Source organism: Neomonachus schauinslandi, chromosome 2 (genome assembly GCF_002201575.2).
Source record: "Neomonachus schauinslandi chromosome 2, ASM220157v2, whole genome shotgun sequence".
In the NCBI taxonomy this organism is placed as follows: Eukaryota; Metazoa; Chordata; class Mammalia; order Carnivora; family Phocidae; genus Neomonachus; species Neomonachus schauinslandi.
In genome coordinates, this window is record NC_058404.1 from 133,698,244 (window position 1) to 133,770,332 (window position 72,089).

General features: G+C 38.1%; 1 pseudogene; it reads right to left on the minus strand.

The window, feature by feature from the left end:
• Positions 1 to 35,060: 35,060 nt before the first annotated feature.
• Positions 35,061 to 35,400, minus strand: LOC123324077 (annotated as a pseudogene).
• Between the last annotated feature and the right edge of the window lie 36,689 nt (positions 35,401 to 72,089).

The window sequence follows — 72,089 nt, forward strand, 5'->3', positions numbered from 1 at the left end:
TGAGTAGCAGATTTGCTCATGTGCCTTGTGTGCTACTGGAATATAGGAAAAGAACTGAGTGGAGATGGGGTGAGTGGAGTGCACTTAGGTGGAGGGGGGCTTCTGCCTCAAAGTAGAGGAGAGGAAGTTCTCACGTGGCTGCAAGACGTTGATTCTGAGAGATGGCTCTGAGAATATATGAGATTGACAGCCATCGTTGTCCCAAGATTGATGCAGTATGAGGGGTGAAGAGGGCCCATATGTGGGGGCAAGCCACCAGGGGATCATCTGCGGAAAGCTATAACCAAAGCTCTTATCAGAGCACAATCTTGGAGCCACCACTGGTCCTCACGGAGCACATAGACAGTAGTCCAGACTAGTAGTTCTAATCAACCCAGGAGAGGACGACAGCTTGCCCAGTCACATGGGGAGATGCTCATGTTTATTTTCTTCTTCCTCCGTGCCTCAGTCCCACAGCAGCTCATGCCTGGTAGAAGAAGGGGGTGGAGGTAACAAAGAGCCAGAACTCATTCTCCCCACTCCAGCCCCCACATCTGACAAAGTCCCTTAAGTTTTTAGTCCTAAACTGAAAGCCGCACCTCTTCTGGATAGTGGGACAAGTAGAGTTTTGATTGAATGTACAACTGGAGTGTTTCAGTGAACAGGGCTGAGTCTGAAATAGCTGAATGAGATTGTTCTAGTAACTATATTTGGTTGAAAAGCACATAATTGGCAAGATGTCTGCTAATTCAGCAGGAAAGTGGTATTTGTTTGGGAAACTTATTGGAAAAATAAAACCGTTACATATCCACGATGAGCTGATATTCCTTAATAGACAAAGTTTTTAAAAATTTTTTTGAATAATGTTACAGAATTCAAAAGAAAGAAAATGGTAAAAGTAAAAGATAAGTTTTTCTCCCTTTTCTCGCTCCCAACCATGCAGTTGTTATATTTCTTTCTGGATATATCACAGAATTGCTTTATATTAAAGTTTTCAAAAATAGTCATATAATTCTCAATCAATTCTATAGCCCTGATGAACATATACAAGAAATATATGGGCCAGGTACATTTCCACAGCCTAGGGTTATTTTTCAGAAGCTCTTGCTAGACAGCATCATCTTGTCCTCATTATTTCTTTTTGACCCAGTGAATCTCAGTGATTGAAATTCCCCAAAAGCAGATGTTTAGAATATCCTCTGGTCTTTGCTTTTTAATTTTGTATCTTTGAAACAGCTATTCCTATATTAATTGTTTTATGATTTGCTTTTTCCTATATCACTCCTTATATTTTGCTTATTCAAGTAAAATTGCTTTATTCATCAAAGATTTTAAGTCCTGTTCAGAGATGAGTTTAGCTTCAGAAAGAACACTGATAATGCTGGACTCAATTCCTGTCTCCTTGAATCATTTAGGATTCTGTTTAAGTTATGCAACCTTTATGCTTGCTTTTCTCAGTTGTGGAACTGAATAAAGACAACTTACTTTCTTTTTCTTTATACACTGGGGAAAAAGTTTTGTTCACCAGGACTGCCTTTGTCACAGGCTAAGGGCAGATGTTGAGGAGCTGACTTTTTTCAGGGACTGGATTTTAGGACTAGGGTGTGGGTGGGGTTAAAAAAAAGTTTTCATTGGCCTAAGGCCAAATTAAAATCTAGGTCACATGATTGTAAGCCTGGGAACCTCCTCACCCTCAAGTCTAAGTTGGGTTTTACCATTCTACGTCTGATTGTGGAGTGCTTTTATGTCAATGATCATCCTTTAGCTTATAAGCTCCTTAAGGACAGAGGTTATAAGTTATTTACTTTGCATACTTCACAACAGAAATCAGAGTATTTTGTACATAGCAGGTGGTGGATAAAGTATTTGTTGAGTGATGGGCTAAGGGGTTTAGCCTTAATTCAATAAAGGTCAGGACACTACAACAACAACAATAAAAACCAAAAGTCAAAAGCCAAAAAAACCAATTCAGTACTAGAAAGGGGAGAGATTTTAAATAGGAGCAGCATTGCTTGACCAGAAATACGTTTAGAAAGATGAGCGAGGTGCAAGGTTGCCAGTTAGCAAATAACAATACGGGATGCCCTGTATTTTATCTGGCACTCCTCGTATGGTGTTAATATAGCCTGTGTAGATTGAGGAGGAAGAGAGCGGGGATAGCTGGAAAATTATTGAAATTACTGTGCAAGAGAATGGTTTCTGACAATGATACACAGGGACTGGATTGGGGGTACACTGTGGATGTAGGATGGGCAGGACTTGCTGACTGGATGTGGGAGGTGAGGCAGAAGTGGAATCCAAAGTGATCACTCTGCAAGGTTTTAAATTTAGATTACTGAGTAGATGACTACAGAAAAAATCATCTCCAGAAAGCTGCAAGGAGACCAGGTTTGTGTAGGAGAGGAAAGGGATCAAGAAAGAAAGTAAGTTCAATTTAAACATTGTCAATTTAGAAGTGGGAATGGCCAGTAGATATTTAGAGATACAAGTTGAGAACATGGAAGAGGTTTAGTGGGGACAGACACATGAGCTTTTTGAGAAGGACCTGGAAGCAGGGGTTAGAAAAATTTTACTGGAATATATCTGGTTTTTGATCCAAGGTGAAGATGCGTCTCCTGATGCTGAATTTGGATCAAGAAAGAGAGGAGCCAGGGTGCTTGGGTGGCTCAGTTGGTTAAGCGACTGCCTTCGGCTCGAGTCATGATCCTGGAGTCCCGGGATCGAGTCCCGCATCGGGCTCCCTACTCAGCAGGGAGTCTGTTTCTCCCTCTGACCCTCCCCCCTCTCGTGCTCTCTCTTTCTCATTCTCTCTCTCAAATAAATAAATAAAATCTTAAAAAAAAAAAGAAAGAGAGGAGCCAAATGTACATAAATGTTCCCTTAAATGGTGGTATATATGTTGTTGGTGTAACTATTTTCAAAACGGTGATGTAAGCCTAACAGAGCAATTGTGAAGCAAGGAATTTTTCTTCGAGAATTTAACTAGTATGGAATCTTACCAGAGTCACTGACAGTTTTGTCCTTGGTGTAAGAAACAAAGGGCAAGGAACAATCCTAATAGGTTATGCTGCTTCTGCTCAAGTGACTTCTGGCTTTCTTGGGTTGTGTATTCTTGGATAAATATATTGAGGATTCAGAGTAGAGGTGTGTGTGTGTGTGTGTGTATGTCCCACCAATCCATAACCCTTCTGCAATTCTGCATTGGTGATCAATAAATATTTATTGGAAAAAAGTGAATAAATCAATTAATTTTGAATAAGTAGCTAGAAATACAGTTGTATTAATAATATCAGCATAAAGCTCATAGAGCAGATGATGCAGAAATTTAGAAAATTCATTATTTCCCATGAGTCTTTAGAGGTCTCAAGGAAGAATTCTGTGAGTAAGGAATTTATGTTAGAAAAGCATAGAAACTGGAGAACAGTCCAAAATATATATTCCAACCCTGTCATGTTCTCTTTCCTCAGTGTACAAGTTCCTGGCTGCACATAGGGACAGAGTCCATGTATAGCAGGGCTGGAATTTTCCCTCCCATGAGGACAGAAGGGGATGTCAGCACCTGTTTACAGTGGGCTTTTCCATTGTGGGGAGGAAGGAACAGAGTGGGGATAGCTGGACAAAAATGTTATGAGCTAGTGCATAAAACAAAGAAGTCTCAGAGGTAGGAAAATCAGACTGAAGGGGGTAGCTTCCCCTATAGGTAATCCTCCTCTCTGCAATCAGCAATTAGAGTTTGATAATGTGAGAACTAAATAAAAATGGAAGGGTTTAGGGCGCCTGGGTGGCTCAGATGGTTAAGCGTCTGCCTTCAGCTCAGGTCATGATCCTGGGGTCCTGGGATCGAGTCCCGCATCGGGCTCCCTGCTAGGCGGGGAGCCTGCTTCTCCCTCTGCCTCTGCCTCTCTCTCTCTCTCTGACTCTCATGAATAAATAAATAAAACATTTAAAAAAAATGGAAGGGTTTAAATGGGGAAGAAAAAGAAAACAGAATTAAAGAAACAAAACTACAACCTCTACCTTGACTCCAACAAAAGGGGGGGGAGCGGGGGAAAGAAAAAAAATGGTTTAAATGTTTGGAGCTCCATCTTCTGATCATGAAACAGGATAGAACTGAAATGTGATTAATCATAAATGCTAAAATGTATTGACAGTAATTATATTACATATATTATCTCAATTAATTTATCTTGTTCTGCCAAATAAAGTAGAAACTCTTGAACTCAGAAATTGTCTCTTCATGATCTGGCTTCAACCTCTTGCTTCATCCCCATCTCTTCACCCATTTTAACAAGCACGTACTCAAGCCTACGAGGTAAACACTACTGAAAACTCCTTGGGAAGTGCAAACCCATGAGCCTTGGCACCTGTTTTCAAGGAGCCACTCTTGAAGTCATATGCCATCAAAAAAACACGCTGGTTATTTTAGCATAACCACACAAAATGACAATGTGAGGATGACATTTGGCATGTGCATAAATGCTTCTCTCCACAAATGAAAACTTGACAGGAATGGCTAAATTTTCCTTTGACTGGCACCTCAGTCATAATCCTCTCTTCTTTCTAGAAGTAATCATAGTTGTAGGTTTGTGAACCCTTCTGGATATTATTTAAGCTGTGAGATACATATACATGTCCACACACAAGTTTTTTGGTACTTCTTATAAACTTGAATAGGGGTGTATGTATATGTGACTGTTTTACAAAAGTAGTCAAATATTGTACCACTGTGTGCAATTGCTTTTTACCCTTAAGAATCTGAAGGGGGGGCTCCTGGGTGGCTCAGTCGGTTAAGCGTCTGCCTTCAGCTCAGGTCATGATCTCAGGGTCCTGGGATCAAGCCCTACATCAGGCTCCTTGCTCAGTTGGGGGTCTGCGTCTCCCTCTCCCTCTGCCGCTCTTCTCTGCTCATTCTCTCTCTCAGTCCCTCTTTCTGAAATAAATAAATAAATAAATAAATAAATAAATAAATAAATAAATAAATAAAATTTAAAAAAAAAAAGAGAGAGAGAGAAAGAATACATCTTAGGGATTTACATATGATATTGTTACACATATATCTAGTTTATTTTTTTTAATAGTGACATAGTATTCCATAATATTTAGCCTGTCTCCTTTTTAGGCTTGTTCACAGAACTACAAACAATGCTGTGATAAACACTCTTATGCACATAGGTATTTTCTAGGAGAGATGTGGAGAAGTGGGATTGCTGGGCCACAGGTTATGTGCAAAATTTTTGGCTTGATAGACTATTGCCCTCTGAAGTAGCAATTGTAATGGAAGGGCTCTTTCTCCATATTTCTCTGTCCGCATATCTGCCAATACTGGATATCATCAGACTTTTAAATTTTTTTGGTCAATCTGATAGCTAAGAACTGGTATTTTATTGTTATTTTTACTTTTATTTCCCTGGTTGTCCATCTTTTTATGTTTATTGACCATTTCATCTTCTGGGAATTGCCTCTTATTCTTTTCATGTTTATATCCTTTATCCATTTTTATTGGGTTGTTTTTGTTTATGTTTGATATGTAGGAATTTTTTGTATGTTCAGGATAATAGTTTGTTAAATATATGGAAAATATATTTTCTGGAGTATTTCTCCTTTTATTTTATTTTTTAATTTTAATTTAATTTTTTTTGAAGATTTTATATTTATTTATTTGACACAGAGAGAGAGAGCGAGAGCAGGAACACAAGCAGGGGGAGTGGGAGAGGGAGAAGCAGGCTTCCTGCCGAGCAGGGAGCCCAATGCGGGGCTCGATCCCAGGACCCGGGGATCATGACCTGAGCCCAAGGCAGACGCTTAAAGACTGAGCCACCCAGGCGCCCTAGAAAATTTATTTAAAAAATTGTTTATGAAACTGCTAAATGCTATGGAGGAATGAAAAGAATGTGGTGTTAGTTAACCAGGAAAAGAAGAAATAGGTGAAGGTTGAATCAAAATGACAATGTGAGGATGACATTTGGCAAAGAGCAGTAAGCAGAGGACTTCTGTTGGTATGAAAAAATAGTGCAAGGTCAAGAATTAGCATTTTGATGCAGAATGGATGGGCTTTGGTTGGTGGTGGGAAGGCTCTGTTGGGGACATTTAATGGGAGGGGGTGGCTGTAGGCAAACTCAGAGGCAGGTGAAGTCGAACTTGGAAGCTCTACTGGACTAGTCTTTTGGCAACTCTTTTCCTACTCTTGGCACTCCCTTCAGACCCATCCCTTCCTCCAGGCAGTCATCATGGTCTCATTGCCAGCTCTCACTTAGGTACATGCTCATTCAGGTGTAGATGATGATGATTTAAGATTTAGAAAGGCAAAGTAATTGGAGGGTGGGGTGGGAAGAAGAGGAAGAAAGGTTTTTCTACTTAAAATCTAAATGTGAGCAAGGGCACAAGTGTGAAGGTTTATGGATAAGGAAAAGACTGGTTTCATTTGGCTAGTGTAGTAGGGTTCTTAATGTTTTTGTGAGGATTTCTTGTTAATATGAAAAAAAAATCAATAGGCCCCTACATAATGGTGACTGCATTGTTAGTATTTTTTTATTGAAAAAAAGGGTAATGATGAAGTATACTTTAAGTTAATGTTTTAAGGTAACGTGTATGTATGCACGCGCGCGCGCGCGCGTGTGTGTGTGTGTGTGTGTGTGTGTTAGAAATGTCTTTAGTTTACAGACGGTAATTGGCATTGTGTGGATTCACAGACCCCTTTACATTACTTCAATACCTCCCAGCTCCTTCACCCACAGATTGAGTTCTACTGCGCTAGCATAGGGTTTCTGTAAGCAGAGTCATTTTGTAAGAGATTTGTTCATTCACTGAACAGATATTTATTGAACTAAGGGCAAGGTGCTGTATTAGACTCTGGGAATATAGCTGTGAAAGAAACAAAGCCCTCCCTGTCAGAAAGCTTATATTCTAGTGGGAAGAGAGAGACAAACAAATAATACATACATAACTATAATATTTCAAATGGTGTTAAGTGTTATGGAGAATAGGGAGGGCCTGGGTAGGCTAAGAAGACTGTTATTCAAATAGGATGGAGAGAGAGAAGCTCTCTAGTTAGGTGATATTTGAATAGACCTTTGAATGCGTTAGAGCCACACAGCTCTCAGGGGAAGAGCACTCAGGTCAAGGGAATTGCTATTGCAAAACCCCAGAGGTGGGAGCCTGTTCATTGTCCTTGAGTAGCAATAAGATAGGTATGGCTAGAGTAGGGTTAGAGAGATAGAGGATAAGGTCAGAAAGGTGGTGGGTAGCCAGCCACATCATATAGGGTCTTGCAGGCCTTTGTAAGTGCTTTGAATTTTACCCTATGTGAAATAGAAAGAAGCAATTGGAGAACTTTAATTAGAATAGTGACATAATCTGACTAATGTTTTAAAAGTATCACCATGGCTGTTTATGAAATAAATTATTAGGTAAGTGTTGAAGCAGGAGACCAAACTGTAGAAATCCAGGCTAGAGATTGTCAAATGTTTCTGACTGGTTGAATAAAATTAAGACTGAGAGCTGACCCTTGGATTTGGCAATGGGAAGGTTACTAAAGAGTGTATACTCAATTTGGTAGGGAGTAAAGAGCCTTTGAAGATTTTATAGGGAAGTGATATCATCAGCATTGTACTTTATGAAAATCTGTCTGTTGGTAGCAGTAGATGAGAAGGATTAGATTAAATGGAAAGAAATCTGAGGATAGAGAGCACATTTTAGGTGCTCATTTTATTAAAAAAGTATGGGGTAGCAAAGGTGGGAATGGAAAGTTTGTTTCAGAGTCTGAATTGAAAGAATCAGACAATTGAAGGAATATAGGATAAGATAGAGACAGAAGAGTCAAAGCTAAATTTTTAAAAATTGTATGATTAGGAAAACTGTAGTTCCATTGATAGAAATGGTCAGAAACAGAAAATGATACCTTTAATTTTGTCTATCACCACTTTGAAGTTCTAGACATCTAGGTTGATCCCAGTGTTCACCTTTCAATTATTTTTTTTACAATCTTCTGTTAGCAGTCCCTCCTTTGAGACTCCAGAGGCATCTGGTGAATCATGATCTTCTGACTGGCAGGAAGTCAGTTCACATTTTTTAAAGTCTTGGCAAATGGATCTCATAGTTCTTCCTAGAATAAACCTTTGTTACTTTGCTTTGTACTCTATATTGATGATCCACACAAAATAAGAACCTCGCAAAAAATTCCCTTATTTTCCTTTATGTGCTAACTTTGAGGTGTCCATGGTAAGTTTTGCTGAAGACGTCCTTCAGAATGAAAATGTAAGTCCAGAATATAGAAGGGCGATGAAAGTTGAAGATTAAAACGTGAGAGCCAGGTGCTATCAAACTGGATAAGAATTGCAAGGGAAAGAATGTAAAAAGAGAAGAATATTAATTATAGGTGCTGGAAGAATTCTATATAGTGGGAATGTTAATTTTAAAAATTGATGGGGTTGGAGGAGGAGATGTACATTTGAAAGCTTTTGAGATATTAATGTTTTCACCACATGAAAGAACTGATAATTATGTGATGTGATAGAGGTGTTAGCTAATACTATGATAATCATATTGGAATATGTAAATTTATAAAATCAACATGTTATATCCCTTAAACTTATATAATGTTATATGTCAATTATAGTTCAATTTTTTTAATTTAAAAAATTGAGGAAAAGGGAAGAAAATAAACAAAAGATGTCAAGAAAATTCCTCAAAAAGAAAATTTTTGTTTAGTCAGTCATCTTGATGGACCATATTGCAGTAGAAAATAAAACTCAGAGCATGCTGAGAGTGGTCTAGTGGTGCTATAAAGACAAATAAACAAGAAGTTTTATGAAGTTTGAAGGAGCAGTCTGGAGGATGAGTGTGAGAAAGTCCAGGACCTGGGAAAAAGTGGGAGACAGGAAAAAATGGGAGGGGATGGGATAGATGTTGGAGTGGGAATGGGACAGGAGCTAGGACCCCAAGGGAGATGATCAGTGATAAGTTTCTGATTGTGGGTGTGGCTTTGGACTTTTAATCACATCTCTTTGATTTTAGGATACCATGATAACGTGATATACTGTCCATTTAATAAAAGCTTTTCAGGACAAAATATGACAAGATATTAAATGTACATGGATTGTAAGAAATATCAAAATTCCAAATACATTAAAATGGGAAAAATGTATCTTTGACAGAAATAATTCTATTTGAAATCTTTTGCTATGATGTGCTGTGATATAGTATACCCTCTTATCTCATGTTGTCACTGAAAGTTCAGTGAAGATGTATGATCACAGTTATGGTATGAGTCGATTTTATGAGATTAAGGGTTTTAGGGAAATTAGTGGAAAGCATTCCGTGTTGAAATCAATATGGACTAAAGCTAAGGAAACACAAGAAATGATACTTGAGAATTCAGTAGAAGCAAGAAATCTGAGGAGGTGACTCAGAATAATGTAAACACCCTTAGAATTTATGAAGAAATTAGGCATGAGGTGGGAGATACTTGTTTTCCATGAATATGGTGGTAAGATAGGGATTCTTTCCATTTTAATTCACATAATATATTTTAAAAATATGTGTCGATGGAAAGAGGTGGTGACTATTTGGGGGACATATAGTTTGTAAACATATGGGTCATGACATGTTCGAGGAAGAAAAGAAGAAATGGACACGAGAAAAGTAGTCATCAAAGAGGTAGAAGAAAATAATCTCTGGGGGCGCCTGGGTGGCTCAGTCGTTAAGCATCTGCCTTCGGCTTAGGTCGTGATCCCAGGGTTCAGGGATCGAGCCCCATATCGGGCTCCCTGCTCCGTGGGAAGCCTGCTTCTCCCTCTCCCATTCCCCCTGCTTGTGTTCCCTCTCTCGCTGTGTCTCTCTCTCTGTCAAATAAATAAATAAATAAATCTAAAAAAAAAAAGGAAAATAATCTCTGTATGACTTTATATCTGGACTGGTTAAGGTGTCATTGAATTTGTTGACCTTTAAAAGTCCCTTCAGTCCTGTAATGCAATGACCTATATATACACATACATACACACACACACACATTTATATATACATACATACATATATATATATATATATATTTTTTTTTTTTTTGGTAGGGGTTAATCATTCCAAAAACTGTCTTTACTTTCAACTCAGGAGAGAGAATGTTAACTTTGTGCTTTTGGGGGGATGAAATGAATGTGAGTCTTCTTTACCTTTCATGTAAACCTGTCCAGATCACAAGTTTCCAAATTGACCAAATTATTAGGGATGTTGGCAGAAAAGTTCAACCATATACTTTCTAAGTGAAGGACAGTCATCATTTCATTCTCTGACACAATGTAATGATGGTTTTTCTCTCATAACTGCCATAGAATTTGTTCTTTGCACAATAATGTATGTGTGCATGCATGTATATGTATGTGTGTGTGTGTATGTTGTGTTTTCCCTCTTAAGACTCTTAGTTTTCATTGAAACTGTATACCCAATGGTAAGCTGTGGACGGATAGTATGGATTTACCCCAACTAATTGTAAGAGAATTAATTCTTGTCAGCATTGGGGACTTCCTATTTCCTAATTTTCTTTCTGCTACACAAGCAAAGTGGGCATTAGGTTATAGAACTTGAAAAGAGCTTGAAGAGCCCCATGTTACACAATAAAATGGTATTTCAGTTTCACATGCCAAGCCAATATATATATATTATGAATACCTTGGTTCAGAAATATATAAAATATTAAATATACTTATTATTATATAAATATAGCTATATACTTAGTTAAAAATTATTGAGGACTGTATATAAAATAGCACACACCTCAACATAGTGTACATTTGAACTCAAGAAACATCAGTTGAACTAAACTGTCAATTTATTTTTTAAATTTCCTATGAGATTCAGGTTACTATTGCCAGTTTCAATCACAAAGAATAAATAAATTTTCTTTTTTTCAAGTTGATTGGTTTCAAATCACTGCAGAATGAATCTTTATCTTCATACTAAAATATAAAGACATAAGGTGCTTACCAGAGATATCTTGTTTTTATTATTACCCTAATTTCTAATCAGTTTATATTCTTAAAAGTTGAAGGGTTTTAAGTAGTTATTACAGAAAAAAAAGCGTATTGCTCTAATAATAAGGAGTTTCCTGTGTTTGCTTTGTAGATGCAATATATTGACCTAATGTGTATTCATAACTATTTTAGTTATAGCAACATAGCTTTCGTTTTACATGCCTAATAAGGTTAACTGATGAGTCAGACTAATGATATTACTTCAGACTTCTCTAGCATCTTTCATCTTCAGATTACTAAATACTTTGTAAACATTAATTAAACATCACAATACACCTTGGAAGAAGGGTAAGTATTATTATCCTTTTATGGGGAAATCAAAATAGGGGGCTTAGGTGAGGCAAATAGTAGATATATAGAACTGAGTTTATAGGATAAGGTGCTAATAATGCTTCTTCCTGGGTACAGAAAGAGAAGCATAGCTATAATTACTACAAAATAACCAATGTTTATGGGGGAATGTAAATTTTAAGAGGCCCAGAACCCTTTGTGAAATTAATTTTGGAGATTAGGTATTCAACTGAAACTCCTGGTTATGACAGTGTGTATCACCTAGTACCCAAATTTATCTTTTTCCTGATGAAGTGGAAAATCAGGTTAGGATTACTGCCACGTGCTTGAAATTAATAACTCTAGTAGAATCATATGATCTGGGTGTTCTAGCACAGCTCTGATTGCAAATGCGCTGATGTGCTTCTCCCATTGGTGGATTCAAACTGTTCTTACTGTGTGACCTGATTTTTGGTTTGAGAATTGAATCACCATAACTATTATGGCTAGTTTTATTTATTTTATTTATTTTATTTTATTTTTTTAAAAATTTTATTTATTCACTTGACAGAGAGAGATATAGCGAGAGAGGGAACACAAGCAGGGCTAGTGGGAGAGGGAGAAGCAGACTCCCTACTGAGCAGGGAGCCCGATGCAGGGCTCGATCCCAGGACCCCGGTCTCATGACCCGAGCCGAAGGCAGACGCTTAACGACTGAGCCACCCAGGCACCCGTATTATGGTTAGTTTTAAAGCTTTGTTTCTTATCCCAAAATGAAGTGGGTATTGACCAATTATCAGGTAATTTGGGTGATTTGGATAGCTGGCTTATCAGTTGAAAAAAAATTTTTTTAAAGATTTTATTTATTTGACAGAGGGAGACACAGCAAGAGAGGGAACACAAGCAGGGGGAGTGGGAGAGGGAGAAGCAGGCTTCCCGTGGAGCAAGGAGTCCGACGCGGGGCTGGATTCCAGGACCCTGGGATGATGACCTGAGCTGAAGGCAGATGCTTAACGACTGAGCCACCCAGGCGCCCCATCAGTTGTAAATTTCTTTCAACTGCTAGTAATACAGATAGGAATTCAACAAGATGGAATTTTATTTTTCTTTCATAAAGGAAGGCTGAGGAAAGATACTTCAGGTTTGTATGGGGTATCTAAAGTGGCATCAAGGACCCAAGATCTTTCTCTTGGAAACTTGTGGTTTCCACCCCTGAGATTATCTTAGGGACCAAGATGGTTGCTAGGGTTCCAGACAGCAATTACATGTTCCAGGGAAGGAAGTAGGAGGGACAGAAAGGTATACTCTAGCTGTCTGTCTTAAGGAGTGTTCTCTAAAGGCCCACTTAGCATTTATCAGCAATCCTTAATTTCAGGGAAGGTTAATAAATGCAGTCATTTAATTGGATATACCACTACTTGGAATAAAATCAAAGTTTTATTATTAAGGAAAAGAAGAGACTAAATGTTGAATAGTTTTGATAGTGGTCTTGGCTATAGCAAGAAATCAAAATCAATAATTAAAGCAGAACAAATCCTCGGGCGCCTGGGTGGCTCAGTTGGTTAAGCGACTGCTTTCGGCTCGGGTCATGATCCTGGAGTCCCGGGATCGAGTCCCGCATCGGGCTCCCTGCTCGGCGGGGAGTCTGCTTCTCCCTCTGACCCTCCCCCATCTCATGCTCTCTCTCTCTCTCTCTCATAAATAAATAAATAAAAAAAATCTTTAAAAAAAAAAAAAAAAAAAAGCAGAACAAATCCTCTTTGGACTGTGAATTATATGGGTGCCCTTTTGTCTTGTTGATATCAACTGAACAATTGACACATTTCTACCGCATTTCATGATCTAGAGGCACAGCCAATGGGTGTGTATGTGTGGTCCTGGCAAGAAAATAACCAAACTAACAAGATCATCAGTAAAATTGTCTGGAAGTGTTCTTGCTGCATTCCTCCCCACCCTGAGGTCTATGTTCTTGGTGTGCTTACAGCTCAGCTGCTGCTGGTTACAGTTAGGCAGGGCCAGAACAGTCTAAATCTGCTTCTCAGTGTTTGGTTACATTAATGGAATACAGAGCCACTTTGCTTTTGTGCAACTTTCTACACTGTGCTCTCCATGAGTATATCTCTGTGTATGTTATCCCAAGGTCCATCTACTCTGCTGTCACTGGATACTGACTGGGAGGAGTTTGAAAGCATAGGTGGTGGCTAACATGCTTGAAAGAAATATTTCACTTTACAAAATCCTAATTGCAAAAGGATGTGGACATCTAGTAGTAATTATTTTTTAATTTTTTTATATTTTTGCAAGAATGCTTAGAAGTAAGCTCCTCAACATGGTCTTGGCAATTCTCTTAGCAAATTTCAATTACACAATATAGTATTATCGATGATAGTTACCATGCTAGACATTAGATCCTTAGAACTTATTTATTTGTAACTGGAAGTTTGAATCCTTTTACCAACTTCTCTCCATTTTCCTCACCCTCCCCCCAGCCCCTTGCAACCACTATTCTCCTCATTGTTTCTATGAGTTTGACTTTTTAAAAAACGATTCCACATATAACTGATACCATTCTGTCTGGCTTGTTTAACTTTGTCTTTCTCTGTCTGGCTCATTTTACTTAACATAATACCCTCAAGGTCTATCCATGTTGTGGTAAATGGCAGGATTTCCTTTTTTAAAAAAAAAAGAATGAATAAAATTTCATCGTGTGTTTGTATACCATATTTTCTTTATTTTTTATGATATATATTTTTTTAATTTTTATTTTTTAGTTGAGGTATAGTTGACATACAATATTGTATTAGTTTCAGGTGTGCAATATAGTGATTCAACAACTCTGTATGTTATGCTGTGCTCACCACAAGTGTAATTACCATCTATTGCCATAAAAGTTGTTTACAATATTATTGACTATATTTCCTATGCTGTACTTTTCATCCCTGTGACTTATTTATTTTACAACTGTAAGTCTGTACCTCTTAATCCCCTTCACCTATTTTGCCTATCCCCCCCACCACCCTCCCCTCTGGTAACCACTAGTTCTCCATATTTATGAGTGTGTTTCTACTTTTTCTTTGTTCATTTTTTTAAATATTTCAGATATAAGTAAAATCACATGGTATTAGTCTTTCTCAGTCTGACTTAATTTAACTTAGAGTAATACTCTCTGATCCATCCGTGTTGTCATGAATGGCAAGATTTCATTCTGTTTTATGGCCCAGTAATACTCCTTTGTGTGTGTGTGTGTGTGTGTGTATACACAGCATATCTTATTCATTCACCTATGGATGGATACTTGGGTTGCTTCCATATCTTGGCTATTGTAATAATATTGCAATAAACACAGGGGTGCATATTTTCATTTTCTTAGGGTAAATAATCGGAAGTTGAATTACTATATTGTATGATATTTCTTTTTTTTTATGTTGAGCTATATGAGTTCTTTATATATTTTGGATATTTACCACCCATTGGATATATCATTTGCAAATATCTTCTCCAAGGGGCGCCTGGGTGGCTCAGGTGGTTAAGCGTCTGCCTTCGGCCCAGGTCATGATCCCAGAGTCCTGGGATCGAGCCCCGCATCGGGCTCCTGGCTCAGCGGGGAGCCTGCTTCTTCCTCTGCCTCTCCCCCTGCTCATGCTCTCTCTCTCTATCTCTTTGTCTCAAATGAATAAATAAAATCTAAAAAAAAATCTTCTCCCATTCAGTAGGTTGCCTTTTTACTTTGTTGATGGTTTCCTTTGCAGTGCAGAAGACTTTTAGTTTGATGTAATCCCACTTGTTTATTTTTGCTTTTGTAGCATTTGCTTGGTGTCAAATCAAAAAATAGTTGCCAAGACCATGTTGAGGACCTTACTTCTAAAATTTTCTCTTAGGAGTTTTATAGTTTTAGGTCTTAAATTTAGGTCTTTTAACCCATTTTGTGTTGATTTTTGTGCATGGTGTAAGATAGTGGTCCAGTTTCATTCTTTTGCATGTGTCTGTGCAGTTTTCTCAACACCATTTATGAAAAAGAATGTCCTTCCCCCATTGTATATTCTAGTCTCCTTTGTTATAAATTAATTGACCCATATACACATGGGTTTATTTCTGGGCTATTCTGTTCCACTGATCTATATATCTGTTTTTTTAGCCAATACCATACTGTTGTGATTACCATAGCTTTGTAATATAGTTTGAAATCAGTAAGTGTGATGCCTTTAATGTAGTTTTCCTTTCTCAAGATTGCTTTGGCTATTTGGGATCTTTTGTGGTTCCATACAAATTTTAGGATTATTTTTTCTGCTTCTGAAAAAATGCCATTGGAATCTTGATAAGGATTTCATTAAATCTGTAAATTGCTTTGGGTAGTATGGACATTTTAGCAATATTCTTCCAATCTGTGAGCCCAGAATATCTTTCTATTTGTTCGTGTCTCTTTTGATTTCTTTCCTCAATATCTTAGTTTTCAGCGTACAGATCTTTTACCTTCTTAGTTAGGCTTATTCCTAAGTATTTAATTCTTTTTGATACTATTGTAAATGGAATTTTAAAAAAATTCTCTTTCTTATAGTTCATTATTGGTGTAGTCAAATGCAGCTGATTTTTGTATGCTGCAACTTTACTGAATTTATTTACTAGTCCTAACAGGATAGTAGACATCCTGACATTTGTGAGGTGACATCTCATTGTAGTTTTGAATTGCATTTCCCTGATGGGTAGTAATATTGAGCATCTTTTCATGCACCTATTGGCCATTTTTATGTCTTCTTTGGAAAAATGTTTATTCAGGTCCTTTGTCCATTTTTAAATTGGGTTATTTATTTATTTATTTATTTATTTATTTATTTATTTATATTTTGAGCTGTATGAGCCAGTTGGGATTCTTTGTAACTGGATGTGATCTTTAAAAAGTAAATGGTCAATTCCATATTTGATATAAACATACAGTCAGACAGTCAGGTGGACTTTGATTTAAGGCAAGAAGGTAGTTTAGAGACATATTCTGAAATAGCGCCTATTTAAGTGTGTCACAAATACCAAGAGCTTTGTTATTTTACTCTGAGGGCCACTTGGGTGTTCAACAGCTGAATCATATAGAAACACAGATAAGGGGCTGAAGGAAGTCTGGAGTTTATTTATAGGGCAAAAGGGGGTTAAAACTGGATAAGAATGATATTTGGAACTCAGAAGGTCCTTCTAATAGTAGCTAGCCTAAATATGCGCAGGCAGCGATAAATAGTATGATGTATCCTACATATGTGTGGCAGTAACTTACAGCTTAGAAAGTCACACCCATTTCATTATAAACTTACAATTTGGTAGGGTTGTTGATGGGTCAGCTCTCACTAAAACTTTATCTTTTGTTTACTTAATGGAGATTTGGAAGCTTATGGGTCCTCTTTTGAATGAAACTCATCTTCGTTGTATCTATGCCTATGGACCTCTACATTCTTTTTGTCCAGAAGACACAACCAGTCACTTTTCAGGGCACTCAGTTTGTTGAAGTTTTAAAGGTCTCCAAAAATCATTCCTCTGTTGTTACTTCCTTGGTTTGGAACATAACTAGAGCTAGATAATAGGGTCAAACAGATGAAATAAAAATGGGACTCAGTTTTGTAGTAACAGCGGTTTTCCTAGGACTGCACCCAGAAATAGGCAGCCCTTCTCCCAGCTGCCTGTGGGTCTTGCTCTCCAGGGACAGTCTCTTTTACCTAAGGTGACATATTTATTGTCCAAACCAAGACACTTTTCAGAATTAAAGAGGGTGCTAGTAGGGTGAAATGTCAGGAAAATTATAACATGAGGTCACTGACTTTTATCTTATGACAGCAGTCAAAGTAGAAAGCACACCCTCTTCAGGCAGGTAGACCTGAGAGGAAAGGGAGGAAGCCTATCACACAGTTCCTTCTCCGTAACACACTAATCACATAAATAAGTTCTTTGCCCCCCCCAGGGAGAAGTGAGGGATAGCCCAGGAAGCCACCTGTGCTCATGGAAAATCCATCCTCATAGAGCCCATAGAGAACAGTAGAGGTTTCCCATTAGGCTTGCCTCTAATATTTACACCACCAGAGGAGGGACAGAGTGGGGTGCTCTAAACATAGGGCTGGAGGAGTGGTGGGCAAGAGCTGATTGTTAGCATTGCTTCTCAACTCCACATTCAGAAATACTTGGTAGATTGAAACTGGCCATGATGGGAGTATGTATACCATGGCATGATAAATCATGGCCTTCTTTCCTCTCCTCTGGTAGAGGTATTTGTTAAAGATCCATCAGCATACCACTTGGCCTTATTTCTTCTGGGTTTATAGTTGATACCTCCCCCTACCCCCATCTTCTAGTCGAGATATTCATGATTCATTCAATGAAAAGCACACTTTTCATTGCCATGGAAAAAACCTGCAGCCTCTGCACATCTGTATGCCTCTCAGGGTGTACGCCATTGGGCTTGCTCCCCAACCACCGCAGTGCTGTCTGTGGCTCTAAGTCCTCTGTCGTAGAAGAATGAAGGAACCTGAGGATGGATCTTCCATTTGGTACTAAGGCTGGCTGTTCAGTGCAGGCCTTTCTCGTTCCTTGCAAAGTCTACTGAGATGAAAAGTCTAAGCAGCACTTTGATGCTTTTAGAGTCTCCCAGGTGTTAACAATGAGAAACAGTCTTGTTCATGGGGACCTGAAATTCCTGGCATGGTATTATCAGTAAAGTTGCAAAGTTCCCGAGTTTTAGAAGTTTAGAAGCTTTGGATATGAGTTCTGTTTATGCAAATTATGACTGTGGAAGTTTGCGAAAAAGATATCTCATTGCTTGGAGTGTTCTTTTATTTTTTTGGAATGTTCTTTTAAAATGGGAACAATATTCTCCAATTATAAAATTTTGGAGCTAAATAAAATAGCATGTGAAAATGAGTTGTAAACCTTAAAGAGCTATGTTAACATAAATTATAAGGCTTTATAAGGAAAGCATATATTTTGTGGCAAAAGCAGAAATAAGTTATTTCTGACATTTTAGTTAATTACTTGTAGGACAGGAAACAGCTGTATTATCCACAAGGCTGATGAAGTCTGTGTGTAGCTCTAGTCTAGCAAAGGGGTACTGACTTATCTTTTAGAGGAAAGAATTTCCTATCTTCCCCAATTCCCTCAAATAAATTAATCATCATTGGAAAAGTATGAACTTATTGGGTATCTTTATGCTTATTTTACAGTTTAATGTTTTAAAATTATAATTTAGAAGGGAATTGGGTATTGAATTTAAAAAAATTACTTAGAATTTATTTTAAAAAACCCTAATTCAACCATTGAAATGATTACTACTTAAGTTCTTATATCTTTTTAAAATTTTAATTTAATTTAATTTAATTTTTAAAAAAGATTTTATTTATTTATTCATAAGAGACAGAGAGAGAGAGGCAGAGGGAGAAGCAGGCTCCCCGCTGAGCAGGGAGCCCGATGTGGGACTCGATCCCAGGACCCTGGGATCATGACCTGAGCCGAAGGCAGACGCTTAACCATCTGAGCCACCAGGCACCCAATTTAATTTTAATTTAATTTATTTTTTCAAGCCCCAATGTGGGGCTTGAATTCACGACACTGAGATCAAGACCTAAGTTTAAATCAAGATTTGGACACATAACCATCTGAGCCACCCAGGTGGCCCTAGATTCTTGTACCTTTTAATATCTTAAAAAGGATTGAGGTAGGGCGCCTGGATGGCTCAGATGGTTAAGCGTCTGCCTTCGGCTCAGATCATGATCCCAGGGTCCTGGGATTGAGTCCCACCTCGGGCTCCCTGCTCGGCGGGGAGTCTACTTCTCCCTCTGCCCCTCCCCACACTCCCATACTCATGCTCTCTCTCTCTCACTCTCAATTGAAAAAATAAATAAATAAAATCTTAAAAAAAAGAAAAGGATTGAGGTAAAAGGAAGCCTTCAGAAGCACATTTTGTTGAGTACTTTGTACAGAACACACAAGGGCTGTTTTCCCCCCACATTGCTGACAGATCCTAGATATAAAATAACTTTAGCATAATGTTCCCTTGTAAAACACAAAATAAATCATTTAAAATTTTTAATTGGAATTGTGTCTGATTTTTTGTTTGTTTTTTAAGCATGTAAGGAAAAATGAAATCTTTCAGGTTTGACTTTAAGTGTGGGTTTTTCAGATGTATCTTGGCCTCCCTCTAGTGGTTGCTGAGGCAAGCTGAACCCAAACCTGGGGCATAGAGCTTATTTCTTTGAATCAAAAATAGGGTTTTGAACATTCAAGCCTCAGTTTATTTATTTATTAAAAGATTTTATTATTTATTTGATACAGAAAGAAATAGTGAGAGAGGGAACACAAGCAGGGGGAATGGGAGAGGGAGAAGCAGGCTTCCCGCTGAGCTGGGAGCCGGAAGCGGGGCTCAATCCGAGGAACGCAAGATCATGACCTGAGCCAAAGGCAAATGCTTAACGACTGAGCCACCCAGGGGCTCCACAAGCCTCAGTTTAAATGACTCTCAGGTTTTGGCATTTCTTTGATACTCAAGTTAATTTGCATTTGTGTTCCTATCGTTTTTTAAAAAAGATTTTATTTATTTATTTGAGAGAGAGACAGAGGTAGCAAGAGAGCACGAGTGGGAAGAGAGGCAGAGGGAAAGGGAGAGGCAGGCTCTCTGCTGAGCAGGGAGCCCAATGCTGGGGTTGATCCAGGACTCTGAGATCATGACCTGAGCCGAAGGCAGACACTTAACCCACTGAGTCACCCAGGTGCCCCTCTGTTGTTGCTATTACTTGAACTTTTCTTATGATTAATTTTGGTGATAAGGGTTTGTGTGTGTGTGTGTTTGTGTGTTTGTGCATTCTTTCTCACAAAAAACAGAACCCTGTGTCCAGTTATAAATTTTAAGATTTTTATGCCTTATGTAATATCTTCTGGTACAAATTCTAGGAAAAAGATTTTATTAATACATTTTTGGCCAAAATTGAGATTGCTGCCAATTTACAAGGAATCCAGAGGACAGAAGAATATACTGAGGAGTAGGAGGAACTTGAGAAGATGGCAGAGTAGGAAGACCCTGAGCTCACCCTGTCCCATGTTTTCAACTAGACATTATCCATATCCAAGTCAATAAACTGGAGAGCCATCCGAAGTCTGGTTGAGCAAGCTCCACAACTAAATATACAGGAGAAGTGTATCTGAAAGTTTAGGAAGTTCAAAAAGGTAGAGGGAGGTTGCCCATAGGAGGAAGGGAGCTGCACGTGGGAAGAGGGCAGAGAAACAGGCCCTCACACCAGGGAGCTCACACGGGAAGACTAATCCCCATACCATTTAGCTTTAAAAACCAGAGGGACTGAGTTTGTAAAACCAGTGGGGCTTGAAACCCAGAACTTCGGAGGTCAGCTGACTCAGCCCTGAGCAAGCCTAGAGGGTGAGTGATAGCTGGGTCACCACCCTTAAAGGAACAGCAGCCTATGTGGAGAGGCAACATAAAAACGGCATTTTACACAATGCTGGGGAGGGGTGGGAGGGGGGCCGGACAGCAAATGGGAGACAGATCTGTTTATATTGATTTCTGAGCATGTTGGGGGATTTCTCCAAAATGACAGAACTGGCAGGTGCCATTTTCTTCCCTGCCCTCTGGCATAAGCATAGACACATGTTGGAGGTGGGGCTGCCCAGATACTTGCTACCTAACGTGCTAGTAGTACCCCACACCCATGAGTTCTCCTGAGAACTTTTAGACTCCAGGCCTGCTGGTCTCAGCCTCAGGCTCAGGGCAGATTTTGTGAAAGCTGAATGGGTGCCCTGCCCAGCCACCAGGTGCATAGCTGTCACCAAGTGTTGTGCACATTTGCCCCACCACACTTAGCTGTGCACCCCCAGTCACCCTTGTGTGTCTTGCCTAGCCCTGCTCTACTGGTGTATGGCTGCCAGGTGCACAGCTGTGGCCATGTTGTGCCCTGCCACAGCACCAGGCCAACCATCACACATGCCCAGCCACATGACCCCAGCCACCATTGGGCGCTGTGCCCAGCCTCATGTCCCTGGCTGCCAGTGTGCAGATTCCAGCCACCCCCACACTTCAGGAGGTCCGGCATAGGACTAGTGGCCCAGTGCACCTTCTGCTAACATCGCTGCCATGCCCTCAAGTTCCCCAACAAGCACACCTCTCACAGAGCTGGCCTGCTTGGGTCCCCCTAACACCACAGAGAGCAAGCACAGCCCACAACAGGCAGAGTCAGTACAGATGACTGCACGTGAAGGAAAAGTGACTCAGACAACTGCAGGACATAAACAACACACATGGGATACTCTCCTGAAGTGCCAGGTTCTAATGAACAGGGGACACTGCACCTTGGGGCACTCCAGGACCTCCTCTTTAGAAAGTCATTACTTTCAAGAGCAGAAGATGCAGCTGACTTTCTTAACACAGAGAAATAGACATAGAGAGACAGACAGAATGAGGAAACAGAGAAATTTATCCCAAATGAAAGAACAGGACAAAGCCACAGCCAGAGATCTATATGAAATAAATATAAGTAACATGCCTAATAGAGTTTAAAGCAATGATCATAAAGATACTCACTGGACTTGAGAAAAGAGTGGAAGACATGAGTGAGACCCTTAACACAGAGATAAGGAATAATATAGTAGAGATAAAGGGTATAATAAATGAAAATAGAAACACACTTGATTGAATAAACAGCAGGATGGAAGAAGCAGAGGAACGAATTAGTGACCTAGAAGACAGAGTAATGGAAAGTAATCAAGCTGAACAAAAGAGAGAGAAAAGAGTTATGCAACGTGAGAATAGACATAGGGAATTCAGTGACTCCATAAAATGCAATAACATTTGTATTATAGGAGTCCCAGAAGAAGAAGAAAGAAAAGGGGGCAGAAAATTTATTTGAAGAAACAATAGCTGAAAACTTCCCTAATCTGGGGAAGGAAACGCACATCCAGATTTAGGAGGCACAGAGTACCCCCAACAGAATCAACAAAGGCGGGCTCACACCAGGACATATTGTAATTAAATTGGCAAAATAGAGTGATAAAGAAAAAAAATTAAAAGCAGCAAGACAAAAGAAGTCATTAACTTATAAGGGAAAACCCATAAGGCTAGCAGAGTTTTCAGCAGAAACTTTCCAAGCCAGAAGAGAGTGGCCTGATATATACAAAGAGATGAATAGGAAAAATCTTCAGCCAAGAATACTCTATCCAGAAAGGCTATTATTCAGAATAGAAGGAGAGCTAAAGAATTTTCCAGACAAACAAAAACTAAAGGAGTTTGTCACCATGAAACCAGCCTTGAAAGATATTAAGGGGGATTCTTTGAGTGCAAAGGAGAGACCAAAAGTGACAGTTTAAGGCAGGAAACACACACAAGCAGTAAAAATGAATATTTCTGTAAAAAATCAGTCAAGACTTACAAAATAAAAGGATGTAAAATATAATAACATACTTAAAATGTTTGGAGGTGAGGAGAAAAGAATGGGTTCATACTTAAATGACCATCAACTTACTATAGACTGCTATATGCAGAAGAGGTTATATACAAATCTAATGGTAACCATATTTCAAAACCCACTAATAAATATGCAAAGAATAAAGAGAAAGAAATCCAAATATATCACTAAAGAAAATTTTAAAAAACATGAAAGACAAGAAAGGATCAGAGAAATCTTCAAAAACAACCACAAACCAGTAATAAAGTGGCAATAAATACATATCTATGAATAATTACTTTTCATGTAAGTGGACTAAATGTTCCAATCAAAAGAGGTAGGGTGACAAAATGGATAAAAAAAGTAAGACCCATCTATATGCTGCCTACAAGAGACCCATTTTAGACTTATAGACACCTGCAGATTGAAAGTGAGAGGATAAAAAAACATCTATCATGCCAATGGATGTCAAAAGAAAGCTGTTGTAGCAATACTTATATCAAACAAAGTACACCTTAAAACAAAGACTGTAGCAAGAGACAAAGAAGGACACTATATAATCACAAAGGGGACAATCCAACAAAAATATATAACAATTATAAATATTAAATGCACCCAACATGGGAGCATCTAAATACATAAAACAGTTAATAACACATAAAGGAAGTAATTGATAATGATACAATAATAGTAGGGACTTAAATACCCCACTTACGTCAGTGGACATATCATCCAAACAGAACATCAACAAGGAAACAATGGCTTTGAATGACACACTGGACCAGATGGATTTAACAGATATGTTCAGAACATTCCACCCTAAAACAGCAGAATACATGTTCTTTTCAAGTGCACATAGTACAGTCTTTAGAATAGATCACATAGTAGCCCACAAAACAAGCTTCAACAAATCCAAGAAGATCGAAATCATACCAAGCATATTTTCTGACCACAATGCTGTGAAACTAGAAGTCAACCACAAGAAAAAATATATGAAGACCACAAATACATGAAGGCTAAATAACATGTTGTTAAACAATGAATGGGTCAACTAGGAAATAAAAGAAGAAATTAAAAAGCACATGGAAACAAATGAGAATGAAAACACAATGGTTCAACACCTTGGGATGCAGCAAGAGTGGGTCTAAGAGGGAAGTTTATAGCAATACAGGTCTACCTCAAGAAGCAAGAAAAATCTCAAACAACCTAACCTTGCACCTAAAGGAGCTAGAAAAAGAACAAAAAAGAAAACCTAAAACCAACAGAAGGAAGAAATAATAAAGATTAGAGCAGAAATAAATGATTCAGAAACTAATAAAACAATAGAACAGATCAATGAAACCAGGAGCTTGTTCTTTGAAAAAAATAAATAAAATTGATAAACTTCTAGCCAGACTTATCAAGAAGAAAAGAGAAAGGACTCAAATAAATAAAATCACAAATGAAAGAGGAGAAATAACATCCACCACAGAAATACAAACAATCATAAGAGAATATTATGAAAAACCAAATGCCAACAAATTAGACAACCTACAAGAAATGGATAAATTCTTGGAAACATATAAACTCCTAAAACTGAAACAGGAAGAAATAAAAAATTTGAACAGATCAATAACCAGCAAAGAAATTATGTCAGTAATCAAAAAACTCCCAGGGTGCCTGGGTGGCTCTGTCAGTTAAGCATCTGACTCTTGATTTTGGCTCAGGTTATGATCTCAGGGTTGTGAGATTGAGCCCCACATTGGGCTCTGTGCTGGGTGGGGAGTCTGCTTAAGATTCTCTCTCTCCCTCTCCCTTTACCCCTCCCTTCCCCTCCCTCTCTAAAAAAGAAAAAAAAAAAAAAAAAAGCCCCACAAAAGACCTCCCAAAAAGAAGTCCAGGACCAGATGGCTTCACAGGTGAATTCCACCAAACGTTTATAGAAGAGTTAGTAGCTATTCTTCTTAATCTATTCCAAAAAATAGAAAAGGAAGGAATACTTCCAAATTTATTCTGAGGCCAACATTACCCTGATACCAAAACCAGATAAAGACAGCACTAAAGGGGCGCCTGGGTGGCTCAGTTGGTTAAGCGACTGCCTTCGGCTCAGGTCATGATCCTGGAGTCCCGGGATCGAGTCCCGCATCGGGCTCCCTGCTCAGCGGGGGGTCTGCTTCTCCCTCTGACCCTCTTCCCTCTCGTGCTCTCTGTCTCTCATTCTCTCTCTCTCAAATAAATAAATAAAATCTTAAAAAAAAAAAAAAAGACAGCACTAAAAAGGAGAACTACAGACCAATGTCCCTGATAAACATAGCTGCAAAAATTCTCAACAAAATACTAGAAAACTGAATTGAACAATATATTTTAAAAAATCATTCACCACAATCAAGTGGGGTTTATTCCTTGGTTGCAAAAGTGGTTTAATATTTGCAAATCAACCAATGTAATAGATCACATCAATAGGAGAAAGGATAAGAACGATATGATCATTTTAATAGATGCAGAAAAAGCATTTGATAAAGTACATCCATTTATGATAAAAACCCTCAACAAAATAGATTTAGAGAAAACATACCTCAACATAATAAAGGCCATCTATGAAAAACCCACAGCTAACATCATCCTCAATGGGGAAAAACTGAGAGCTTTCCCCATAAGATCAGGATAAGACAAGATGTCTTCTATCACCATTTTTATTCAACATAGTACTGGAACTCCTAGCTACAGCAATCAGACACAAAAAGATATAAGAGGCATCCAAATTGGTAAGGAAGAAGTAAAACTTCCACTATTTGCAGAAGACAGGATACTATTTATAGAAAACTCTAAAGAGGGGCGCCTGGGTGGCTCAGTCGTTAAGCGTCTGCCTTCAGCTCAGGTCATGATCCCAGGGTCCTGGGATCAAGCTCCACATCGGGCTCCCTGCTCAGCGGGAAGCCTCCTTCTCCCTCTCCCACTCCCCGTGCTTGTGTTCCCTCTCTCGCTGTGTCTCTGTCAAATAAATAAATAAAAATCTTAAAAAAAAAGAAAACTCTAAAGACTCCACCAAAAACCTGTTAGAACTGATAAATGAATTCAGTAAAGTTGCAGGATACAAAATCATTGTACAGATCTGTTGCATTTTTATATACCAATAATGAAGCAGCAGAAAGAGAAATTAAGAAAACAATCACATTTACATTGCATCAAAAATAGTAAAATACCTAGAAATAAAGCTAACCTAAGAAGTGAAAGTCTGTACTCTGAAAATTTTAAAACACTGGTGAAACAAATTGAAGAAGACATAAAGAGATGGAAAGGCATTCTATGCTCATGGATTGGAAGAACAAATATTATTAAAATGTCTATACTGGGCGCCTGGGTGGCTCAGTTGGTTAAGCAACTACCTTCAGCTCAGGTCGTGATCCTGGAGTCCCAGGATCGAGTCCCACATCGGGCTCCCCGCTCAGTGGGGAGTCTGCTTCTCCCTCTGACCCTCTCCCCTCTCATACTCTCTCTCACTCTCTCTCTCTCAAACAAATAAATAAAATCTTTAAAAATAAATAAATAAATAAAATAAAATGTCTATATTTCCCAAAGCAATCTACACATTTAAGGCAATCCCTATCAAAATACAGTAGCGTTTTTCACAGAACTAGAACAAACAATCCTAAAATTTGTATGAAACCACAAAAGATCCCAAATAGCTAAAGCAGTCTTGAAAAAGAACATCAAAGTGGAGGCATCATGATTCCAGACTTCAAGTTATATTACAAAGCTATAGTGATCAAAACACTATGGTACTGGCACAAAAATAAACACATAGATCAATAGAACAGAATAGAAAACCCAGAAATAAACCCACAATTATATGGTCAATTAATCTTTGACAAAGCAGGAAAGAATATCCAAAGGCAAAAGACAGTCTCTTCAATAAATGGTGATGGGAAAACTGGACAGCAACATGCAAAAAATGAAACTGGACCACTTTCTTATACCATACACAAAAATAAATTCAAAATGGATTAAAGACCTAAATAAGAGACCTGAAACCATAAAAATCCTAGAAGAGAACATAGGCAGTAACTTCTTTGACATCAGCCATAGCAACTTTTTTCTACATACGTATCTCAGACATTTTAACAAATCTTTTTTTTTTTAAGATTTATTTATTTATTCTAGAGAGAGAGAAAGAGCAGGAGTGGGAGGGACAGAGAGAGAAGGAGAGAGAATCTCAAGCAGACTCTGAGATGAGCGCAGGCTCTGACATGGCACTTGATCTCATGACCCCAACATCATGACCTGAGCTGAAACCAAGAGTTGGATGCTTAACCAACTGCACCACCCAGGCGCCCCTAGACATATGTCTCTTGAGGCAAGGGAAACAAAAGCAAAAATAAACTAATTGGACTACATCAAAATAAAAAGCTTCCATATAGGGAAGGAAACAAACAACAAAACTAAAAAGTGATCTATGGAATGGGAGAAGATATTTGCAAATGACATATCTGGTAAAGGGTTAGTATCCAAAATATATAAAGAACTGATACAACTCAACACCCAAAAAACAAATAACCCAATTGAAAAATGGGCAGAAGGCATGAATAGACATTTTTCCAAAGAAGACATCCAGATGGCCAACAGACACACAAAAAGATGTTCATCATCACTTACCATCAGGGAAATACAAATCAAAACTGCAATGAGATCATCTCACACCCATCAAAATGGCTAAAATCAACAACACAAGAAACAACAGGTGTTGGCAAGGATGTGGAGAAAGGGGAACTGTCTTGCACTGTTGGTGGGAATGCAAACTTGTACAGCCACTATGGAAAACAGTATGGAGTTTCTTCAAAAAGTTAAAAATAGAAATACCCTGCAATCCAGCAATTATACTACTGGACATTTACCCAAAGAATACAAAAATACTAATTCAAAGGGATATGTGCACCCCAATGTTTATAGCAGCAATGTCCACAATAGCCAAAATATGGCAAGAGCCCAGAAGTCCAGATGTCCATTGACAGATGAATGGATAAAGAAGATATGTGTGTGTACACACACACACACACACAGGAATATTATTTAACCATAAAAAAGAATGAAATCTTGCTATTTGCAACAACATGGATGGAACTAGACAGTATAATGCTAAGCGAAGTAAGTTAGTTGGAGAAAGACAAATAGCATATGATTTCACTCATATGTGGAATTTCAGAAACAAAACAAATAAGCAAAGGGAAAAAATGAGAGACAGAGTCAAAGCAAGAAACAGACTTTTAATTATAGAGAACAAGCCGATGGTGACTGGGGTGGGGAATGGGTTAATTAGATGTGGAAATTAAGGAATGAACTTGAGGGGCACCTGGGTGGCTTAGTTCTTAAGTGTCTGCCTTTGGCTTGGGTCATGAGCCCAGGGTCCTGCTCTGCGGGAAGCCTGCTTCTCCCTCTCTCGCTCCCCCTGCTTCTGTTCCCTCTCTGTCTGTCTCTCTCTCTGTCAAATAAATAAAATCTTAAAAAAAAAAAAAAGGGATGCACTTGGATGAGCACAGGGTGATGTATGGAAGTATTGAATCACTATATGTACAAATGAAGTTAATATTAACACTATATGTTAACTCACTGGAATCAAAATCAAAATGAAAGAAAAAGAATATACATAGGCAGTAACCTTGACTGAGGAGATGTAATCAATCAAACTGAGAAATTCTACAGGACATTCAAGCACAATTCTTCAACAAATAAATTGCAAGAGGAAAAAAAAGGAGGTGAAAGTGGAACCTGAAAATTAAAAAAGACTTGGGTGCCTGGGTGGCTCAGTTGGTTAAGTGACCTTCGGCTCAGGTTATGATCCTGGAGTCTCGGGATCGAGTCCCGCATCGGGCTCCCTGCTCGGCAGGGAGTCTGCTTCTCCCTCTGACCTTCCCCCCTCTCATGTGCTCTCTCACTCTCTTTCTCTCTCTCTCACTCTCTCAAATAAATGAATAAATAAAATCTTTAAAAAAAAAAGAAAATTAAAAAAGACTTAAAAGACTACAACTATTTCCTAATCTGTTCCTTATTTGGATCCTGATTAAAATAAGCATGGTGAAAAAACCTATTTGTAAGATTTATGAGACAATTAAATACTTGACACTACATGTTTGATATTATCAAGGAATTATTTTTAGGTGTGATACGGTATTTTAGTTGTGTTTAAAGACAAGTTGTTATCTTTTAGAGATTTGCACTAAAATATTTATAAATGAAATTACATAATACCTGGGATTTGCTTCAAATAATTGGGGGGAAAGGGGATAGATGGAGATGTGGATAGGGCAAAATTGGCCATGGGCAAATTAGTGTTGGCCCCAGATGGATACATGGGAATTTATTATACCATTTTAAATACTTTTGAGTATATTTGAAATTATCCATAATTAAACATTAAAATCTCAATAAATTGGTTATAATGCTTTTACAAGATTGGGCCCCCTGCACCCAATTCAGTCTGAAATAAAGCATGACCCTTGCAGATTTTAAATTAAATTATTTCTCTTCAGAATCCCCAAGATAAACCCAGACCACTTCCTAATCTCCCACATAAATGTTTTGTCATTCATTCAACAAATAGCTATTGAGTGCCTAATACAGGTTTAGGGATAAGAGTGTTGATAAAAAAAGCAAGCAAAAAAAGACAATAGTCCTTGCCTTCATTGGGTTTACGGATTACAGGTTTTAATGATCCAGGATAAGACTGTAATTAGTAACAAGTCTTTATTGAAAGTTTAAAGATGAAGGACAACACACACAAAAATAAGTCACAGCTTCTGCACCAACCAAGGCTGGGTTCCTGTCCATCTCTTGGTCTAATTCCATTTGCCTAGGGCCCATTTTTTTTTCCCACTCCTGTAATTGTTCTGGACTATACATGACTCAGAATCCAGGACAGACTAACTCCAAGGACTCAGAGAGAGAATATTTTTCTAACAAACTCATTTCAATCTGCTTCCCCAAGTCCTCATTTCTTGCCAGGATTAACCTTTTGTCTAGGAACTTAGAAAAAAAAACCCTGGAATTTCAAGACAGGTAAAATGGGCAGAAGCTTTAAATGTTAGATTAAAAGAAAAGAATGTGGAGGCAAATTTTAACCTTTTATAAGGAAGAATTTTCTAACAATTTTTGCTGGCCAAATGAAAGAAGTCACCTGTGACAAGTTGTCTTTGTAAGGAGGCGGATAGCTATTTGTCAAGCATGCAGAAGAGAAATTATCAGTGGGTGGGAGTTTAAACTTAGCTAGCTAAAACTCCTGTTTAGTTGCTAACATTTCATTCTTTGAACAATGAAAATGGGGATGTTGAATGCACTGTAACATCTGAAAGGAAGAGGAATTTCCTGGTAGAGATGTTTTGCTTATGCTTCTATAATCACGTAATAAGCCTTCCATTTATATGTAAGGTGGATGTAGATAAACATTTAGGCATCAGGGTTGTCATATGTGTCAGTAGATGAGGCACTGTCCCTAGAATGTGGGAGCAGTGGTGAAACCATTTGCTGCAGGTCTTACATTCTCAAAAGAGATTTGAGCAGATTCTTCTCTAAGAGCAGTTTCTCTGGAGTTCCGAAAGTGTTGTCATCCAATGGGATGTCCTAAATCATCTAGGACAGTTTGATTCATCCTGTAGGCCAGTCTCAAGGAAAACATACAGGCTATGTTATCTACCAATCATAGGCTTTGGCACACCAGATTTGATGTATTATTACTACTTATGTTTGAACTAACTCCTGAAACACCACCACCACCATCAATCACTGTATTAGGGTAAGCTAGATTATGCTGGATGACAACTGTGTAATCTTAGTGGCTTATGACAACAAGATGTATTTCTCAGTTTACACTACATGCCTACCATGGGTTGGCTGGAGTTCTGCTCAAGTCTCCTTCCTTTGGGATCCATGATGATGGGATAGCCACCATCTGAAACACTGCCAGTTACCATGGTTGAGGAAAAGAGTGAATATGAAAACTGCATACCGGCTCTTCTCGAAATAGGGTGTTGGGCTTCTGCGTTGTGGCATCTTAATTGTATTAGGACTGGGATCCAGGAATAACTGGATCCAGACTTTCACTAGTAATCCCTCTTTACAAGAGCCTGAAAAAAAAAATGCATGAAGGAAATATACCATGTTTCTATAGAAGAATTCCAGTAAGCTAGATTGGATTCTACCAGGAACTGCATTGCATAAGCAATGTTAGCCTGAGCAGTTTAGGACTAAAAGGGGTTAAATGCCTGTTCTGCTTACTTCCACTCCATAGCAGGGATCTGAATCACATTCCTATTACTCCATAACTACCAAGGAGAGGCTGAAGAGAACATGAGATGCAGGGGAAGGAACTAGAGAGCTTTTGTCTCAAAACCTAGTGGAAAGCTTGTATAGAATGCATTTCCATTACCAAGCCACATGGGGAGAGAAGCCAGAGAAACTGGAGAGAGAAAGAGAGCAAGAGGCCACCAGTAGAAAGCATGCAGATGGCCAGGCTGTCTCAGGAAGGACAAGCTCAAGACCATACCTTACTCCTCTTGGGGATCAGAGGAAGAGAGGTAGAAGGGATATAAAATATATATACACACTCCATTTTTTTTTTAACAGTTTCAAAATTCCCAGCCAAGCAGGGCAACCCATAAAACTGTATTTTTATAAACCATTCAGCACCATTCATAGGTAGACCCTTAATACTGAAGAGAAAGGCATGAGAAAATGGTGTCTCCTAACCATGGGCTTCCTTCTGGGCAGGGTCGGAGTAAAGGAGGAAAATGAACAGGGCTTTGATACAGGGATTCTTTCCCTTTAGGCTTTATTATCTGACAAGAATGACCCTGAACTAAAGCATGTAGATAATGTAGCATATTAGTTAATAATCTATTTTTATTTCTCAGTGGGAAGTTGTGTCACTTTAATGCTTAGACTTAAAAAAGTTCTTCGTAGGTTGTTGTTTATGCTGATTCCTTATAATTTTATCTATATTTTTCAAGCATGTACAAGTATTTTTATTTTTTCTTAACAGCGGATGAGAAATGGTCTATTTTTTACCTTACACATAGAGTGTGGCTAGGGACTGTGACTAAGTGTGAATGTCCTCTCCAGCTTCTAATTTGGATCTCTAACCACTTCCTTTTCAGCAAGGATTCTTTTTTTTTTAATTTAAAATAAATTTATTTATTTATTTGACAGAGAGCGTGCATAAGCAGGGGAGGGGCAGAGGGAGAGGGACAAGCGGACTCCCCACTGAGTAGGGAGCCCAATGTGGGGCTCAATCCCAGAGTCCTGGGATCATGACCCAAGCCAAAGGCAGACACTTAACCTATTGCGCCACCCAGGTGCCCCTCAGCAAGGATTCTTAACAATAAAAAGAAAGCAAAATAATCTCCCAATGAGTATGTTATTTTATTTTTTGCAGACAGTGGTTTTTTAATGGCAGGTACCTCTTTTTTTTTCTTAATAATAGTGGCAAAATTTGATTTAAACATTCAGATATGAAATTGACAAAATTGGTTCACGAAGTTGTGGTTATGTGAGTTTATTTCTGAGGGTAAGAGAAGTAAGAATTCCGTCTGCAAATTCAGGGTGCAATTACAGAATAGTTGGAGAGAGTACATGCAGATTACCCTGACAGAAGGTCTTGAGAAGGCATGATAAGGATTGGGATCCTATAACACCAGCATGTGTTCAGTCGCAGGGAGGGCGGACTTACAAAGTAGCATTTTTTTTTTTTTTTAAAGAATTGCCATATGACTCAGCAATTTTTCTAAAAAGTTTTTTTTTTTTTTAAAGATTTTATTTATTTCACAGAAAGAGACAGCAAGAGAGGGAACACAAGCAGGGGCAGTGAGAGAGGGAGAAGCAGGCTTCCCGCGGAGCAGGGAGCCCCATGCGGGGCTCGATCCCAGGATCTGGGATCGTGACCTGAGCCGAGGGCAGATGCTTAATGACTGAGCCACCCAGGTGCCCATAAAAAGCTTTTATTTATTCATTTGAGAGAGAGGGAGAGACGGAGAGAACACAAGTAGGGGGAAAGGCAGAGGGAGAGGGAGAAGCAGACTCCCTGCTGGGTAGGGAGCCTGATGCAGGACTCAATCCCAGCACCCTGAGATCATGACCTGACCGAAGGCAGATGCTTAATCATGTGAGCCACCCAGGCGCCCCTACAAAGTAGCATTTTTAACATCAGGAGCTGTGGCCAACTCTTTCCCTTCTCCCCTTCTCTTCCTTAGATTAGTATGTGATTCCTGGGCATCCTCTGTGGGCAGAATACTTGTCCTTCTCCCCTTTGCCAAATAAAAATTTTCCTCTACCCTCGTTAGCTCTGTGGTGAAGTGGCGGTGGTTCAGTGTGTAGGCTTTGGAGCCAGACTTCACAGGTTCAGCTTCTGATACCACCATGCACATGACTTTGGCAAGTCACTTAATTTCAGTAGGCCTCAGTTTTCTTATTTGGAAAGTGACAATAATTTTTTCTTTTATCTTTGTGTAATGATTTAATGAGATACTTAGTGCAAAGTGCTTAACAAAATGCTGAGAATATGGTAGGTGTTGAATAAAGGTATGTGCTCTCTCTCTTTAAAATTACTCTTGGAGGTCCAATTTTCCAAGGTGGCTTGATATTTTAAACAATGTGGACAGACTATATAATCATGTTTTGCTTTTGGTTCAGGAAATATACTTATAATACCTCTTACTTCTAAGATGAAAGCACCTGAAAACTGCAGTTTAAAAAGGAGTTTTATGTATGAGGGATGTCAGAATAAGTTATTATTTGTCCACTTGATCTTAACCCCTTATACTAGAGCAACGTATTTGCATAAAAAAGCAAGCTTAAAAAGCTCTCTGTGTAGTCTTTACATATTCTGGGTAGTTGCTCAAGATTCTCTTCTTTCTGGTATTTCCCTTCCCTCATTCATTTGTTCCCAGATTGTAGTTTGGGCTCCCTTTTATCTGGTCGGATTCTGGGATTCGACTCCCCTTTGAAAGTTGCTTCTGGCTACCTCAGCTTTCCTGTCATTTTTGGCCTTAGTACCCTGCCCATCTCCCAGCAGCTCCAGCTCAGGGCTGCCTAGGCCTAGTCCTGCAATCAGTCCCGACCCCATAAGCAAAGGGATGAGAAAAGCTGGGAGATGCTATATTGGGACACTGACTTTTCATTCACCCAGCCCTCCGTAAACCAGCATTGCGGTAACCCTGGTGGGCAGGCAGATTCATAATCAGGGTCTCTAGAACTTGGGGGTGGCTTGGGAGGATATAACAAAGCTCCATGGCAATAACAAGAGTGAACTTTCAGAGGGACCAGCAGAATCTTACCCTGAGCAACTACTTCGCTATCATCAACCACGTGGGTCCCTCTGTTGGGCAGGTGCATATGCCCTTCACTTTGGTTGTGCCACTTCTTTCCTGCCATGTGTAGCTGTCAATATGTAAAGTAAACTTTGTTGTTCACCTACTTTTAAGGAACTTGAATCCTATGTTTGTGTCTGTTTTCACCAGTCACAGTGCCATCATCCTAATAATCACTGTGCCCTATACTAACCCCTGGCCCACATGATTCCACCCATGCCTGGAAGAGCCTTCAGGACTCTGAGAGGGGAGCCAAGAGTGTAGATATTTCTAGAGAGCAATCTTTGTCTTTCTCTCTATACAAAAACAAACTAACCAAAAAACAAATAAACAGTGATTTTGAGGACCTAGGGAATTTATCTAGACAGCATTTTGAAGTCAGGGTCTCTGTCTTACTCATCTTTGCCCCCCTAACATCCCTCATAATTTCTGGTGCATAGTAGTGTTGGAATTTTAGGAGCTAAATAAGTGACACACTGCTTTCCTTCTTAAGCTGGGAATCAAGTAAGAGATAGAGGACTCAGCTGAAAATCAACAGGCTGCTGCTAGCACATCAACTGTCATTGTTCAGATTAGAAAAAAGCATCTTCCTCTTCCTTTGGGCATAAGAATTAGAAGAAAACACCCACTCCTGGAAGATGATTGTAAAGAGGGACTGCCTCTGGGTGGAAAAGTTGGAAGAAATGTGCCAAAGAGCTGACTTGGTATGCGAGAAGCTGGCCTAGTTTCTAGTCCCTGTTTGTCCTTTCAGCAGGTGGTCTGGAGATCAAAACAGGAAGATATTTATTTTGTTTTTTTTGTTTTTATATAATCTCTCATTAATTGGACTTAACCCTTCAAAATAGTAGGATTCTCTCTGTAGGGGCAGAACCTGGCCTACTATGCTTAATCTCACCCCCCCCCGCCCCCATTAATACAGTATTCGTCTTCCCTCTGTCAAATCCTGAGCCAACCACTTTCCCCAGGCTGCCTGGGGAGATATGTGAAAAGGAACATACAGGGCAGACAAGACATGGGAGAAAGAGCTATGAGAAGTGGAGATGGCTCCTTCACCTGGTGAAGAGTATGAGAAAGGCCACCAGCAGACAAAAGAGCCCCATGGCCTCCAAGAGGCAAAGCCCAGAATGGCATAGGAGAAGAGCTGTTGCTTCAGAGAGGGATTCCTGGCCTAACCAATGATGAGGCTCCCAAACACAGTCCCAATTCCAGCCCCAGAGCCAGCCACCCCGTGGCAGCCCCAGCCCCAGTGAACTTGGCTGCTGTGTTGATGTCCCTTGAAATGGCACTGGTTTAGAAGCTGCAACTAGGAATAAGTGAGGTCAGGGGACGTGGGGCTGCTAAGTTGCTGAGGCTCTCATCCGTCAGTGTCTCTGGTGGTTTTAGCACCATTGCAGCCAGACAGCTTACATTTTCAGGGGATGAGGGGCTGTGACAGGAGAGATGCTCTCAGTGCAGAGAAGAAGACAGAGTATGCTTATAACATAGTAGAGAGTCAACTAAGACATGCCCTCCCTACACTGGCAGATATGAAAACTGAGGCTCAAGTTTGCTTAGTTCTTTCTCCCAAAGCCCACAATAATATACATTTACTTTCTTTCCCTTGGGATGAGTAAGTGAGGAGATGGGGAGGGAGGCCAGGAGTATTATTGTTTCAGGATGGAATCATGAGACCAGGAGAAAGGAGGTTCTCTGTAAGGCAAGTACTGAGTGTTTTCTAAATGAATGATTATGTTTTAAGAAGAGGCAGATGTGCTGTTTATTATAAAAATGTAGTTAGGAAAGAACAATGGTAGACTACTCAGGAGGGAAGTTTTGTAGGTTAAATGAATGTTTTGTGACTTGCTAATATATTGGGAGTATGTAAATCAGACCTGGCTTGTTATTTGAGAGTTTTGTTAAACCTTGACATTGGAGGTAGAGGGTTTGACTATGACAGAGGAACAAGAAAAGGGCATTTGAAGGGCTTAACTGTTCAGAGAGTAAGTTGGAAATTACTCAAGATATGTCGATTTTGGTAGAGAAAGATTAATCAACTCATTTGGAAACCATTCGAATTTGATGAGAGGGAAGGAGATAAGAAGTTAGAGCCATGATTTCATAACTTGGGTATATCTCTACTGGAAATAATAAAAATTAACTTTTATTTCTTGGAAGGAGGAAAAAGAGGTAAGCCCATGAATTCTCAAGTTGCTGCTTTGGAAGGAGAAATCCTTTCCTTTCTGGTATTAGTCAGAATGTTGCACAGGAGAATGATAGAAGAAATGGGAGGTTTATTTTGGGGCCTTTTTTGGGGACTCGGTGTGTATGTATGTTGTCTTGTTTATTACACTCTAATTACACTAATTAGGATTATTTCATACTTATAAATGAATTAATTCGTATTAGTTTGTCAGCTTAATCAAGGATTTTGAGGTTGTAAAAACGTGGAAAAAATGAGTTTTGATGGTGGAGAAAAGATCAGCTATTGGGTGGGTAGTGGGTGACAGTGGGATAAAGATGGGTAACCAGGAGGGCAGGGTGAGAGTAATACCTACTTGGAGGTATTTAAGTCTATATTAATTATCTTTTGCTGCATAAACAACTACCTCAAGGCTTAGTGGCTTAAAACACAAAGGTATGGGATGGTTACGGTAAGGGATCAGCTTGGTGGTTTTCTTGTTGGTCTTAGATGGGCTTATTCATGAGTCCATGGTTTCTAGTTGCTTCTAGATAAGTTGGTAGGTCAGCTGGGGGTTGGCTGGTGCCAGATGGCCTCGCCTATGTGTCTGGTAGTTGGCTGTCTGTGGGCTAGGGTACCTTGCTTCTCCTCCAATGGCCTCTTATCCTTTAGCAGGTTACAACAGGCCTGTGAAATGGTGGTTTCAGGTTTCCAGGTGCAGCAAGAGAACAAGTACAAGCACTTCAAGCCTCTGCTGTACCTCGTGTTTGCTGCTGTCCCATTTGGCAGGTCATGTGGCCCAACTCAGATTTAAAGGGTAGGGAAAGAGAATCTCTCTTTTGATGGGAGGATCTACAATGCTACAGGGAGCGGAAGGATTTGATGCCATTTTTTGCCATCTACTACAGGATTCTAGGCTGGGTGTAGACTGCAGGAGTGTGGAGAGGGGGAAAGGAGGGCAGTAAAGATAATCTTTGTCCACTTCAGAGCTCTTCTTGGGACTGCCCCTAACTTGGTCTGAGTGCCACTGTGTAGTAAAAAGAAATGTGGGAGACTCAGAAACTAAAGTTAACACCAGAAATTACTGGGAAGGGGGAAAGCTAGTATAGGAAAGAATTGTGGGTGATTAGGGGATATGTATTGCAAGAATAGTTTTTTGGGTTTTTTTTAAGATTTTATTTATTTATTTGAGATAGAGAGAGAAAGAGCATGAGTGGGGTTGAGGGGGTGGGGCAGAGGGAGAAGCAGACTCCCCACTGAGCAGGGAGCTCCATCCCAGGACCCCGAGATCATGACCCAAGACGAAGACAGACACTCAACCAACTGAGCCACCCACGTGCCCTGTAAAAAGTTTTATATGTTGCACAAGACTTAGCTCTAGATAGTATTTCAACTCAGTCCAATAATCTAGATCTAGTATTACCCTCCTGTTAGGAAAATTGGGTTACAGGGTATTACCCAATTCATAAAATTGTATGCAAGGAGCTTGAGAAAACCAGAAGCCACACTTATTAAAGCTGAAACCAAACATTGATGAAAAGGTATCGTTTCCCTTATTGTTGGGGAAAATTGTGCTAGGAGTAGACATCTTACTATGGGTTCTTTTTCTTCAGCTATGTCAATAAAATAAAAGGACAATGTATGTGGCCAGTATTACAGAATTGTGCATGCAGGAACCTTAATGAGACAATTAGTGATCTGAGCAGAGCATCATTTCAGATGTGGGAGGAGGTGGTGAAATGGTGTGAGGGAGCTGCTTTTCCTACAGTGAGCTCATCTATCGAGGGAGTGAATTAGGATGGCAAGTGGAGCCGAGGGAAGAACTTGGCTCATTCTCTCCTTACCTGTGCCGTATCTCCTCTTTGCTAGGTAGCATCAGATCTTGAAGCCTTTGAATCCCAATTTCCTCTCAGTAAAGTGAGGACAATGATATCTGTCACTTAGGCTATTGAGCAATCTACCTTAAAATTAAGTCTTGGACTTTACATCACCCAGAACTCCTGTCCTTCTCTTGTCTTTTGTGTTTGTTCATTGATGTTTTTAAAATTAAGATTGAATATTTTTTTAGAGCAGTTTTCGGCTCACAGCATAACGGGGGAGAAACTACAGAGATTTCCCATGTGCCCCTTGCCCTCACAGAGGCAAAGCCTTCCTATTATCAATATCCCCCACCAGAGTGGTACCTTTGTTTGATTTTAAGTTTTATTTTGAAATTCTTTCAAACATATGAAAAGGTTGAAATAATAATAGAAGGCTCCCAGATACTCTATCCAGATTTAGCCATTTTGAACACTTTGCCATGTTTGCTTTATTATATTGTCTCTCATTCTTTCCAAATATATGTCATTTAAATTTATTTTTATAAACCATTTGTGAGTAGGTTGTAATGTCATTCCCTTTGACCTCTTAGTACTTTATTATGTATTTCCTAAGAAAAATTATATTCTCTTACATTACCATAGTACAGTTGTCAAATTCAGGAAATTTAACATTGAAACAGTATTTTTATCCAGTCTACAGTTCATAATCCAATTTTTCAATTGCCCTCATAATGTCTCTTACAGCACTTTTTCCCTTCCAATATGGGATTCAGTTCAGGATCACATATTGCAATTTGTTGCCTTATTTCTTTAGTATCCAATTATGAAAGATTTCCTCAGTTTTTCTTTATCTTTGATGATACTGATATTTTCAAAGAATACAAGACAGTTACTTTATAGAAAGTTCATTACTTTGGGTTTGTCTGGTGTTGCCTGATGACTGGACTCAGATCATGAGTCCCCAAATGCATATGACATCAGCAATGTGTCCTTCTTAGGGTACCACAATTGGTGGCGTACAATGTTTGCCTTCCCCTTATTGGTGATGTTAATTTGATCACCTAATCAAAGTGTTTTCTGGTTTCTCCACTGTATATTTACTATTTCCCTCTTTCAACCACTAAATCTGTGGGGAAATACTTTGGGGCTATGCATATATCCTGCTTCTTATTAAACTTCCTCCTGGATTTTGTATCCATATGTAATTCTTGTTTGAATGAATCTTTTTTTTTTAAGATTATTTATTTAGTTATTTTTGTGAGAGAGAGAGCAAGAGTGAGCCCAAGCCCACGTCAGCTCCCTGCTCAGCAGGGAGTCTGCTTCTTCCTCTGCCCCTCCCCCCCCTGCTCATGCTCACTCTCTCTCTCTCTCAAATAAATCAAATCTTTTTTTTTTTTTAAAGAAAGTATAAGAGAAGAGGATTAGCCTATTTGGTGTGTTCAGGGAAGGTATCTCCAGTAAAATGATATTTATGCTGGGATCTAATAGAATGCTAAGAGTTAACTGGAAGAAGAGGAAGAAAGGATGAGACGGGGAGGTGGTGTAATAGGGGAATGATGATTCCTGGCAAGGAAACAAAATACTCTAAGGACTATCATTTCAGTAATTTGCACCAATACCATCAAATACTTTGCCAACAGTCCTGCACTGTTCACTTTTCCCAACTGCAGCACGGTGTTAGTTAACCACCTATAGGGCAATGTTGCTGTAAGTCACACCTATATGTGGATTGTTCTACTGTAGATTCATCATCTCCAGTAGCAGTAGCCCACTTACTGATGTTTCTGTGTTTCTGGGCAATTATCTTTCACTGCTGCTGCTCAAACATTATTTCAGACCTGGCCCATTTTCCTTGAGCAACTTGCTCTATTACCTCCTTCTATGAATGAATTTTCCTAGAAGCTAGATACTAATCATCCCATATGCTAGTAAGTTTGATGCTGTCTACCCAGTCCCCCTCCTCTTTCCCCCTCAGGACCAAACATCTCTGTGTCCTCTCTCATTCCTCTCTATTTTCCCTATTACCTCTGTTGAAGAGCTGTTGTTTTCTTTTGATTTTTGTTTTTTATATTCTGATGTAATCTTCTAGTGAAGAGTTTGGGTGGCGGCAGAGATAGGGTCCAGACTGTAAATGTCCTTTTTAGTCTAGGTTGAAAAAAGTCAAAGGATTGTACATAGTCAGAATCTGAAATAGGGGGAAGAAATGCTGGCTTGAGAAACTAGAAAGCAGTCTATGATGATTTATGAGGAGAGACTGGTTTGGGGGAGTTCTATTATAAATATAAGAAATTAAAGAGACTCAGAAATAAAAACAAGATAATTAGGCTGGTTGAGTTTCTGAGATAAGGTTGTTACAACAACCCACTATAGCTTGCTTGTTTGTACCTTACTCTATACTGGTTCGCTGTTATTATTAATAAACCATGACAAAATTTAGTAGCTTGAGGTGGCAAGCATTTATTATTCTTCATGAGGCTATGGGTGGTTGGATTTGGCTGATCTTGACTGAGCTTGCTCAAGTGTTGGTGGTCAGCTTTTGCGTTGCCTGAGGGCTAGCTAGTCTAGGATGGCCTTGGCTGGGGCAGTCAACTTGACTCCACAAGGAGTGTTTCACATCCTTCTAGACAGCTAACCTGGCAATGTTCCTGTGTTGGGAAGGGTTCAAGACGGAAAGCTGAAACATGAAAGCACTTTTTGAAGCCTCTGCTTACTTCATATTTCCTAATGTCGCAATGGACAAAGCAAGTCACATGGCCAGGCCAACTATCAGTTTGGGGAGGGGGCCGTACTAGAGGGCAGGAATATAAGGAAGCATAAAAAATTGGGACCATCACTGTAACCTATGTACTATATTCTGTATATTATGATATTTCTGTTTCTGTCATTCCCTTGAACCTGTTCTCAATGACCAGGTCTAGTAGACTAGTTTTGGATCTTATACTCCCTTAATAGCACTTGACACTATTGGCCATTCCACTTTTTTGTTTAAGATTCTTCCTCCTTTTGGGGCACCTGGGTGGCTCAGTTGTTAAGCGTCTGTCTTCGGCTCAGGTCATGATCTCAGGGTCCTGGGATCGAGCCTCGCATCGGGCTCCCTGCTCAGCGGGAAACCTGCTTCTCCCTCTCCCACTCCCCCTGCTTGTGTTCCTGCTCTCACTATCTCTCTCTGTCAAATAAATAAATAAAATCTTAAAAAAAAAAAGATTCTTCCTCCTTTGATTTTGGTAACAATATTCTCTCCTGGTTTTCTTCCTATATTTCTTACTGTACATTCTTTTCCTTCCTCATGGACTCCTTTTCTTTTTCTTGCTGCTTTAGTTTTGGGTTTCCCAGCTATGTGGGTTTTAGAGAGTCCACAAAGTGGACTTCTTTCTTCATCTCCTAAGTTTAAAATCAGTTGAGGAATAAAACATGGAGATAAAGACCCACCTTCATTGCTGATAAATCTAATTATAAAATGTGTCTTTGAATGGGTATTTACAATGGGCTATGAAATACTTAGCAGTAGAATTAAACCCCCTCTCCTAGTCACAGTTTGAGACATTGGGGAGTGGGGACAATGAATGACCCGAAGAGAGGCTGATAGTCAAAGAGAGAGAAAGAGGCTACGTCCTCAGTTCCTTCCCTACAGCTCACCCTGTAGGATGTAACAAGTGGAGAAATAGGCCAAGAACACTACTCAAGTGGAATTCCTCCACATATTAATTTGAGTCTAGTGGAAAAAAGGTTCTTCCCTAATTCCAAATTTCTATCATTGATCCTCTTCTGTTTTTATTTTAGTCTCTCTAGAAATGCTATTTACACATGCAGTGATTTAGACTACCTATTTATATTCCCTTTTTCTTTAGTACAGAATTCTGTCCAGTATTTGCTAGACTACTGTTTATCTTTTTTAGATGTTGAATGTAAGTGAACTTAATATATTCCAAATTGAAATTATTTATTTGTTCATTCAGTCAATAAAAATTATCCAAGACATTTCCAATTCCAATTTTCCCATTCTGCTTTTTATCTCAGGGCTATCATCTGCCCAGTGACCCAAACCAAAAACCAGAAAGCCCTCCTTAGCTCTCTCCCTTACTTCTCAACATTCAATCTGCCATCCCAGTCTTACTCATTTAATCTGGTCGATATCTCTTAACTGACTTATTTTATTCCACATAACCACTAACTTAATTCAGACTCTTGACATATTTCTCTTAGATTTATACAAAAGCCTCTTAAATATTCTAACCCCTGCCTCCTATCTTATCTCTTTAATTTATCCTGTATAGTGCACAAGAGACTGTTTCTGGTACACTATATTCTGCATTATGAAAAAAAGTATAGGCTTTAGGGCAGAATCAGCTGTGCCATTTAGTTATGTGACTTTTTTGCAAGTGACTGAATTTAACTAAGTTTCAGTTTTTTTTGTTTTTTTTTTTTTATCTATAAAATGAAGATAATGCCCACCTTGTCTGGTTCTTATAAAGATTTACGTGGATGTATAAAACATACTTAAGCACAGCGGCTAGTCTAGTACCACACTCTACTGATGGTTAGCATTACATTATGGGCTAGGCTTTGTGCTAACTGCTTTGTGCACCACCTTATTTATCTTCATTTATCCTTTGGGTGGATTTTATTATACCCATTTTATGGATGATGAAATGAGGCACAAGCTGTACAGTCACAGAGAAAGTAAAGTGGCAGGGAATTCAAGCCCAGTCATTTGGTTTCCAAAACACCTGCTTCTAACCACATGACAATAGTTATTTTGAGAGCTAGGGTGGGAAAGTGAGAACATTGTGAAATTAAGCCTCTTTCCTTAGCTGCTAGATAAACTTGGGCAAGTTCCTTAAAGTTTTTGAGCATCAGTTATCTATAAAATGAGGATATAATACCTACTTATAACATGGTAAAGAGAGTTAAATAAGAATGAATAACATAGGGGCGCCTGGCTGGATCTGTCCGTAGAGCATGTGACTCTTGATCTTAGGGTTGTGAGTTCAAGCTCCACATTGGGTGTGGAGCCTACTTAAAAAAAAAAGAATGAGTAGTATAAAATGAATGGCACACAAGAGCACTCAGTAAAGGATATCTATGATTATCATTATTTCTAGATTAAAAATACAGTTACTTAGCTACTCTGCTTAAAAATCACGTTGTTCTCCCTCTGCCTCCAGGGAAAAGCCCACACTCTTTAGCATGGCACACCAAGCCTTGCATTAATGCCTCCTCCCCTCATCTTCCAGCCTGAGCTTTAATAATAATCACTTGCAGCTCCCCCAAATGTGCATTGCTTTCTCGTAATCCTCTGCCTTTGTAGTGCTGCTTCCTTGGCCTGAAAAAGCTTCCTTTTTTCTCTAGTTCCCACCCACGCCTTTTATCTTCTGGCTCTCATTCTTTAAGGCTGGGATTCCCCACCTCTCACCCCCTCCACCTTTTTTTTTTTTTTTTTTTTTTTTTTTACAAAGCGGGTATTTGGTGAATATCTCCAACTCCTCCAATCATGGCTGGACGTCCTTTCTTAGATTCCTTTGTAAGTGTGCATAGGTCCATGGGACCTCATTTCACAACTGTTTATTGGTCATTTTCCCCTCCCTAGACTGTGAGCTACTGGAGGGACAAAGATTGTGTCTTTCATTTGGTATTCCAGGACTTAGCACGGTGTAGGCACTCAGTGAATGCCAGATATGTGAAGACTAAATGCAATAATCAGAGGCATAGTAGAGCCTGGTTCTTGGCAGGTGCTTAATAATAAATATTTTCTAACATTTTAATAATTTTTGCATGATGTGTTTATTATATAATATATTCTGTTTTAATAATATTTATTTAATTATTTATAATTTTAAGGTGATGTTTTGTGGCTCAGCATTCTTTGTGTTACTCTTTGTTCCCCTGTACACATTTCAGTATTTCAGCAACATGTTTAGTGAAGTCTCTCTGCTACAGTTTATTCTACAGTCTCACTTACCAGTTGGAAGTACTTATAAAGTGATTCTGCAAAGTGCTTATTTTCCTCATGGTTCAGAGACAGTGAGTCTCCAGTTATTTGAATTTTTTTTTAAGCACAATCACTAACCAAATGTAATGTCTTTTGTTAAGTTGTTAACTAACCTAAAATATGGACATTTCCACTAAATCAAACTAAAAAGAATCAGCAAGGATTATACAAAAATGACATAAAGAAATAAACATGACAAGCAACCCAAAAATGTGGCAATCTTTTAGAAATGTGTAGTTTCCTAATCTGACTGTGTCTTCTCTTTTGACAAAGATTCAGTGCTGGGAGCCCCTGCAGGGAGAGGGTGGAGGAGGAAGGGAGGATCGACAGGGACACAATTTAAATGTTTTGACAGCTTAGTCAGAGAGTGAATTGCTGCAGGCATTTGCGCATTTTAACCCCTGCTGTAACAGCTAGAATTCTTTCTTGCACTATCTGAATCCAAGAAGTAGCTCTTTGGAAAGCTGAACATGTCATACCTGCCACAAAAAATGTGAAAAGTATCAGGTGAACAAGAAATTGAATAAACTCAAATCTCTGTTAGGTGGCAAGAATTTATTTTATTTTAGTTTTCATACTTCCATCTTTCATTAGGCTGTTATCCCAGACATAACCAAGAGTGCTAGAACACTGTACCTTATTCTCTTGGGCTCCATGTGTAAAATTTCAACAACACATTTTGGCAGGATGAGCAGATTTAATGGTAAGGAGTTAAAAAGTCTGCTATGATTTAGTCCCAAAGTTAACTGAGTTAGTGCTTTGTAATTTGTAGATGCTTCAGATCATTTTGTCAAAACAGTGCTTATTGAAAGAGGAGAGTCAATAGGTAATAGTTTCTCATTGTTAGAATAAAACATGGTCTTTTACGATGGCAGGAGTTTTCTCTCTGTCTCTCCCTCTCCCTGTCACCCTCTCTTGCTCTCAATAAGTAGAAATGAGGGTAAAAAAAGTAAAGGAAAAGAGGAGTGTAGTATTTAGGATGTTGACTTTTTAAAAAATTTTTATTTAAAGTTAATTAATTAACATACGATGTATTATTGGTTTCAGAGGTAGAGGTCAGTGATTCATCAGTCTTTTTTTTTTTTTTTTCCTGGACATTGATTTAATATAGCATTGTCTTCTGCAAGTAGGATTTATTTTCTTGGTCTGTTGTTTGAAATGAAATCTTAGTAGCACTAAGCTTTGCGTATCATAAAATTTCAGCTTAACAATTCACAATCACATACCACTATGTTAGGCACAGGAAGAATTTAAGAGTTATAAAACAATGTTCATCTGTCCTATCTCCCTGTAAGTCTATTAGGCAGGAGTGTAAAATTCAGCAAAAATAATGTCTATTTTATAATTTATTTAAAAATTTTTCCCTCTTTCCAAGTTTTTAATTTTTTAAAAATATTTTATTTATTTATTTATTTGAGAGAGAGAGAGAGAGCACGAGAGCAGGGTGAGGAGCAGAAGGAGAAGCAGACTCCCTGCTAAGCAGGGAGCGCGAAACAGGACTCTGTTCCAGGACCTGGGATCATGACCTGAGCCGAAGGCAAACATTTAACCAACTGAGCCACCGAGGCGCCCCCCTTTTTCCAAGTTTTTATTTAAATTCTAGTTAACATACAGTGTAATATTAGTTTCAGGTGTAGAATTTAGTGATTCAGCACTTAAAATAACACCCAGAGCTCATCACAAGTGCCCTCCTTAATACTCGTTATAATTTATTTTTAAGCTAGTCAGAATTTTTGTGAATAAACAAGGCCAGCATTACATCACTTAGAATGAATCCTCTCCCTGAAATATTATGCTTAATTGTATTGTGAAATAAATTTTAAATTTTTGGAGAAGTCTGATTTCTAATAAACTGCAGTATTTCCCCCTTCTCTTTCATTACTCTTGTTCTTTTCTGTGGCTTTTCATGTAGAATTACTAAAGAAAATAACTCAAAAATGCCAAAAACGTAGAGAATCAAGCAGTCCAGAGGTGAACTTGTCAGGTTGGTGGTTTTCAACAGATGGTTTCATGGGGCTAATTTGAATTTTTTGCCCTCTTAAAATTGTTAAGACAACTCTGTTATCTTAGGCATCTGTTTCTAGCAGTTCATACTTGCCTTTAAACCGCTCTTTCCATTGTAATGGACTTAAGTGGTTGCTCAGCCTTGAGAACAAATAAGCCTCCTTAAGCACTTAACTCACTCTGGGAGAGAAACATCCGGAAGGTTTATTATGTGTCACAGCTGGGGTCAACACTCAAATAATGGACAAGAACCTCACCAAATATTTTTAATGGAGACTAAGTAGGGGGTAAATAAGAGGAATGATGGCTGCAAGTTATAGAAGTATAGAGGTGGGAATAACAGTGGGAAAGGTTTCTACTCCCCCACTTTAACAACTTTCATAGTAACAATTCTGTAGCTTCAAAGCTGTGTTTGACCAGTTGAATTTGGGAAGGGATTATGGTGATTGGATTGGCTCCAAGTTTTATCACCTTTATTTTCAAATGTTCGTTTTCTTCATCTTGTACCAGGGTGGAAGGGGGGTATTTACAAAAGACTCCTTAAGAGCTGTCACAATGTGTTCAGTCATATATTTATAACTTCATTTATGTGTTCACTCAAGCTTCTTTGGAATGCTCACTTTGTGTCAGGTACTGTATTAGTCAATACTTTGTCCTTGGCACACTTTCTAGTTTTGTGAATTAAACTGGGGTGTAGTGGGGTGAGATGGTCAAGGGTGATGATGAAGGTAGAAGAGACATATTTTCATGGTCAGTATGATATTTGGTGCAAGAAATATTCTCAGTGTATTCTGGTACAGACAATAGGTAATGGAACTTGCTGAATCATGTTTGGACATATTGATGTTTTGAAGGACAACTGCTGAGTTCTCATTCATAATAACTCCAATTTATTTCACTTGGGTTTCATTTCATTATATAATAATAAGTAAATTAAATGCTTTGTTTTTCAAAACAGTATATTAATTTTAACATTGTGGATTTGGTCTCGGGAGGTCTTGATTAATGTATATGCAAGCTATGTTAACACTGTTTAATCTCTGCTACAGACTGCCCTCCAAAACCTTTAAAACTTTCCATGTTAACCAGAAAAATAGTCAAGGTAGGTTTATAGCTACTTCATTCAGCTCTAACAAATAACTGTGTGTCAATGATATATCAAAAATTCCTGGTGGAAATAAATACAAGATACAGTGTAAAGTTAAAAAGATTGCTAAATAGTATGTAGTGCATGATCCCATTTATGAATAACAAGGCACATATAGAAACATCTAGGACCAGACTGAATATAGAAACATCTAGGACCGGACTGAATTGTTTTTTGTTTTTAAGATTATATTGATTTATTTTAGAGGTAGAGAAAGAGAGCATGAGCTGGGAGAGGAGCAGAGGGAGAGGGACAGGCAGACTCCGTGCAGAGCATAGAGCCTAACACTGGGCATGATCCCAGGATCCTGAGATCATGACTTGAGCCAAAGTTAAGAGTCAGACGCTCAACCAATTGAGCCACCCAGGCGCACCCAGACTGAATTGTTAATAGCATTTATTTCTGGAAGATAGCATTACTGGTTGCCCAAATTACCTCACTTCTCTGGGAGTTTTTCCTTTCTAGAGGGAAAGGGCAGTGCTGGCAGTTATAGATATATTACAAATCCCTGCCCCTCACTGACTTCAGCTAGTGGGCCAGGGGCAGACATCAGAACAGGGAGAACCAGAGCATTGCCTCGATTGAACCAGTTTAGATTCTCTCTAATGAGGGTTTGTAATTTGGACACAGAAATGCAGATGAATTGATAAATTTGCTAGGGCTGGGAGGCATGGCTGTGTTTGGGTCATGAGAGTGAAGGAGCAGAAACTAGGCTGGGAGTGGAGGAAGAAAGACTATTTTTTGATCTCATTCCAATTTCTAAGACTCAGCTGTGGAAGTCTGACTGTACTTTCCGCCTTTGAGTCCTTTGAAATACTTCTGATAGTTTTTTCTTTTTAAATAAAAAAACATCTCTATATTATTCAGTTTGAGTAGAATTCTTGACAATTAAGAAAACTTACACAGTTTTTGCAAAAGTCATTTCCTCTTTTTGTAAAACTCAATTCTGTTGTTCTAAGGTAACATCTACATGGCTGTTATGAGTTATCTGTTGAAATATGGGCAGTTTTGACTCCTTCCAAATAGAAATACAATTCTTGTGGTTTCAACATATTTTAAGGCCACTATTTCTTTTTTAAAAATTTTTATTGTTATATCACCATACATTACATCATTAGTTTTTGATGTAGTGTTCCATGATTCACTGTTCGTGCATAACACCCAGTGCTCCATGCAGAATGTGCCCTCTTTAATACCCATCACCAGGCTAACCCATCCTCCCACCCCCCTCCCCTCTAGAACCCTCAGTTTGTTTCTCAGAGTCCATCGTCTCTCATGGTTTATCTCCTCCTCCGATATCCCCCCTTCATTCTTCCCCTCCTGCTATCTTCTTTTTTTTTTTCTTAACATGTATTCCATTATTTGTTTCAGAGGTACAGATCTGTGATTCAACAGTCTTGCACAATTCACAGCACTCACCATAGCACATACCCTCCCCAATGTCTATCTCCCAGCCACCCCATCCCTCCCACCCACCCCCCACTCCAGCAACCCTCAGTTTGTTTCCTGAGAGTAAGAATTCCTCATATCAGTGAGGTCATATGATACATGCCTTTCTCTGATTGACTTATTTCACTCAGCATAACACCCTCCAGTTCCATCCACATCGTTGCAAATGGCAAGATCTCATTCCTTTTGATGGCTGCATAATATTCCATTGTATATATATATACCACATCTTCTTTATCCATTCATCTGTTGATGGACATCTTGGCTCTTTCCACAGTTTGGCTATTGTGGACATTGCTGCTATAAAATCGGGGTGCATGTACCCCTTCAGATCCCTACATTTGTATCTTTGGGGTAAATACCCAGTAGTGCAATTGCTGGATCGTATGGTAGCTCTATTTTCAACTTTTTGAGGAACTTCCATACTGTTTTCCCGAGTGGTTGCACCAGCTTGCATTCCCACCAACAGTGTAGGAGGGTTCCCCTTTCTCTGCATCCCCGCCAACATCTGTCATTTCCTGATTTGTTAATTTTAGCCATTCTGACTGTGTGAGGTGGTATCTCATTGAGGTTTTGATTTGGATTTCCCTGATGTTAAGGCCACTATTTCTTTTTTTTTTTTAAGATTTTATTTATTTATTTGACAGAGAGAGAGACAGCGAGAGCAGGAACACAAGCAGGGGGAGTGGGAGAGGGAGAAGCAGGCTTCCCACTGAGCAGGAACCCCGATGTGGGACTCGATCCCAGGACCCTGGGATCATGACCTGAGCCGAAGGCAGACGCTTAACGACTGAGCCACCCAGGCACCCAAGGCCACTATTTCTAAGCAAAACATTTTAGAAGGACTTCAAAGTTTTCATAGGTCCTAGACAGAACATCTAAAGAAACAGTATTTCCATTGCCAAATATAAGTGAATCAGAAATGACATTATTTCCTCTGAAAAATGCCAGGGAATATTTTCTCCCTATGTAGTTATGTATATAATATTTTACACATTTCTGAATTTAACCTTGTATTCCAGTCTGCAACTTTATCTGTTCTTTGTAGTCTGTAATTTTTTTTTTTACCTCATTGTATAAGTAAAATGCCAAACCACTCCTCTCAGATGGTCACAAATGGATAATTGAATAAACCTGTTAAGTCATTGTATTTGAAGGTTTCTTAACAAGATCCATAAATACCATTTAGAGTTGTTTTTATTAGATTAAAAACATTGTGGGAAAATAAGACTGTAGAAGACATAATATTAGCCTACTGGAAAAAAAGTATTTAAACGAACTAAAGTAAACTATTATCAAGATAAGTTTGTATACTTCTCAGAGTTCTATTTTTCTAAAAAGGAAACCTCTTTAACTTGGAACATTCATCAATTTAAAGATTAAAAACAGCTGAAATTAGAATTTGATATATAATGCACTTCAGCTTCCTGTACTCAATTTTGAGTCTTCCTGAACTTAATTTGATTTTCCTGTACTCGATTTGATACATACAGTAAGTTTATTATGACATTGTTTATTATAATTGGTTTATTTTTGATGGATATTGCTATGAAATGTTCTCAATAACTACCACAAAATCCCTAAACTCTTGAAAAGCAATTGACTAATTTCATTCAAAGGCAAAATTCTTGAATTACTCTGAGTTCCACATCTTTTATTTACATTTTTAGTTTCTACAATTATCCTTCTTGATTCATATTAGAGAGTTATCCAGAAATCACCTGGGTTCATCTTTGTTAAAAAAAATTAAAAATATAGCAGATGCGTTGTGGTAATTATATAACAATTTCTGCTGCAGGCAAAAAGCATCATTCAGGCATTTTAATTGAGCCAGCTGCATTTCAGCATGCTAACAAATATACTCTATTGGATCTTCACGAAATTTGTATTATGGCATATATGATAACAAGAATGATGTGGTAAAATGTCTTATATTTTGGGGGAACAACCTTTTTCATATAATCAACTTTATTTTAAATTGTAAATGTATTTTTGTTTTTCAGTTAAACTCAGAAATAACTATGTATAATTTGAAGAAGACATTAAGAGGCCGGTTATTTTGAGAAGAGATTGCTTTGGGTATAGGCTTTCACTAGATTCAGTTTTCATGGGCTAATCTCTTATTTTCTAAGAATAGATCAGTTGGACACTTATGAAATAACTTTTTCTTTTTTTCAAAAGATTTTATCTACCTATTCATGAGAGACAGAGAGAGAGAGAGAGAGGCAGAGGGAGAAGCAGGCTCCCGAAGGAGCAGGGAGCCTGATGCAGGACTTGATCCCAGGACCCCGGGATCATGACCTGAGCCCGAGGCAGACGCCTAATCATCTGAGCCACCCAGTCGCCCTGAAATAACTTTTTCTTAATGATAATTTCCCCATAGTATCAAATTTTCATTTCATCTGTACTGTAAGCACTAAATATTTTAATTTTTAATTAGCATCAGTAAGTATTTTAGTAAAAATAGAACTTATAACTTGCTTTGTTTTGGTAAATGTAATAGTCACTAATGTTATTTGCTAGATTTTGAATAGCGACTTTCACTTTGGTTTATTTTGGCATTCTTTTTATTATTTTTTCACTTCACCTTTTAACTATCTTCTATGATAAATTTTTTTTTAAATCTCTTTTGGTCTTTCCTTAAAGGAGGATTTTCTGTATGCAAAGTAACTCGTTCCACTAACATTTAGTTCTTTCCCTTGGTACCACACAGTTATGAATTCTTTTGGCTGCAAAGATAGAATAAAGAAGGAACAAGAGACAGATAAAAGGAAAGGAGGAGAAAAATAGGGGGGATGAAATGCAAACAGGTGAAGAAATTTTATTTAACAGAAGGAGGTATAAGTAAAAACATTAACTTTGGAGAAAACAATAGATTAAAAAGATTAGGAAATAGATAAATATTAAAATAAAAAGACATCATAAGATAAAGCAAATATCCTATGTTATTCATTTTAGTGAAAGCAAACATAATCTCATGAATAAAAAGAAGTTAAATTCTCCTAGAAGATGTTAATGTCAAAATATCTATTCAGACTTGTCATAAAAGCATAATCTTGCACCATGAAAATATTCTGATATTTTCTTTGTAAATATAATTCTCTTGGACAGGAAACTCCAAATGACATCAATTTTGTATTTCAATTACAAACCAAATTAAAATTGTTTTAGAATAAAAATAGGATGCATCTTCATTTAGAAGCCAGATGTCATATTAAATATAATTTCCTCTGTTGGCTGCTTTATATTAGGGGTAGATTTAAAATAAGAACAGCTTCTGTGAAATATAATTATACCCCTTTTGTGGCTTTCACGGTCATGGAGGCTGGAATATGAAAGTAATTGACAGAAAAATCTGCAAAACAGTTTTTTTTCTTTGTCTAAAAGAGTTGCTTAACTCTTAAATCAGATATCATTTTCTTTTGCTATTCCAGAACCTTGTATTGTCTAGATTATATTGGATTGATTGATACAGTCATTCAATTTCCTGTTATGACTTTTTCAGAAAAAGCCTCTCATTGCCCTATCTAATATTCAGTCATCACATAATTTGGTGGAGACTTCATGTTTTTTTTACAGTTTTCTTAGTCTTACAAAAGCTTTAAGATGGATGCAGTACTATTAAACACAGAAGCATAGCTATATCTGGTGTTTCGAGTTAAGAATTATTTTTGTTTCTTTCTATGTGCCCATTCTGATGAAAGAATGATTTCTTTTGGGGCAACTGGGTGGCTCAGATGGTTAAATGTCTGCCTTCGGCTCAGGTCATGATCTCCAGGTCCTGGGATCGAGCCCCACATTGGGCTTCCAGCTCTGTGGGGAATCTGCTTCTCCCTCTCCCCCTGCCTCTCTGTCTCTCTCTGTCTCTGTCTCTGTTTCTGTCTCTCTCTCTGTCTTAAATAAATCAATAAATCTTAAAAAAAATGATTTGCTTATTGATTGTTTTGATTTTGCTCCTCCTCTTTTATTTATTTATTTATTTTTTAAAGATTTTATTTAATTACTTGACAGAGAGAGACGGAACACAAGCAGGGGGAGTGGGAGAGGGAGAAGCAGGCTTCCCGCTGAGCAGGGAGCCGGATGCGGAGCTAGATCCCAGGACCCTGGGATCATGACCTGAGCTCAGGGCAGGTGCTTAATGACTGAGCCACACAGGCACCCTCCTTCTCCTCTTTTAAAAAAAATTCTTAAAGCATATATCTCCTTATGGAAGGTATCCGTTCCCTTCTTTCTGCTACCTGAGTTTAATGAGACTGGAAATTATTGGCAATTGGAAAATCTTGGCAATAAGTGATGGCCTGGTTCTTAAAATAAAGTTCACTCAGGTGTTCTCTGTCCAGTGGACAGAATCATAGGATCCAGAAGCTGTCTGGTTACATGGTTCCAACAACCATTCAATACTTGTGTTCTAAGCGTTCATACAGATCATGTCTGGACACTGGTGAAGTGCTCATGAATTGCAAGGTAACCCATTCCACCCTTGGACATCTCTGTTAGACAGTTCTTTATTAGATTGTGCTGAACTCTTCCTGAAACTTTGGTTTACCAATCACACATCTACTGTTTTTTTTTTTTTAATCACAGTTCTACTTAATGGCAACACACAGGAACTTCCTATTCCATTTTCCACATAACAACCCTTCATATATCAGAAGACAGGTGCTCTGTTCTCTGAATCTTTTCTTCCCCAGATTTAACATTCTCTCTTCCTTCATTGGTATTTCATGAGTTCCCTGACAAGTGTGGTCAATCAGGAATTCTTAATCCTACACCTGCTGTTGCTGTTTTTGTCAAGACATTTTTTTTTTTTTAAAGATTTTATTTATTTATTCATGAGAGACAGAGAGAGAGAGAGAGGCGAGGCAGAGGGAGAAGCAGGCTCCCCGCGGAGCAGGGAGCCCGATGCGGGACTCGATCCCAGGACCCTGGGATCATGACCTGAGCCGAAGGCAGACGCTTAACCGACTGAGCCACCCAGGCGTCCCTGTCAAGACATTTTGAAAAATAATTGTTTCAACTTTTTAGTCAACTATTTTTTCTATTTAACAAGGGTTTTTCAAAATCTATTTTGTATGATGAAATATTCAAAATACAAAAAGTTCTCCAGAAATCTACTTTGTATCATGAAATATTCAAAATGCAAAAAAAGTACATGTATCTGGACGGTCAAATAAAAAACAAATCCAAAATTAGTAAGGAGAGGTTTATGTAAGAGGATTATTGCAAGATAGGGAAAGGAACTATTGCAATAGAGAGAATGTTTTGACCATAAGATCTGCAGGCATCTCAAGAGTTAGTAAGGGACTTTGTTTTGTAGAAAGGTGTGGGGAAGTGGGATGAAAGACTAGCAAAACTGCATAGTAGATTAGAGAACATTCTACCCTGAGGCTAGTCTGTTCTGAGGAGGGTGTGTGAAGAAAGAGTTATCTGCTAGCTGAAGTTCAGGGACCTGGGACTAGGAGAGAGGCTTAACTTCAGTTTGATCAACATGCATGTTCTCACTGTTCAGTTGGGACAAGCAGTTCAGCTAAGCATTTATGACGCAAAGAATGGCAATTTGGAAGATCTGTATCTGGCCATATCTAAGATAAACAAGGTGGCATCTGAGAGTCTTATCTGTATACATGGAGACCAGTGGTTCTTTGCAGTAAGCCATTTTCCCTGAACACGAAAGTGTGGGCAGGGAGATTTCTTCAACCATCACTGTTTTCCAGGATCACAGGCTTCAGGAAAACTCAACATTGTTACTTCTCACCACCTGATTTAACAAATGTCAACATTTTTTTTTACCAAATTTGTTTTAAAAACAGTTAAAAAAAAATACATATTACAGATACAGTGAACCCTCACAACTTATCTCATTTCCTTTCTCCCCAAAGTTAATTGCTATAGGTAGGTACATATATATAGATCTCTTTTTTTTCATGAGGTTGGGTTGGGTTTATTTTAGTATATTTATAGACCACTTAGTTTTTTATTTTTGCAAGATAGCTATTCATATTCTTTGCCCATTTTCCCCTTGAGTTGTTTTTTTCTTATTGATTTGTAGATATTCTTTATGTTTTCCATAATACTAATTTCTTTGTTGATTATATACATTGAAAACATCGATACCTAATCTTTAGCTTATGGTATCCTTTACATATGTGTATATATATACACACACACATTTACATATATACATATATACATATGTATATATATACAGAGTTTTTATATTTGAATGTGGCTAAGTGTTTCAGTCAGCTTAACTTAAATCATGCTGTGATAACAAAACTCCCAAATCTCAGGGTTTACTGCAACAAAAGTTTATTTCTCACTCATATCTTCACTTTGGCTCCTATCTTGGACATGGCTGTTCTTACAGCAGAGAGAAAAGAGAGTCTGCAGACCCACAAGAAGTGTCTTAAGCTTCTCTTTGCAAGTGGCACATACCCTCATTTCATTGGCAAAAGCAAGTGACATGGGGTGAAGGTGTATCATCTCGCATAGTTGAACCTGGTAGGGAGGGGCAGCAAATATTTTCACAGGGGTGCAGTCTACCATTCCAGTTTTCCCAATCCCTTTCTTTGTGGTTTGTGCCTTTTATGCTATGTCTAAGAAATAATTTCCTAATCAAATTTCATAAAAATATTTTTCTATATTTTTTGAAAGACTTGATTTTTATACTTGTGTTTTTGATCTATCTGGAATGTATTTTTGGGTATGGTGTGAGATAAAGATCTAAATTTATCTTATTTTTTCTTATGAATAATCAAATATGCCTACCAGAATTCATTGCCTATTTTATCCCTTTTCTTCTGATATTCTTAATGTGATCCGTGCCATATATCCAGTTCCCATGTATATGTGGTCTCTTTCTGGCATCTCTAATAGGTTTTGTTTGTCTATTTGTATATGTCTATGACAAAAAATAAAATAGATATATATTTTTATTTTTTTATTTTTTTATTTTTTTAAAGATTTTATTTATTCATTTGACAGAGAGAGATAGCAAGAGCAGGAACACAAGCAGGGGGAGTGGGAGAGGGAGAAGCAGGCGCCCTAGATATATATTTTTAAATTCAGAAATATATCCAAGAGTGGTTCAGCCTTGGGGTTTTACTCAAGGGATACTTTTTTTCTCTAACCTGAGATCTAGATTGAAATTATTTCCTCATTTGCCTATGCTGTTGGGTGGAGTATTTTTTTGTTTTTTTTTTTCTCATAGGTTTCCTATCCTGTAGAAAGCTTGTCCTGGTTCTAGCCTGTTCTCTCTTGTTTAGTTCCTCCCCATGGTTTTAGTTCTGCCTTGAGCCTCTGCATGCTCTGTGCTAGCATCTGTTTTAATTATACAATGGATAAATATGCAGACTCTGGAGCCAGATGGTCTAGTTTCAAATCCTGGCTTGACACTTATCAGCTTGGATCTTGGACATCACAATCTTTCTGTATTTCAGTCTCCTCACCTGTAAAATGGATATAATGGATATACCTCATTGTGTTGTGGGGATTATGTAGTAAGTGGGTTGTCCAACCTCCTCAGATTTCTTTTCCATTTTTGCACATGCATGTTCCAGATGAAATGTCACTTCCAAGCCAGCACCTGTGTCTTTGCTGTCAACTGCTCTTGCCCGTCAGAACCTGCATTATTTGTATTATTCGAGACCCAAAAGTACTTGGTTAATTTTGTCCCTTATTCCCCTCTTCCCCCAGCCTTTATCCAATGACTGACACTTTTAGGTTATCTTCATCTTCCTTGCCTCCTAGCCATCAGACACACCTGGGTGATATGTAACTAACTCTGAGATAATGTTTTACACCAGAGGTCCCATGGGGTTGAGCTATTCTCCAACATGGCTTACACCTTTGCTTGGCCTCCTTCACTTACTGGTCCCACTTCACCACTCCCACTTCCCCTAAAAAACGCTCTTATTAAATCACTTTCAGGGGCACCTGGGTGGCTCAGTCGTTCTGCGTCTGCCTTCAGCTCAGGTCATGATCCCCGGGTCCTGGGATCGAGTCCCACATCGGGCTCCTTGCTCAGCGGGAAGCCTGCTTCTCCCTCTCCCACTCCCCCTGTTTGTGTTCCCTCTCTCGCTGTCTCTCTCTCTCTGTTGAAAAATAAATAAAATCTTTAAATAAAAAAATTTAAAAAAAAATCACTTTCACACAGTTCCTTGCCCCAGGGTGTGGTCTAGAGGAGGCCAACTTAAAGCAGTTTATTTGACTTACTACCTATATATAAAGTGCTTTGCACATAGTATATCATATAAATGTTGGCTGTTTTTATTCTTGCTATTACTATGTTGGTTCAAGGCAAGATGGTTTGGTGAAGGTCTCCTTTTCCTCACTGCCTCATCCTCAAAATATATATTTCATTCTATTTAATAATTTACCATAGTATGGCTAATATAAGGCTGTCATGTACCAGCTTTACAGAAGGCTTGGGAATAACAGTGTAGGACATGAAAACTTAAAACTGAATGATGAATACAACTCTACAAATAAACGGAGTCTGGCCTTGCTTCTCTCATTTTTGGTCTGTGCTTCTCTCTGATCCTGAGTGGGGACAAGCTTTTATAAGTCTTTGTGGTGAAAAATCCCCATCCTCTTCAGAAGACTCTTATCTGCACCCTACAGGAACTCTCTTAAATGTGACTTTGGATATGATCCTTTTCTCTGAGTGACTGAGGGTAAATAATACACCAGGATTTACATCCACTAGCACATCAGACACTAATTTCACAGAGTCTTAAAATATGTGGCAGAAGAAAAAGAAAGTAACTTTTAATAGAGAGAATACTTTTGAATTCTAGGACTGCAAGCATTAAAACAGTTTGGTCAGCCAAAATATTATTTTGTAAGACAACATTTTAATGTTCTTTTTGAAAGAGATGGAACAATTTGCCTTAAACAACTGAGACACTGAATGTCAAATTTGAACCCATATACTGGGTTGTAAGTGTTCAAATAGCTGTGTTTTGTGAAATTCTAGAAAACTAGCTTTGCCATGAAAATGTTATTATAATTGGAATTATAGGTAGGCTATTGTGATTTTGTCTCTGACCATAAAAAAAAGTAAAGCACTGGAATTCACACCCCAAGGGTATCTGAAGAGGCAGAAGCAGAGATAAATGAAGCATTTCAGTTACTATAAAATAAGACTCTGGGTCTCCCCGCATCCCATTTTTCAGTTATAAATTAAATAATATTATTGTTTTTCAAATAGACTCTTGCACTTAGAAAAGATTTCAACTTAGACAAATCTGAATGCTGATGAATAATATTTAGCTTAGGTTTTGAAGCATGTGGTATGAAAGAGTTATGTTAAAGTTTTGAGCTTTGGAGTATCTGAGGATATTCTGGAATTCCCTATTCACAGCATGTAAATTTAGAGAGAGAATGAGACTATATTATAGTGATATTTCATTCAGGACTAACCTCCACCATAAATTTACCAAACTATAAGTGATATTTACTGTTCATAGTTGTAATGTTCAGGGACAGGATTTGATGTAGTGTATTAGATTTTATTGTTGCTGTAACAAATTAGTACAAATTTAGAGGCTTAAAACAACATACATTTATTATCTCGCAGTTTCAAGCACAATCTAGGTAGATCCTTTGCTTAGGGTTTCACAAGATTGCAATCAAAGGGCCAGCTGGGTTGAATTTCTTTCTGGAGCTCAGGGTCCTCTTTCAAGCTCCTGTGATTTTTGACAGAATTCAGGTCCGTGAGGTTGTAGGTTCCAGTTTTTTTGCTGGCAATTAACCAGGTAATTCTCAGTTCCTAGAGGCCTCTCTTCGTCCTTAACATTTGGCCCTCTTACAGTATGGCTCCATACTTCTTAAAGGTCAACAGGAGCATCTCTCCCTCCAGTCTGAAGGATGGTCTTACATAATGTAACTATGCAGGAGTGACTATGTCATCACTTTTGCCATATAATGTAACCTAATCAAGGGAGTGATTATCTTACTACCTTTACCATATTCTGTTGACTAAGAAGCAAGCCATAGTTTCCTCTGCACTGAAGGGATTATGTAAAGGCATGCATGACTCATTGAAGGTCATGTTAGGGAGAGTCCATTGTACTTAGTATACCCAAAATTACATAATTAGATTATATATCATATTAAAGCTGCCTAGTTTTTTCATTTCATAAAATGGTAAATTGAAATATAATTAAGGAAACACATGAGTCACTGAAACCATTGGTGGTCTTGAATTAAGATTTCTTTAGCTTGAATTTTTTTTTTAATTTTTAAAATTTTTGAGATTTTAGGGGCGCCTGGGTGGCTCAGATGGTTAAGCGTCTGCCTTCGGCTCAGGTCATGATCCCAGGGTCCTGGGATCGAGCCCCACATCGAGCTCCCTGCTTGGCGGGGAGCCTGCTTCTCCCTCTCCCTCTACTGTTCCCCCTGCTTGTGCTCTCTCACTCTCTCTATCAAATAAATAAATAAAATCTTAAAAAAAAATTTTTTTTGAAATTTTAATTATTTATTTTTTAAATGCAGGTATAATTAACTTATAGTGTTATAATAGTTTCAGGTATACGATATCATGATACAGCATTTCCATACATTACTTAGTGCTCATCACCATAAGTGTACACTTAATCCCCTTCCCCAATTTCACCCATGACTCCACCTACACCCATCTGTCAACCATCAGTTTATATTAAGAGTCTCTTTTGGTTTGTCTTTATTTTTTCTTTGTTTTGTTTCTTAAATTCCACATATAAGTGAAATTGTATGGTATTTGTCTTTCTCTGACTGACTTATTTCACTTAGCATTATACTTTCTAGATGCATCCCTGTTGTTGCAAATGGTGAGATTTCATTCTTTTTTATGGCTGAGCAATATTCATATTCATATTCATATATATATACACAGATAGATATATACCTATGTATCTATATATATACTACATCTTTTTTTTAAAAGATTTTATTTATTTATTTGAGAGAGAGAGAGAGAGAATGAGAGAGAGAGAGCATGGGGGGGAAGGGTCAGAGAGAGAAGCAGACTCCCTGCTGAGCAGGGAGCCTGATGTGGGACTCGATCCCGGGACTCCAGGATCATGACCTGAGCCAAAGGCAGTCACTCAACCAACTGAGCCACCCAGGTGCCCTATACTACATCTTCTTTATCCATTTATCTATCAGTGGACACTTGGGTTGCTTCCATATTTTGGATATTGTAAATAATGCTGCAATAAACATAGGGGTGCTCATATCTTTTTGAGTTAGTGTTTTTGTTTTCTTTGGGTAAATACTCAGTAGTGAAATTACTGGATCATATAGAAATTCTATTTTCAATTTTTTGAAGAATGCCCATACTGTTTTCCACAGTTGTTGTACCAACTTGCATTCCCACCAACAGTGCATGAGGGTTCCTTTTTCTCCACATCCTTGTCAACACTTGTTATTTATTGTGTTGATTTTAGTCATTCTGTCAGGTATGAAATGATATCTTACTGTGGTTTTGATTTACAATTCCCTGATGATTAGTGATTTTGAGTATCTTTTCTTGTGTCTGTTGACCATCTGTATTTCTTTGGAGAAAGGTCTATTTAGGTCCTCTGCCCATTTTTAATTGGATCATTTATTTATTTATTTTTATATTGAGTTGTATAAGTTCTTTATGTATTTTGGATACTAACACCTTACCAGATATGTCATTTGCAAATATCTTCTCCCATTTAGTAGGTTGTCTTTTTGTTTAGATGATGGTTTTCTTTGCTGTATGAAAGGTTTTTACTTTGGTGTAGTCCCAATAGTTTAATTTGCTTTTGTTTCCTGGGATGGAGCCCCGCGCCAGGCTCCCCGCTCAGTTGCTTCTCCCGCTCCCACTCCTCCTGCTTGTGCTCTCTGTCTCTCTGTGTCAGGTAAACAAAATCTTAAAAAAAAATGACTCAAACAGATGAAAACACCTCACTCATGATAAGAGAAAGACAAATATAAAACCTTAATAGTAATATACCACGATTTTCACTATATTAAGTTGGTAAAGAAAAGTTTGATAATACACGGTTAGCAGGACATAAGGAAACTTACTCTCTTATATGACTGGTTGGAATGTAAATTGATACAAACTGTCTGGTGGATAACCTAGCAATATCTAGCAATATAAGAAATTCATGCAGGGGCGCCTGGGTGGATCAGTCGGTTAAGCATCTGACCTTGGCTCAGGTCATGATCTCAGGGTCCTTGGATTGAGCTCAGAGGGGAGTCTGCTTGTCCCTCTCCCTCTCTGTCTGGCCCTCCCCACTGTCATGCTCGCTCTCTCTCTCAAATAAACAAACAAATAAAATCTTTAAAAAAATTCATGCAGCCTTTGATCCTGCTATATATTTTCTATGTATTGATCCTACTTATACATGAGCATGATGAATATGTACAAAGATATTCATGACAGTACTGTTTATAATAGAAACATTTGGAAGGGGCGCCTGGGTGGCTCAGTCGTTAAGCATCTGCCTTCGGCTCAGGTCATGATCCCAGGTCCTGGGATCGAGTCCTGCATCTGGCTCCCTTCTCAGCAGGAAGCCTGCTTCTCCCTCTCCCACTCCCCCTGCTTGTAATGCAAATGCCCTTTAATAGAATATTGGTTACATACACTATGGTTTGTGAGAGTAATAAGAGCTTTTTTGAATGTTTATTGTGTGTCAAATACTATAGTAAGCACTTTACATATATAATTTAATTTAACTCTCACAACAAATATATGAGGAAGGACCCATTATTATCCTCTTTTTACAAAAGGGAAAACTGAGGCACAGAAAGGACAACTAACTCACTCCTGATAAGTGGTGGGGCTGGGACTCAAACTTAGGTTTTAGAGTAGACATATTCTTACTAGGGTACAGGTTCTCCCATATATATTAAATTCTAGGAAGGTGTGAAAAAGAAATTCAAGGAAGCCACTCTATGTACTGTACCTGATGATCTAGATTGCCTAGAAATACACATATATATGTATTTCTAAGATACATATTTTATGAGAAAATTGCAAGGAATAGAATGGTGTAGGATACCATCTTTGTGGAAAAAAGAATGTATTGATAAATGTTTATCAATACATGGTCTATCTTCATAGATACACCAAAAAATCAGCACTAGTGTTTGCATTAGGGGAGAGGAACTGAGTGTCTTGGTGAACAGAGGAAGGAAGAAGGTATATTTATGTTTATTGTTTTGTGTATTTTGCATTTTGTGCCATGCACATATGCTCTTATTAAAGAAAAAGAAATTAAATAACAATAACAAAAGTGGTAAACATAGGGAAGAGAAATTTAGAGGCCTGGTTTATACAGCATGCTTTTGCAAGTGTCATACTTCCATTTGTAAGGAGTTCATGTTATAAAAATTTAACATGCACCATAAATAAATGAGAAGATGAGTTCCAAAAACTGGGAAAAGATATTTGTTTATAACATATAGAACCAACAAAGGATTATTACCTACACATCAGTAAGGAAAAAGGCAAACAAACCAATAGAAAAAATGAGCGAAGATATGAACAGGTAAATCATAGAAGAGGGAGTTTAGGCTAATGAACACATAAAAAGAGGATCAACCACACTAGAATTATGGGAAGGCAAATTAAAATGAGCTGTTTAATTTCATACCCCAATATTTAAAAGTTTGTTGGTAAATGTATCAGTGAGGATGGATAACAATAGCAGGAACGGCTGGTGGAGTGCAAATTAGTACAACCACTTTGGGGAATAACGTGGTAATGCCTAGCAGAGTGGAAGATACCCCTGAAGACCCTATGACTCAACAGCTCCAATCCACATGTGCTCAGGGAGACATGTACAAGGATGTTCACAGTGGAGTTTTTTAAATTTGTTGGCTATATCAGGTAATATAATTCTCAAATATATCTTAGAATTTCCTTTTTTAAAACATTTATTTATTTATTTAAGAGAGAGAGAGGAAGAGAGAGGGCAAGCAGGGGGAACGGCAAAGGGAGAGGGAGACAAGCAGACTCTGCAGGACCCTGAGATCATGACCTGAGTTGAAATCAAAAAGTCAGACACTTAACCAACTAAGCCACCCAAGCATCCCTATCTTAGAATTTCTAAAGAACTTGGCAGTTGATACCCCTGGCATCTATGAAATTGGCTTTGCTACCATGTTTTTACATTTTTAGTGGCTGCCCTGGTGTTTGCAATATACATTTACAACAAATTCAAGTACACTTTCAAATAACATTGTACCATTTCACAGGTAATGTAGGTACTTTATATTAACCAAGTATGATGGTGATTTTTAAGTGTCAAATTGACTGTCCAAAGGGTGCCCAGATTAAACATATTTTTTCTGGGTGTGTGTCTATGAGGGTGTTTCTAGATGAGATTAACATTTGAATTGGTAGACTCAGTAAAGTAATTGCCCTCCCCAATATGAGTGAGCATCATCCAATCTGGTGAGGGCCTGAATAGAACAAAAGATAGAAGAAGAAGGAATTTACCTCCACCCCCCCATCCCACCTCACTGATTGAGCTAAGACATCTCATGTCAGTTTTTTTTAAAGATTTTATTTATTTATTTGAGAGAGAGAGAGAGCACAAGCAGGGGGAGTGGCAGAGGAAGAGGGAGAAGCAGACTCCCCACTGATCAGGGAGCCCGACATGGGGTTCAATCCCGGGATTCCAGGATCATGACCTGAACCAAAGGCAGATGTTTAACCACCTGAGCCACCCAGGTGCCCCTCATGTCATCTTTCACTGCCCTCAGTTGGGATTTACACAATTGGCTCCCCTAGCTCCCAAGCCTTAAGAACTTAGACTGAATTACATCATAGCCTTTCCTGGGTCTTCAGCTTGCAGATGGTGGATACTGGGATTTCATAATCTCCATAATTATGTGAGCCAGTTCCTCACTGTGTGTGTGTGTGTGTGTGTGTGTATCCTATTGGTTCTGTTTCTCTGGAGAACTTTAATACACCAAGTATTCCTGATTTCTCCCTCCCATCCCTTGTATCATTGCTGTCATTATTTCACTTATACACAAGCAATAATCATTGAATACACTGTTGCTATTATTATTCTGAACAAACTGTTATCTGTTAGGTTCACTAAGAATAAGAAAAATAAATATTTTATTTACATTCACTTATTCTTTTTCTAGTACTCTTCCTTTCTTTATGTAGATCTGTCTGGCCTGTATCATTTTCCTTCTCTCTGAAGAACTTCCTTTAACATTTCTTGCAGAACAGATCTACTAACAATGTATTCCCTCAATTTTTATTTTTCTGAGAAAGTATTCCTCCACTTTTGAACAGTAATTTTGCAGGACACAGAATTCTATTTTGCTAGCTTTTTCCTCTTAACACTTGAAATATTTCACTCTACTTTCTTCTTGCTTGCATGGTTTCTGAAGAGAAGTCACATGTAATTCTTATCTGTGTTCCTTTCTATAGGTAAAATGTTTTATCTGCTGGCTTCTTTCAAGATTTTTTATTTTCTAAAAAAATTGAGATATAATTGACATATAGCAAGATTTTTTCTCTATGTTTGATATTCTGTGGTTTGAATATGGTATGCCCAGGTTTGATTTTTGTTTGTTTCTTTATTCTTTGGGGCATTTATCTTGGCCCATGTTCTTTGAGATTTCTGGAACTATGATTGGGTATCACATATTAATTTGGGGAAATTCTCAGTCATAACTGTTTCAAATATTGCTTTTGTTCTTTTCTGTCTTTGTTGTCCTTCTGTTATTCCCGTTATGCATATGTTGCACATTTTGTAGTTGTCCCCCAGTTTTTGGATGTTCTGTTCTGTCCTTTTTTTTTAAAGATTTTTATTTTATTTATTTGACAGAGACACAGCGAGAGAGGGAACACAAGCAGGGGGAGTGGGAGAGGGAGAAGCAGGCCTCCCGCTGAACAGGGAGCCTGATGTGGGGCTTGATCCCAGGACCCCAGGATTATGACCTGAGCCAAAGACAGATGCTTAACCAACTGACCCACCCAGGCGCCCCTGTTCTGTTTTTTTTTTTTTTTAAAGTCTTTTTATCTTTGCTTTTCAGTTTCTATTGACATATCCTCAAGCTCAGAAATTCTTTCCTCAGCTATGTCTAGTTTATTAATGAGCCCATCAAAGGCATTCTTCACTTTCGTTATAGTGCTTTTGATTTCTATCATTTCTTTTTGGATACTTTCCAAAGTAAAGTAACCCTATTTCAATCTAGGAACACAAAAGGAGTTCTGGAGACAAAAATCAAACAGCCTTGGGATGCCTGGATGGCTCAGTCGGTTAAACATCTGCCTTGGGCTTAGGTCATGATCCCAGAGTCCTGGGATCAAGTCCCGCATCAGGTTCCTTGCTTGGCAGGGAGTCTGCTTCTCCCTCTGCCTGTAGCTCCCCCTGCTTGCGCATGCATTCTCTCTCTCTTTCACAAATAAATAAAATCTTAAGAAAAAAATCAAACAAGATCAACAAAAATTTTCATATTCCCTGGGAAATGCTGATGGAAACCAAATCAGACTCAGACTCCTCTAGAACAAATAAAACTAATGTTTTGTTTTTCCATTTTATCCTTGATCAGTTAATCACTAAAAGGAGAAGCATTGGTGGCATTTTTCAAATAAAATGATAGCTAGAGTCATTGTGTGATACTTGATACTTTCTTAGAATTTCTATCTCTCTGCTTACATTACCCATCTGTTCTTGCATATTGTTTATTTTTTCCATGATAGCTCTTAGCATATTCATCATAGTTGTTTTAAATTCATAGTCTGATAATTCCAACATTCCTGCCATATCTGAATCTGGTTCTGATGCTTGTTCATTCTCTTCAAACTGTATTTTTTGCCTTTTATTAGGCCTTGTAATTTTTTGTTCAAAGCTGGACATGATATTCTGGTTAAAAGGAACTCCTGTAAATAGGCCTTTAGTGGTATGGTGGTAAGGTATGGGGGAGGGGAAGTGTTCAATAATCCTATGACTAGGTTTCAGTCATTTAGTTAGCCTGCCTCCCTGCTCTGTCAACTTCACAAGTACTTCTCATCTTTCCCCCCTGCCTTAGGTAGGACAAGAAGGCTAGCGGAGCTGGAGTTAGGGTTGAATGGGAGAAGGCTGTAGTCTCTTCCCCCAAGTACATTAGGCTATGATAAAACCCCAGTAGTTTAGGGTCTGGTAAAATAATTTCTCCTGAGGCCACATCTTGTTAAGAAGAACAGAATGCTCTGTGAATTTCAAAATGGTGATTTTTCTCCTCTTTCTGCCAGAAGCACAAGAGGGTTTTCTTCTAATCTTCACTGTGAGAACTTGGTAAAGGTCCTTAAACTAAAGCTTACAAAAGTGTGGGGTCTCCTAAAATGGCTCCCTCTGGAGTTTTAACTCTTGGACTTGTCCACACTGTGTCTCCAGTAATTCAACTACATCAATTACAGGTCAGGTTTTTCTACCCTGCACTGCTTCCCTGGAGGTTTCTGCTTGTGGATTTCTGCTCTGGTAAATTGGGGTTCTCTGTACTTGTTTCTCTAAATTTGGGACCAGCACTTTGCTCTGTGACCTAACTTCTTTGGTGGACCTAAGAGAAGTTAACTGATTTTCAGCTTTTTACTTGTAGTTGGAATGGACTGCTAATTTCCAAGCTTTTTACATGCCTGACTGGAAACTGGGTGTCTGTTCAGTGGCCATTGCTTTAATATTGAAAAATTTGAAACATCCTAAATATCTGTCATTAGGAGAAGGAATAATTAAATTGTGGTATATTAATATAATGGAATACTATAATGCAGTTAAATGAATGTATTGATTTATATGATTTAAAGTGGCAGTATCACAAAAACAGAGTAAAATAAAGAAGATGCAGAATAATATACAGAAAATAATCCTACATATTGTTTATGGATATGTATGTGTGTATTAAAAGTAAAATAATGTAATAGAAAGGTACATATCACCAAGATAGTGATTCCTTCTGGAGATATAAGGAGTAATTGAATCAGTGAGGGATAGAACAGAGACTTCATCTGTGTGTAATATTTTATTTCCAAAAAGAACAAAAGATTTAAAGCAAATATAGCAAAGTCTTAGTACGTGTTAATTATGTGTGCCTTTAGGAAAGCTAGTTAACCTCCAAGTGCTTTAATTTTCTTTTCTTTGACATAGAGACAGTAGTAATACTTATCTGGTAGTTGTTTTGAGGGTTAGATTATCTATATTTCTATTATATTAAAAATTTTTATAATAAAAATGTAAAGAAAAGTTAATATGAAAAAAGAAATATTTTAAGATTTGAATGAACTTAAAAATGACATTATGTGGGTTATGATTGTGACAAGTTCTACCATATTCAGCTCAAATTAGAACAAATGTATCTGCTGGCAATCCTTATTCTAGCTGTCATTTTATTTGGAGAATTCCACCAGTGCTTCTCCTTTCAGTGGTTAACCGATCAAGGATAAAATGGAAAAGCAAAGCATTAGTTTTATTTGTTCTAGAGAGTCAGAGTCTGATTTGGTTTCCGTCAGCATTTCCCAGGGAATGTGACTGTTTGATTTTTGTTGAGCCTGTTTGATTTTTGTCTCCATACTTTAATAACTTACAAGGAGACCTCCTTTTGTGTCCCTAGAAATACAATTTTTTTTCAAGCTCCTAGTGGAATTTAGTACTGTTTCTATTCATTAACAAAATACCAGGAAGCTGCAGGAGAGCCTTCAATGGGGACGATAGAGGGAACCAGAATTCTCTTTGAATGCTGCTTGTATGTCTTCTCTTCTGATTCTTTGTCCTCTAGTGTGGGTGGTGCCTCTGATCTGATTGACACTTTAGTCCATGTTTTCTAAATTACTAGAGTCTTTATGGCGTATTGGATTGCTGTTACCTTGCTTAAGATTGCTTTGGAAAGTACAGTGCTTTTGAATGACTTGGAAAATACCTTCTGTTTAGGAAAATGCTCATTTTATGCTCTAGTTGTCAGTAGGCTGAGATTATTAAAAAAGATAAAGAAGATAAAGTCCTCTGGGCATCATCTTTCTAGATTTAAGTGAAAAGAAATCTACATAGCCATATGAACTAGGAAAGCCACTGTTTGAAGCCTGAAAATCCTTTTGTGAAATAGCATGTTTTTGAGACGCGTGCTTCGTGGCTAAAAGGTTTCTGTAACTATGTAATATAAAAGTAGGTCTTTTTGACCCAAACCGAGGGAAGAAACTGTTGAAGCATGAGTTCCTTTGTGAACTCAATGCCTGTAGCAAAATAAGAATAAGGATATTTTAGCAGTTCTGGTGGAGGCTTTAGGATGAATCAGAACACGACCTTATCTAGGTCAGATATTGTCTATGACTAAGTGAAAAAGCCTAGGGAGTCCCAGGTTTACTTTGAAGAACACATAGACAGGCAGGTATAGTTCCATGGTGTATACATGCAAATATGCACACACAAGTGCACCCCATCTCCTTTATTTGGCATTGCTGAGGAGTGAAGTTTTCTCTATACAAATGAAACTTACTCAACGAAATAGAACAGTTTAATATTTAATATGAATCTGCCTTCTTTAATAAGCATACCAAACACATTTTAACATTTTCTTGATGATTCATCGGTCACTATTAATAATTAAATATGATGTTTTTATTTCTCTTAATGCTTTGCTTTCATTCCTTCCCCCATCTCTGTTACTAAAGCGTACTCATTACAGAAAATCCGAAATACAAAGAGGAAAACATCACTTATTACACTTATCCAGAGATAATCAATGCTAACTCTGTGTATTTTCAAATGCATAGTCATATGTCCATACATTCTTAAACAAATAGAAACATTCAGTAATATCTTTTGTGATCCGCGTTTTCTCATAGTGATTTATCATGAATATTTCTTTTTGTTTCAGTAGACCCATACCATTTTAAAGGACTACATGATGTCCCACTGTATGGACATACTATATTTTATTTCAACAATGCCATTGTTTTACACAGATTATGTTCAACATTCTTACATCACAAACAACACTGTGTTTAATGCGCATGTGTATGTTGGTATGTATATGTGTATAAATATGTACCTTTATATGCATCCTTGATTATTTCCTTATAATAAATTATGAGAGGTGGAATTTACATCTCAAGAAACATACACATATTTGAAGATTTTAATGTGTTTGGTCAGTCAGGGCTAATATTTATTCATGTATCTTGGGGTGGCTGTACAGCTAGTCTAGGGCTGGTTTCCACCCTGATTGTTCACTGTCTGTGCTGCACTGGTGATTAAATATCGACATATTTTATTTTTGCAAACCATCCATAAGAAAGTAATATGAATGTGTATTCCCACTTAGATTTACATTCTGGAGAGAGGTAAAAGGAGCTCCTTTAAAAGTTTTGTTTTTATTCTCACATAAAAATAAACACTTGAAACTCAGGAAATATTTGAACGTAGAAATTTTGGGGCTAAAACCCAGGTGTTTTTCTATGAAGTAAAATATACAGTACTTGAAAGATTTAAGCAGGCACCTCACTAAGGTTATGTGAATAGCAACTAAAGACATGAGAGGGTGCTCCACAGTGTTAGTCATTTGGGAAATATAATTAAAATCTGAAATGAGAGAGTGCCACACACCTACTGTAATGGATCAAAATAATAATAAAAAAAAAAGCCAAGTTCCAAGTGTTGATAAGAATGCAGACCAACCAGAAACTGTCACATATTGCTGGTAGGAATGCAAAAATGGTACAGCCACTAGGAAAACTGACTGTTCCTTTACCATTAAACACACACTTGGGCGCCTGGGTAGCTCAGTCAGTTAAGCGGCTGCCTTTGGCTCAGGTCGTGATCCCAGGGTCCTGAGATCGAGCCCCGCATCGGGCTCCCGGCTCAGCGGGAAGGCTGCTTCTCCCTCTCCCACTCCCCCTGCTTGTGTTCCCTCTCTCGCTGTGTCTCTCTCTGTCAAATAAATAAATAAAATCTTTAAAAAAATAAAAATAAACACACACTTACCAGATGACCCAGCAATTTTACTTCTAAAATCCAGAAAAATGAAAAACTTCTGTCTACCTAAAAACATACACAAATATTTACAGTGTCTTTATCCATAATTGCCAAAAACTTGAGACAACTCAAATATCCTCCACTGATGAATGCATAAAAACGTGTGGTACATCTATGCAGTGGAATAGCACTCAGAAATTAAAAAAAAAATGAATATGGATATTGATGCATGTAGAAATATGAATTAATCTGAAATTCCTTAAGACTCAATAGGCCACATAAAATATGATTCCACTTATTTTACAGAAATGGAAATATTATAGGGATAGAAAACACACCAGTGATGCCAGGGGCTAGGGCTGGGGTGAGAGAGAGACTTTATTTTATTTTATTTTATTTTTTTTAAAGATTTTATTTATTTGATAGAGAGAGAGAGGGAGAGCACGCACAAGCCAAGTGAAGCAGCAGGCAGAGGGAGAAGGAGGGCGAGAAGCAGACTCCCCGCTGAGCAGAGAGCCTGCCCTGGGACTCCATCCCAGGGTCCTGGGATCGAGTCCCACATCGGGCTCCCTGCTCAGCGGGGAGCCTGCTTCTCCCTCTGTCTGCTGTTCCCCCTGCTTGTGCTCTCTCTCTGACAAATAAATAACTAAATAAAAATCTTAAAAAAAAAAAAAACCACAAAACATCAAATTAAAAAAAATTTAAAATTCTATTTTTATAGGAAAAAGAAAATACCATGCTGAAGCATCTGTAGTGGCCATAAGAACGTGTATCGCATACTTCCAGCAAATGGGAGAGTGACTGACCAAAGGGCCCAGCTGCTGTGCTTGAAATCTTTTGCTGTAATTTGCCAGTGACTGAGCCTGGCAGGGATAACAAGGCAAGTCTATTCTGAAGGGTCATGGGATTCGTGGGTGGCCTTTTTGAACCTCCCGTAGACTATACTGTCGAGTAGGGCACTTCCACACAACTTTCCTTTCCTCCTCTACTCAAGTCAGACTTGCATGGTGGTTATGGCTTTCCCAGGCTCACTAGCTTCCTACTCAGTTGCTCTCACACAGGCACTTCTCCAAGTAAAATCCTTGTGCATTTAATCTTGTCTTGGCAGCTTCTTCTTGTAGGACTTGAACTAACACACCTACTTTTGTACTCTATAGTTTGATCACCACAGAGATAAAATGTATAATCACATTTTAAAAATATTTTACCTAATCATTTGTTTCATAAAAATATTTATTGAAGTACAATATACATAAAGGAAAATATACAAAATGTAAGTGTATAGCTCTATGAATTTTCACAGTGTGAAAATATCACCCAGATAAAGAATAAGAACATTTCCAGTCACTCAGAAGCATTTCCTCTTCCAACCTATGCTGTCAGTCAGTGACTAATTGCCTCTCAAAGTAATCAGTGGCCTGAATTTTAACACTATAGATCTGTTTGCCTATTTATGAATTTTATGTAAGTAGCATCACTCAGCAGATACTTTTATTTTGGTCTGGCATCTTTTAATTACCATCATGTTTGTGAGAATTATTCATGATGGTATATTTAGCAACAATTTATTCCTTTTCATTGTTGTGGAAGATTCCACTAAATGAGTATACCACAATTTATTTATCAATTCTACTATTGATGGACATCAGTTTTTTTTTTTTTTTTTACTTTAGTGCTCTTACAAATAATGCTGTAATGAACATACTTGAACATGTCTTCTGGTGTGTGTGTGTGTATATATATATATATATATAGCCAGTATATCACTAGGAGTAGAATCACACGGTCATAGGTTATGTATACATACGGTCAGAGTAAGAAGATATTACCAAACAATTTTTCAAAGTGGTTGCACTCCCACTAGTCATGTATAAGCATTCTGTTTCCTCTCCATCCTCATCATTATCAATATAAAATTGATAAGGGTGTAATAGTAAGGGAAAATTACAGGCCAAGTTCTCTCATAGACAAAGATGCAACAAATTTTAAATACATTTTTAGCAAACAAAATTAAGAACCTAAAAAAGATAATATATTACAATTTAATTTGGTTTATTCCAAGAATGTAAGAATGTGAGTTTAACATTTGAAATAGCAATTGATGTAATTCTCCATAATAACAGAATAAAAGAAAAGAATTGTAGTTATCCAAATGGAAGAAAAAATTCATTTGATAAAATTTAACACCTGAGCATGGTAAAAACCAAAACCAAAACCAAAACCAAAACCAAAACCAAAAACCAAACTGTCAGCAAACTGAAGAGAAGGGAGCTTCCTTAATTTAATAAAGAATATTAATAAAAAGCCTGTGGCAAACGTTATTTGTAATGATGAAATATTGAAGGTTTTGCCCTAACAGAAAGAAAGAGACAAGGAGATGTTCTTTATCATCACTTCTCTTTAATTTTTTTTATGTGAGGGTCCTAGCCAGGGCAATAAGACAAGAAAAAAATGGTATAAGTATTGGGAAAGAAGAAATAAAACAATCATTATGTACAGATTACATGATTAGTTTCAAATGAAATCCAGAGACTAGAGGTAAATTTTAGATTTAATAAGTGTATTTACCTAGGTTGTTGGA